This window comes from Cervus canadensis, chromosome 2, assembly GCF_019320065.1.
Source record: "Cervus canadensis isolate Bull #8, Minnesota chromosome 2, ASM1932006v1, whole genome shotgun sequence".
Taxonomy (NCBI): domain Eukaryota; kingdom Metazoa; phylum Chordata; class Mammalia; order Artiodactyla; family Cervidae; genus Cervus; species Cervus canadensis.
This window is the reverse complement of record NC_057387.1, coordinates 54516771-54588859: the sequence shown is the minus strand read 5'-3', so window position 1 is coordinate 54588859 and position 72089 is coordinate 54516771. Positions and strand designations below refer to the sequence as shown.

The 72089-nt window shown below is 35.5% G+C and overlaps 1 protein-coding gene across 1 annotated transcript; it reads right to left on the bottom strand.

The window, feature by feature from the left end:
* Positions 1 to 15751: 15751 nt before the first annotated feature.
* On the bottom strand, positions 15752 to 52506 carry ODF2L (outer dense fiber of sperm tails 2 like). Its single transcript, XM_043460776.1, is given in 18 exon segments — positions 15752 to 16713; positions 18929 to 19054; positions 21374 to 21536; positions 21620 to 21705; positions 22992 to 23150; positions 25336 to 25440; positions 26720 to 26830; positions 33276 to 33411; positions 34177 to 34286; positions 36691 to 36876; positions 40165 to 40281; positions 40825 to 40896; positions 41023 to 41082; positions 42485 to 42539; positions 42541 to 42608; positions 43498 to 43630; positions 45511 to 45679; positions 52307 to 52506. Coding segments are annotated over 17 exon segments (1929 nt in total). The 5' UTR covers positions 45624 to 45679; positions 52307 to 52506; the 3' UTR covers positions 15752 to 16584.
* Between the last annotated feature and the right edge of the window lie 19583 nt (positions 52507 to 72089).

Below are 72089 nucleotides of genomic sequence, written 5' to 3'. Positions count from 1 at the left end.
GGGAACCCCAACCAATGGTGATTTAAACAAGGATGGGCTTCCTTCATGTCACATCACAAGAAGTCCCAGAGCAGGCAGTCCACAGCTAGTACAGTGGCCCAGGATGCCTTTAAGGACCCAGTCTCCTGGTTTTCAGTTCTGTCGCCCTTAGTGATGACAGTAGCATTTCCAGAGCCCTTTGTCAGAAAGAAACCATGTGGCACCAACAGCCTTCCCTTTACTTCTCAGTGGCCAGAATCCCATCATGCAGCTTCTAGCTGAAAGGCAGGCTGGGTAATTGAGTTTTTAGATATTCCCACCTTTATGGTGGATGAAGGCAAGATAAAACAAGGAAGACTGTGTTTACGGAGCCCACAAGTTTCTGGCATGTTTCTCAAGTTCATATTTTGAACACTGCATTTTCTTTAGATCATGAAGCAGTAAATTATTGAAGCTACATTATGACAAAAGTAGCACAGGGTCTTACAAGGAACAGGTCCTCATTAACTATTTTTTGAATGATTATGTTATATAAACATTATACAAGCTTGTCCTGAAATGACTTTGTGTTCTATTTACATTCACTGGGAAAAATAGATTTTCCATTACTAAGAAGTGAAAAAAGCACAATAATTCTATGTAGTTTATTTTTCTCTTAATTTCAGACTTATTTCAGGCTTTGGTCTGTGCATGAAATGCTAAGCCCAGCTACATGTCAGCTCTGGGCTTCCCCTGCAGCCCCCTGGGCCTCCAGATCTTTCCTGCTACCCTACAGCCCTGTCCTCACACGGAAGTCCCTTTTCTATAATCACTCTTTTGTGTTCAGAATCTTCTTTCTTAAATAATACAAAAATAAAAGTGATGGGACAAGATGACAATATATATTCCCTTTAGAAAAAAAAAAAATGTTAGAAGAAACTAACTTTGTAAAGAGACAACCTGAAAAACAAACTGCATTCTGAAAATACCATGAAATGCCAACATAGCATTTTTGTACTTCAAAAAAATATCTTCTACTGTCATGCCAAAATTGACTTTAAAATTGAGGCTGTTAAAAATACACACTTAATTTAGTAGCTTTTAATTCACAGAGCTTTTTCATGGGTGGGGTTGCAAAGTGGTGAGTTGAATCTTGCCACAGAGGAATATACTGCCTGTGTACAAGTCAGGCTTTTGACTAAGAATAGACTGTGGGCTGCAGGATAATTAAAAAGTGCTTGGCATAATTGAAGTTCTGGTGAGGAAATGATTAAAGTCATGGCCTTGCCTCTTGGGTGTATACAAACTACTTTAAAACTTGGATACTGGAATGTATGGCCTTAAAAGGACTGCATTAAGTGGAAAACATATAAAAGGCCACTGCTAAATCATACTTTCATTTTTAAAATAGAACTTAAGTTACTACAATTTTACAGTGATTTTATGTGGATAGTAATAGCAAGTAAAATTTTCTATACATATTAGAAATAGAGAAAAATATCTTTTTTTAAAAGAGTAGCTTATGCTCTTACTCAGAAGAGACAAAGGAAAATAAATTGCAGAAAAATGTTTACTTAGCCACTTCAGCATTAACAAACATGTTAAATATTATTCAGTAATCTCTAGCTTTGTGGGTTACTAAAATTTTTAAATATTGAAAATTAATTCTTGCTATTTGTAAAAGAACCAGATTCTGTTTCTTTGTTAGACTAAACTACTTGAGAACTAGGCTATCTTTTGAACTTTTGAACCAGATTCTGTTTCTTTGTTAGACTAAACTACTTGAGAACTAGGCTATCTTTTGATCTTTTGAACTACTAGGCTATCTTTTGAAGGTTAAATGGCATGATTAGGCAACTATTATCAGTGGCTACTTTGGGGAGTGGAATTTGGGATGAGAATCAGCTGAAGTAATACTTCTCACATCATATTCTTCAGTACCCTCTATTTTTAAATAAATATTTGTTATATTCATAATTATTAATGATAAAATTAAGTTAAAAAATGTGTGAGATCAACAATCATTGAAGAAACTGAAAAAGAATTACCCTGACTGAAACTTGAAAAGTAGCCTCATATAGGATAAGAACAAGTTTCAAAAGAGTAAGGCCCCAATGTAGATATAGAATTAATGTCTTAAAAACAAACAAAAACTGAAATGATTCCATGTTATTCTGAATTAGTTTTTTTTTTAAATCTATCTTAAAAATAAAGAAGCCTCAAATTCCTTACTAAATGTCAGTTTACTTGTTAACAAAAGGAAAGAGCATTTTCCTCATCTATTTCATAGCAATTTTGAAGTCTGTTTAACATGGTTTTATTGCCAGCTTCAGGGTTTCCAGGCTAGGTGTGGATTCCTATGAAATCAGTTAAAGATAAAAATATAAATGCAAATGATTATTTTATAACATTAATTTTTAGTTTTAAAGTAAAACTATATTGCTCCATGAAAAACCAGTAAATGATGGAATTTACAACCCCAGACTAAATTATCAAAGACTGAGAAAAGGAGAGGATGGAAAAAGTAGCAAATTCCTTGTTTCCATGAAAAGTCACTGAAACAAAATAAAACCAATGAAATAGGCACAATTTGATTCCTATGAAGGAAAAAGGATAACATCAAATAATAACAACATTAAATTATGTAGAAAAAGTATTTCATATAGAAGGAAAAATGGACAGCAACACATATGGAGTGGGAGACTTTAATATACATCAGAATTACTCCATGACAGATAAAACAGACAAAATAAGGAAGATTTGGAAAAATGAATACTAAAGTAAAAAAATGATAATAAATTCTCAATATCAGAAATTACAAAGACCATATTTTACTATATATAAAAATTAAAGCAAGAAAATCTTTTAATAACACATATATGAAATAAGAAAAATACAAACTAAAAAATGCAAACCAGGCACACACATACCTACCCAGGTCTCACTCACTATTACAGGAAAAAGAGGGTTTTTTTTAAATAAAAATAAGTTACTGTGGTGGGTTAAAATAGACATTGTTGTTTAGTTGCTAAATTGTATCTGATCCTTTTGTGACCCCATGGACTGTAGCCCACCAGGCTTCTCTGTCCATGGGACTACCGAGGCAAGAATACTGGAGTGGGTTGCATTTACATATATATACATGTATTTATACATAAAATCTGTAAGAATATACTAAAAAACCCAAAACCTTATTTGTCACTTTTTGAGGCTACTAGGCACTCACTCTGGAGAAGGCAATGGCACCCCACTCCAGTACTCTTGCCTGGAAAATCCCATGGACAGAGGAACCTGGTAGACTGCAGTCCATGGGGTCGTGAAGAGTCGGACACGACTGAGTGTCTTCACTTTGACTTTTCACTTTCATGCACTGGAGAAGGAAATGTCAACCCACTCCACTGTTCTTGCCTGGAGAATCCCAGGGACGGGGAAGCCTGGTGGGCTGCCGTCTATGGGGTCGCACAGAGTCGGACACAACTAAAGCGACTTGGCAGCAGCAACAGCAGAAGGCACTCACTCATTACTCTAAAAATTAAATCAAGCATTTCAGCTTTCCTTCAGGATAATTAAACAGTTGAGGAAGTAAAGTTTTTTTAGTAGAAAATGAATAATGAATAGATGCAGAAGGATAATAGAATTTGAAGATCACCATATTAAAATTTCTTAATAAAATAACAGACTTGGCAATGATCATCAATGGCTGCTTAAAAGCATTTGGTAAAAGGTTGATGTAATTCTTTTTTAGTGAATGAATTAGTCTGACATCATCTGAATCCACTGGTCCATTTTAATGTTAATAATAGTAGGACACCCAGACATTGCATTGCTCCTAATGTCATGCAGTTGAAAGCATACAGATTCTCTCTCTCTCTTTAGTCGCAAAGTTGTGTCTGACTCTTGCGACCCCGTATTTTTGCCAAAAAGATTTAAAACTGAATGCAATCAAGATTTTGGACCTAATTACTGGTTTACGGGAAAGACAGGAGATGAAGAAACATATTAAATAATGTCATGAGAATATAATCAGCCAAGTACAGACTGTAAGAAATTCTCTAGGGTAAATGATCCATGTATTCCATAAATAAATATAAATGTTCCATAAATAAATGAAAAATTAAGGAACGGAAACTGTTAAAGACTCAGGAGACATGTCCACCAAATGCAATGTATGGATTTTGTTTGGATCCTGCTATAAATAAATCATTTATAAAAAGACATTTTAAAGCACAAGTGATACTTAACTAAAGTACAGTGTTAATACTAATACTGCTAGTTATAATCTTTTGCTGCCTATTTATAAAAGGCCAGAGTATCCATTGGAAAACAGAATTAATTAGTAATATAACTGAAAACAAGATAAAAATGATAGTATTCATATAGATTATTAGTCAGTAGTTAGAAGCTAACAATTCTGATTCTACACAAAAACTCCAAAATACTTAGAAATAATTTTACAAAGAAATATGTGAAAGCAGTCTGAAGAAAACAAAACTTATACTGACAGATACAAATACTTAAATTAATTGGGAACTAGAGTTAAGAATGAGAGTTGGACCATAAAGAGAACTGAGCACTAAAGAATTGATGCTTTTGAACTGTGGTGTTGGAGAAGACTCTTGAGAGTCCCTTGGACTGCAAGGAGATCAAATCAGTCAATCCTAAAGGAAATCAGTCCTGAATATTCATTGGAAGGACTGATGCTAAAGCTGGAGCTCCAATACTTTGGCCACCTGATGCAAAGAACTGACTCATTGGAAAAGACCCTGATGCTAGGAAAGACTGAAGGCAGGAGGAGAAAGGGATGACAGAAGATGAGATGGTTGGATGGCATCACTGAGTCAATGGACATGAGTTTGATCAAGCTTTAGGAGTTGGTGACGGACAGGGGAGCCTGGCATGCTGCAGTTCATGGGGTCACAAAAAGTTGGACACGGCTGAGAGATTGAACTGAACTGAGAGTTAAGAAACTCTATTTTATACTGTCTCCCATTGCCTTAGTAATAAACATTAAATACACTCCATTATACAATACACCTCACTCTTTACTCTTATCAATCCAATAACCTATAATAGGTAACTTTATTTCTTTTCTTTTAGTAAAAATGTCTCCCTTTACTTGGAAATACAAAATCATTAACCGGTATATGGTTACAGAATTGCCTTCTTATTGGCAGTTGAACAGAGGATCATAACTGGATCCTTTTGCCTTTAACGTTTTGTTAATTTACTTCTGAATCATTTAGGATTAGAAAGTTACTCAGTTCAGTTCAGTTACTCAGTTGTGTCTGACTTGGCAACCTCATAAAGCTTTATCATGGTGGCACAGCCTTTACCATTTCCTATAGTAAATGCAGTCCTTCTTGGCTGCTGCTCACTAACACACACACAGTAGCCCATCATTTATAACACTCCCACCATCAGTACCAACCTGATGACTATAAATTAGCTTAGATAATCTTATTTTCCCAGCCATTCCAGTTACTCCCAACTGAGTATTATAGTAATTACACTATCTAATTATAATCTACTTCTTGCAGGAATTAATGCCATAATCATAGGCTACTGCTTTCTTTACATATTTATCATCCCATAAAAGGATATCACATTGAATCAATTAAACTATAATGTGTAAATACATTCTAATAGTCTTCCACATCACCAGCTATCACAGTAAACTCTTGATTTATTATTGGATTAATTATTTATAAATTAAATAAAACATTTGTGAACTAGATAAAAGCTTACATTTTTAATAAAGCAAGAGGTTTTCTGAGAACTGTATAAAGAATCTGTGTTTATCATCTGTAAAATACTAAAAAAGTTATCCATAGATTTAGAATTTTTAAAGTTAATAAAATTATAAATAAGTATAAACTCACAAAGAGGTCACAAAGAGTCGGAGCAACAAACTGAGCAACTAACACACACACACAAATGTTGACATTATTAGAAAGCAACTTAAAAGTAACTATGGTTAGTGTGTTAAAGGAACAAATGAAAATCGTAGACAGTATGTATAAACAAATGGGAAATTTCAGCAGAAAAATAGAAACTAAAAAAGTTAAATAGATATGTTGTAAATAAAAAGCATGAACATTGGGGTGCACGTGTCTCTCTCAGATCTGGTTTCCTCGGTGTGTATGCCCAGAAGTGGGATTGCTGGGTCATATGGCAGTTCTATTTCCAGTTTTTTAAGGAATCTCCACACTGTTCTCCATAGCGGCTGTACTAGTTTGCATTCCCACCATCAGTATAAGAGGGTTCCCTTTTCTCCACACCCTCTCCAGCATTTATTGCTTGTAGACTTTTGGATAGCAGCCATCCTGACCGTTGTGAGATGGTACCTCATTGTGGTTTTGATTTATATTTCTCTGATAATGGGTGATGTTGAGCATCTTTTCATGTGTTTGTTAGCCATCTGTATGTCTTCTTTAGAGCAATGTCTGTTTAGTTCTTTGGCCCATTTTTTGATTGGGTCATTTAATTTTCTGGAATTGACCTGCAGGAGTTGCTTGTATATTTTTGAGATTAATCCTTTGCCTGTTTCTTCATTTGCTATTATTTTCTCCCATTCTGAGGGCTGTCTTTTCACCTTGCTTATAGTTTCCTTTGTTGTGCAAATATTGCAGCACTGTTTATAATCGCCAGGACATGGAAGCAACCTAGATGCCCATCAGCAGATGAATGGATAAGGAAGCTGTGGTACATATACACCATGGAATATTACTCAGCCATTAAAAAGAATTCATTTGAATCAGTTCTAATGAGATGGATGAAACTGGAGCCCATTATACAGAGTGAAGTAAGCCAGAAAGATAAACACCAATACAGTATACTAATGCATATATATGGAATTTAGAAAGATGGTAACGATAACCCCATATGCAAAACAGAAAAAGAGACACAGATGTATAGAACAGACTTTTAGACTCTGTGGGAGATGGTGAGGGTGGGATGTTTTGAGAGAACATCATTGAAACATGTATATTATCAAGGGTTAAACAGTCACGAGCCCAGGTTGGATGCATGAGACAAGTGCTCAGGGCTGGTGCACTGGGAAGACCCAGAGGGATGGGGAGGAGAGGGAACACATGTAAATCTATGGCTGATTCATGTCAATCTATGGCAAAAACCACTACAATATTGTAAAGTAATTAGCCTCCAACTAATAAAAATAAATGGGAAAAAAAAAGCATGATATCAGAGATAAAGAACTTCTTCAAAAGGTTTATTAACAGACTAGACCTAACCAAGGAAAACAATCAGTGAACTGAAAGGTAGATCAACAGAAATTATCCAGACTGAAACAAAAAAAAAGGGAAAGAGATACAACAAAGAGAGAGGGAAAGAGAGAGAGAAAGAAAGAAAAGGGGAAAGAAAGGGAGAGAAAGAGAGGACAGAGCATCCAAGAGCTGTGTGACAATATCCAAAGTCTAACACATAAGAAATTAAGAGTCCTAGAATGAGGAGAAAGAACAAAGCAGGAGAAACATTTGAAAATGCAATGGCTAAAACTAATGAAAGACAAAACTCTCCAAGATCTAAGATGCTCAGAGAACTCTAAGGATAAGAAAAATAAAATAAAAAGGAAAAACCTAGACACATCATAGTTAAACTATAGAAAATCAAAGACAAAATGTTGAAAGTAGTAGGGTGGGGGAAGAAAACAAGGAAAGAATCAAAACAGAGATAAAGATAGGGTTGATAATGTACTTCTTGTCAGAAGTTATGGAAGTCAGAAGATAATGAATTTTGTTAGAGAAATGAACTTTTTAAACTTTTGTTTAAAAGTCAATCTAAAATTCTATGGAAAGTGAAAATATCTTTCAAAATGAAGACTAGTTTTTTCCAGAAAAAGATAAAAGTGGGAGAATTTATTTCCAACAGACTTCCACTGCAAAACACATTAAAGGGTTTTGCAGACATAAGCAGTATGATAGTAACTGGAAAAAAAAATGGATCAAAAAGAAGCAAATGATGCCATAAATGCTAAGAATGAGGGTAAACATAAAACACAATTTTTCTTATTTTTAATCACTGTGAAAGATAACTGTCAAAGAAAATATAGTAACAATATATTGTGAGGTTTAGAGCAAATACAGGAGTAAAATGTGATAATAATAGCAACACAGATGGGAGAGAGCCAATGAAATTATACAGTGTTAAAGTTCTTACATTATATGTGAAGTGTTGTGTTATTACATGAAGGTAGACTGTGAGGACTTAAAGATGTATGTCTTAAACATGCTAAAAATAAAAAGAAAAATATAATTAATAACCCAATAGTAGAGATACAATGAAATAATGATATTTAATTAATCCAAATGAGGGAAAAGGAAACTAAAATAACAAATGGTACAATTAGAAAACAATTTGCCAGATGGTAGATTTAAATTCAACCATATTATTAATTATAGTAAATGAAAATTATCTAAACACCTCAATTAAAAGCAGAGATTGTCAGATTTCTGTTTGTAAGGAAATTTCTTTAAACATAAAAGCACAGATGGCCTAAAATAAAAGTGTTAAAAGTAAATATAGCATTCAATCACAAATTAAAAGAAAACTGCAGTGGCTCTATTAATATGAAACAAGGTAGACTTTAGAATAAGAAATATTATCCGAGAGAGATTCTATAGTACTAAGGGTCAATTCACCAAGACATAACAGTCCTAACTGTATATACACTTAACAATAGAGCTCCAAAATGTATAAAGCAAAAAGTGATAAAACTAAAAGGAAAAATAGGCAAATTCCAAATTATAGGTGGGAATTTTAATACAACTCTTTCAATAATTGGAACAAGTTGACAAAAAACAGTAAGAATATAAGAAGACCTGAAAAATGCTATCAACTAAGTTGACCTAAAACAAATCTAAATGAACATCAAAAGACTGAAACTGTTCATGGTATATTATTTCATCATAAAAGAATTTAACTGGAAACCAGTTACAGAAAGATATCTGAAACACTTCCATGTGTTAGGAAATTAGAAAATAACCAAATGCCTAAAAACTAGAACTATATTCACAAGTCATCCATGGATTAAATATTAAGTCAAAATAGAAATCTATACTCATTTTAAACTGGATGATAATGAAGATAAAATATACCAAACCTTGTTGGATACATATAACGAGTGCTTAGAGGGAAATTTCATATACAAAGCATGTATAAAGCAGATTCCCAATGTAGGTGGGTTTTATTCAATCCACTGAGGGCTGGAATAGAAGAAAGGTGGAGGAAGGGAGGATTCACTGGCTCTTTGCCTGACTACAATGCGTGGGGACATCAATATTCTTCGCCCTCAGCACTCCTGGATTTCAGGCCTTTATGCTCAAGACTATAAACTATACATTGGCTCTCAGGCTTTTGAGGAATGCCACCAGCATTCCCAGGACTCCAAGTTACAGACATCAGATCATGGAACATCTCAGACTCCATAATCGCATGAACCAATGCCATATATATTGTTTCTCTGGAGAATCCTAACACAATATTCAAATTAAAAACTCTGATTAAGAGGGATAAACTTCCAGTTACACAATAAATGAGTCACAGGGATGAAATATACAACATGGGGAATATAGTTAATAATATGGTAATAATTCTGTATGCTGACAGATGGTAACTGGACTTATTCTGATAATCATGTATAGAAATAGCTAACACTATGTTGTATGCTTGGAACTGATACAATAGTATAGGTCAATTACACTCCAATTAAAAAAAAATTTGTTACTTAGGCAGTTTCAAAATAAGTGGGGAAGGGGGAAGGCCTTGAAATATGACTGAACCCCTCACAATCACAAATATTATTGATATTTATTTTAAAACATTTATTAATTCACATCTTAATAAACTTCATGAAGAATTCAAAAACCAAAAATCCTGATCAGCAGTCATAATTTTAAAAAGTGTTAGGCAAAAACAATTCACAAAGTAGAAAATGTTTTATATAACTATCTTCAATGAAAATTCATATCTGGAATTCATTTCACACTATCTACACCTGACTTTTAACTACATAAGAAAATTTTAACACAAATGGATAGTAAAATAAACAGACATGGGAGAATAAACACCAGCTTCAGGTATTACTAAACTGCTAACAACTAAATATTAATGAGAAATAAAAAATACAGCACTTCTAAAATTAGGAACAAATACTAATATTTACAGTTTCAGAACTCTATAATTTTCAAAGCATGTTCACATTCCTACTTGACAGATATAACAAAACTGAGAGATGACCAAATTCATACTCATCTGAATGCTGAATGACAGAACCATTTTCACTAGATACCAGGCAATGACTAAGCAATGGAATGGCATTTAACAGTAGCTCTGCCAGCACTTAACTATACCTCTTGACAAATGGCTAAATTGCAAATTATTGTAGCAAATGGCATGAACAATTCTGTGTTTCAAGAATCTTGAAATTTTTCATGGCATTTGATACAAAAATTCATATATAGGCATTTATCTTAAAGTAATAACTTGATGCAGACAACAAATTGTACATAATGATATTCACTGCAGAAAACAGAAACAACATAACTATACAATAATGGAGCAATAAATAATATATTATGATATATCCAGAGATAGGGGAACAGTAAGCTATTGGTAGTGCATGATCATTCTCATTTTACCCAACCTAGTCAATACTAAGATTATGTCTTTTAAATTATTGTAGGGGAAAAAAAGATTTTCATTTATATTTCTTTACTAATAATATCTATGAACGTCCTATGAACATGTTTATTGGTCATTAGTGAATCTTCTGAGTTGTTTGTTTTTTTTTCCTGTGGCTATTTTATCTGACAGGCATTTATATTTTATTAATTTGTAATAGCTCTTTAAATGTTGGGCAGATAAAAGAAAGTATAAAAGTCTTCTAGTCTATTTTACCCTCAAGTGTTATGCTTAGAGTTTTAGCATGAATCAGCTCATTAGAAGTTATTTCTTGAAATGCTTCAACTTCTGATAGTGTTCAAGTTCATGGATACTATTGATAAGGCTAAAAAATTTTTTTTTTTCAAATACGTTCACAATAGTAAAAACAAAGTTAAACTTCTAGAAATGAAAATTTATGAAATTTTAAGGTAATTAAGTGTTTTATCTGTAGAGATGAAAACAAACCTTTTAAAAATAAGAATAGTTTTAGGCAATATTACAGTCAGGTGAGAGTCAAGAGGTTTTATTATTATTCAAGAAATTTAATTATTAAAATGAAATCATCATTTTTTTAAGGACCATGTCTTACTGCCCTGGCTTTAGATGCCCTCTCTAGTTAATTCTTTTTTTTTTGAGTTTGTTTTTTTGAATGATAGGGAAAGATATCTGTTTTACAAAAAGGCTGCAAAAAATAAACTTCAAGCTTGCCAAATAAAATGTTTCTAGTCAGTAATGTATGACAGTTAATTACAGGTTTAATTTTTTTTGTTTTGGCCATAAACAACTGTCAATTTTAACTTCCTCTAATAGCAAACTAGATACAGAGGATTCCTAACAGTTGTTCTTACCTCCCACTCCAAACTAAACCTATATAAGAAGAAAAGAAGCAAGATACTAAAGTTATTTTTAAAAATAAGACTAAACTTTGTGATTTTAAAGAAATCTTAAATTTTAAGGAAAATGTTATTTATTTTTAAATATTTGTGCAAGCGTGTGCATGTGTGTGTGTTATCTGAAAGTACTGCAACTGGTTATAATGTTAAATACATCAAAACCACTAAGGTACACTTGGGATTTAACCAACTTCCCAGTTCAGTAGCATCAAAAGAAAAGACAATGTATGGGATTTTTATTAATTCTTAGACAAGAAAAAAAAGAAATTCCTATTAAACTATCTGAAGCAAACAGCCATAAGTAGAACCCATTCTATTTTCCTGACTTCCACTACCTGCTCCCTCCCATTTTCCACTGCGGCCTCTGGGACATATGCGTATCAGATTATAAACAAGGTCTCTACATCCTAAGTCTCTTCTGTCTCTACCTCTGCCTAAAAGATAACTTGACCCCTCACCCAGGAAACTGTTTCCCTGGCAGCTCTCAGAAGTCAAAGATACTCATTCTCCCAGACTCCATACAACTGCCCTTTAGTAGCCAAATCCTGTCCCTACTTTGAAGCTCAGAACTAGGAACAATATCACTACCCCATCATTTATCCATCCAACAAGTATGTACTTAGCGTCTGCCGTGTGCCAGGCACCTTGTTAGCTGTAGGCTATAGAACAGTAAATCCTCATGAAGGTTAAAATCTAGTAAGACAAATATGAAACATAATTATGCAAATCATTGTCAATTATGAAAGAAAAGAATAAGAAGGTATATGAGAGAATCCGTAGGATTTGGTCAGGCCAAGAGTGACAGAATTTAAGGATGAGAAGGAAAGAACTCAGTTTTCAAGGAAACTGTACAATTGGGCAAATGGGTGAGGGGAGTGGTCTGAGGGGTTGAGGAGAGGGGCAGGGTCTCAAAGGTCATGTTAAGGATTTTGGATTTTATTCTAAATGCAACCAGAAACTTGACTCCTTACCAGAGTCATGACTCATCTGCTCACATTTAACCGGGTTAGTTGCTTATCCTTCTGCTCTATTCCAAAGCTCTCTACATCCCAGATAGCTTCACATCCAAGACTTCTCAGCTCAGCACCCTGGACTCCAGTGACCCCCCAAGCTCCTCCTCAATCAGGCTTCTCTCCACTTTCTCCTTGTCCAAAATTAGTCCACCTCTGAAAATCAAATTCCAGGATTCAATGTCAGACCATGACCTCTTATCAAGTCTACTTTTCTTCCACTCTATACCTATCATGCCTGTCCTCTGTTTAAAGTTTTTAAAATCTGATTAGAAAAAAAAATTGAAATATAAGCTCATCAGAATAAGTGAAAAGTTATTACTATTTCCTCCAACCCTATCAAGGCATGTAGGTTTTTCTACACCTTCCTCCATGCTCATACCAACATATGTGAACTGTCTCTACATATGTGCATATAAATGCTTGTTTTGATTATGAAAAGTTAATCATATCCAATACAAAACTCCAAGAGTTATTTTACCCTAAAAATAAAAATCACCAACAAATCTCTGATACAGGCTGAATTCCTTCTTTAAAGTGCTGCATATTGTTCCTGGTAGAGACGCTGCCCGTGGTTCCCCTCCGAAGGGAACTTCACTCATTGTTTCTACAACAAACTTGCTGACCCCAGAAAATCTTGAAGCAGACTCTTCAGTGGAGTGATGTGCTTCCAATATTGGTAGCTGGGAAAGCACTGATGCTTGTGACTGGAAAAGTCTGGGAGCAGAATGGTTTCTCACAGCACCGCATTGCAGGGTAAGAGGTTTCAGGCCATGAGAATTGAAGCCATGGTGCCTTTCACCACTTAGCTTCCTACTGCCCCAAAAATATGCAAGGCAGGCTGCTGGCAAACACTGAGGGAACCACAACCATGAGTAGGCAAGGAAAATTAAAATTCACTCACAGCGCTCTGAAAGAAAGATGGCCAACAGAACAGAAACAGGAGATGCCTACTGAAGTAAGACCAATGGAAGAAACAAGAGAATTTTAATGAAAATAGAATGGAATTACAGTGCAAAATACAAAAAAAACTCCAACATTTTTAGGAACTAAAATTCAAGACTTCTTATTTAGAAATTCAGTATCCAACAAAAAAGAGAATGACTGCCCCTGAGAATCATATAAGCGGTTAGAAACATCAGATGGAAGAAATGCCTCACAAGAAGTCCTGTAACAGATAGCCTGAGGGAAAAGGCAAATGGTGTGGAGGTCAGATCCAGCAGACAAAATTAGGAAGAGGGGAGGAATATGTAGAGACATAATAATCACATAAATAATGGAAGGAAACATTTAGAACTTAAGAGTCATGAGACCCTGAATATCAAGGATAAACGGAAAATCCTGCCAGCCTATTAGTACTGTGGGAATAAGGGCTTTCTTTCCTCGTCTGGGATGATGGGAAGCTGGAAGCAGACACTACTTGGGGACTCCAGGGGACTGACTGTGAGCCTCCCTGACACTGAGTTTGGTTCACATGCCAGAAAAACCCAATGTCTGTGCTTAATGCTTCACATGGAAACGTTAAGCATGGAGATTGCTGAAGTTCTAGTTCTGGTAAATTTCCTTTGTTATTCTGTGTCATTACATCTAAGTACCAACCTTAGGGTCTTTTCCTTCCATAGTCTAGCCAAAATATGGTGGGGACCAACTTTTAAATACCATATACACAAATTTATTTGATAAAATTAAAAATGTCTAAAATTAGAGAAAATATTCATAGATGAAGTAATGCATGACTGTTACAAGAAACCATTACCTTTATTTATGAAATATACATGAAGATAGTATAGTCATAGCTGAGAGAAGAGATTCTGGATACCTGCTACTTACTAGCTGTGTGACCTTGAGTGAGTTACTTTTCTGTGTTTTGGTTTCCTGAAAAGTAAATGTAATTAATAGCACCTATCTCATTAGACAAAGGGTAAATGAATTAATACATATATCAGAGTCAGAACTTTGGCATAGACTCAGTTCAGTTCGGTTCAGTCACTCAGTCGTGTCCGACTCTTTGCGACCCCATGAATTGCAGCATGTCAGGCCTCCCTGTCCATCACCAACTCCTGGAGTCTACTCAAACCCATGTCCATCGAGTCGGTGATGCCATCCAACCATCTCATCCTCTGTCGTCCCCTTCTCCTCCTGCCCCCAATCCCTCCCAGCATCAGAGTCTTTTCCAATGAGTCAACTCTTTGCATGAGGTGGCCAAAGTACTGGAGTTTCAGCTTCAGCATCAGTCCTTCCAATGAACACCCACAGACTAGTGCTCAATAAATAATAGCAATGCTGCTGCTGGGCTAATGCTGCTGTCACTGCTTACAACAGGAAAAAAGTATTGTACAGAGATTTTGGAGTCAGAAGACTCGAGTTCAAATACTAACTTTAAAACTCAAAGAGTTTTATACCACAGCCACAGGAGTAATCCCTCTTATACTCTTCATATTTAAAACAGGAAAATGAATACCTCCTTCTTTTAACATCCATCTATCTACCTATCCACAAACATCAAGTGTCTATATACCAGGTCTTGTGCTGTGGCTGAAATAGAAACATCAATAAGATACAGTTCTGTTCTTAAAGAGTTCACAGTCTAGTGGCAAATATTCAAGAACCTTAGTTTTTTTTCTTGAGAGTATTTTTTTTTTCTTTCATGAGAATATTTCTTAAGGCTGCCTTTGCCTAAGGAGATGAAGAAAGAACGACAGGGTTCAAGCATGTAACACAAGTACTATGATCTAAAATTAAAAGGCAACACTAATATTGTTAGCAATCGTTAGGCAAAAATTGTGGCCAGTTTCTGAAATTACTGTATTTTTGAAAAATACCATGAAGCAATTGGGTCACTGGGAAGTATGCCCCTGTGGATGATAACGGCAGTCTTAGGAGTGAGGGGACCAGAGAAAAGCAGGCCCTCATTTCTGGTCAGAGAAGCAGATAAAACATCTTGGAGGGACTGAGTTCAGTTCATAGGATCGACTGTGTAGTACACAACTTGCTGCTTTGAATGATCTTTTGAGACCTGAGTATCCTTTGAATAAACAGCTCTCAAGTCATTCTCCGAGAGGAGTCACTATTACTTGATTCTTTGTCAATTATATCCGACCCCTTGTAGAGTATCCTGACTTGACACATAGGGTAGGAGATTACAGAGAACATGTTCTTGGTGTCTCTTCTACTCCATCCCAATAACAAAGATCTCACTCTAAAGCTTCCTGGTATTAAGAGTGTTTATTTTGATCATCCCATGTGAGTTGGCCATGGGAAGGGGTAGGAAAAATCAGTCCTCTTTAATCTCTCAGTGAACTCAGGGGTTTCAGAATGTCTACACTAATAATATCAATCACTAACATAAGATGAACAAAAAAAAGACTATAAATTCACAGGAGAGACTAAAGACCTATTCTTTATAAAGGAACAATGCATGCCAACGTCATGACAGTTTTCATCTGTCACTGTCAGTTGACATTTAATGAAGCCATGACTTAGAATTCTATATTTAAAACCTCACAGGAATTATAATGGCATTTTAGCATATATTTGAAACAATATTAAGTACACTGAGACATTTGGCAACTTTAGAAAGTATGCAAATATATTATTAAAAATAATATTCAAAGTATTTTATTTTATTATATTAATATATATACATATAGGACTATAATGTAAAACAATTACATACATTATTTAAAATCATGTATTTGGCTCATAATGGGGCAAAGTTTATTACAAATTCATTTGAATGGTGGCTAGAGCCACAAAGAATGATTCTAGCTTCTTTTCTGTGTATAAAATATTCTAAAAACCAAAATAAATTAAATAGATATTAATCCAGAGTTAAGTGAAAACTATCCAGCAAAAAAGGAATACTAACATGTATCTTGTTTTAAAATTTCAATTGGATAATAAATTATGTTTCAAAAATCTTTACATAAAAGCCTAATAGCACCACTCATAAAGTACAGCAATAGATAACATATTTAATTTTTACCTAATTACATTTTACTCATAGTAAAAATCTATTGTTTATAGAAAGTAAAGCCAAAAATTTATCCAAACATTGTTACATAAGAGGTTTTAAGAAACTGTAAATAATTCTTAATACTCTCATTTTGATTCTCTGACTTTTCAAGACTATGTTGTATTTCTTTCAAACATACTTCCTGATGTTGTGCTTTCTAAATAAAAAAAAAATAAAAATAGTTAATAATTACAATATCAAAGGACAGTCATAATATAAAAATTTATATACACAATAGTTGAATACATAGTTTTTAAGTTTTTAAAAGAAAAAATCTTAGAGCTCACTTTTCTTTAAAATCTAGACTATTAGAGCACATACATGGTTGATCTCTCTGTGATAGTTTGTTGTAATACACACTCACTTAGCCCCAAATTATACATATTTAATATGATTAACTTAAATAGATTTTACTTAAAACTGTCACAATTTCTATTACATTTAACATAGCATATTTTAATACTAGTTTTTGTCATTTTCTTTGCTTAAAAGGCTGACTACTTTTGCTATCTTAAAAACTGACAGAATTCTAGTTTTGATAATATGAACATTTTATTTTTAGAATCTTTTAAAAACAAAATGAACTCAATATCATATGTGGTCTTTGAGGCAAACATTTAAAATGTAATGTATTTTTAAAATATTCAGTTGTGTGTAAATTCCCAAATAGATCTGTTTACTGAACTATTTTACATAGACAGGCTACAAGAATCACCTAGCTTCCAACTAAAATGCAGGAACCATGAGAAGAAAAATCCTTTATATCCTTCCGACCAGGTGTTCAGTGACACCAAATACCTTCTGAAACGGAGCAGTGCCCCCAAGGAAAGTGTAGTGGGTGGTATAAAACAACTCGCTAGGCTGCAGTCTACAAAGGCAAAGAATGACTATAATGGATCTTTGAGAAACATTCATTTTACTCAACAACTCGGAGGAAAAAATATTAATACAAACACACATATTATAAGGTAGAATGCAAAATGTACATAGATTTTAGTATAATATATAAGTATATAACATATTCCGAAGACATTTCAGGCTTCTTGATCTAGAGTAGGCCACTGAGGGTCACCCTTGGGTCTGGGTATCCATCCCACCTGCTCTCTCCCTCTGAAGCACTGGGCAGAAAACCTGTAGGGGCCTGCTACTGTGGGGCGGGCACTATGGAAGACAGCAGCATACAATTAACTATGAGACAGCCTCTCAGGGTGCTTACAATTCAGATGGAGCTAAGGTATGTATACAAAACAAATACCTGAAACTGCCAACTGAACTGCTCTTGGGAAGGGACAGAAATAAACCCATTTTTCAGCAATGTCTAAATCCAGGGTCAGAATTCTAAATTTTTACTACTGTAAAAATCATCAAGCTTAACAAAACATCAGATCTTAAATTTACTTATTTTAGCAGCTTTAACCAAGTACTGGGAATATTATAACACACATACCTCATTTTAATATACTTATTTTTTAGAAGTTTCAATTACATGCAGAATATTGCACATTTTATAATATAACAGAAACTGTGACTAAAAAAAATTGTGAAATAAAGTGAAGGCCTGTGCTAAACTAAAAATGAGAAATGTTTTGTTCTGATTAAATTGCCATGACACTTTTGACGGTAATAAAATTAATAATGATGGCTAAAATATTTAACTTTTGAACCTTTCATGTTGTCAATGGTTTACATGTTTGGGAATGAAAAAAATAGTTATCATAGAGTCTGGCTCCTGGAAAAAATAAAAGTACTATTATTTCCTATGTCACTGTTAAGTAGTTAGTTTTCAACTAAGTCAATCACAACTTGTGCTAGCTTTCATAGTATATCACACCAACTATTTCATGAATAGTTAGGAGAAAACATTTTGAAGACTAACTAAACACAGCCAATTTGGTATTCTCATTTTATGACTGAGTAGACCCAAGCATCCACCTCACATGCAGATATAATTAAACATCTAAATCATCAACTTGTAACTTCCTAAAATATACTATTCATCATTTAATACTATCAAAATCTAATCATAGTGTTTATCTTAAAAATGAAAAATTCATAATAGAAAGAAAACAAGTAAATGATATCTGTAACTTTCATTAAGCATCTGTCATGTAAAAATAATACGCAGAGAAAGGGCCTGATGAGACTTTGGGGGAAATGTAATAGAAGCTACCAAGGATGCAGGATAATAATTCTTTGGCCAAATGCTGACATTTTTATTTTTATGATTTATATTATTTGTTATTTTTAGTACTATCAGTAAAGTAATAGCCTTGATTCCCTTCACTTTAACTGTTTAACTAAAACTCCATGGTAAGAATGTTAAATGCTAACTTATTTTTAATGAAAATACATTAAGCCATACTAATACTTACACTGTTCATTTTGCAAACAAGTTGATTTTGTTCTTCATTTTTCTTTCTAAGCTCATTTTCCAGATCTACTATTTTGACTTGTAAAGCCCTTTCTCTAGATGACATTTTCTCTATTTCTTCAGAAACCTATAATTTTAATTGAAAGAGTAAAAGAGCTAAATGTGCTTTAAGATATAATTTAAAGCCTTGACATAATTATACTGTATCCTCTTCTGTCCAAATAGATATTATTTGGATATTAGACAACTTAACTAGAAAGGGTTTAAAGGTGTTCTATCTTGAGAAACACATATAGCATAAGCATGCATTCTCCTGTTTGGTATGGAAGTATCTGAAAAAGTAGCCTCAAGCGGAAGAGGTGTATATATTACCACAGATGTGACGTAGGCAGGTTTTCCCCAATACTATATTTCCACAACCTGCTGAGATTAACTGCCATGTTTTTACAGTATTTATATTTATCATGGCATCCAAAGTGGTGGTGGGACATAGAAAGTTCACAATCAATGCTGATTACAGACTTGGATGGAGAGAATTGGGGGCAGGGTAGATGATATTCACACCACACACCACATACACACACACACACACACACACAAGATTGGTTTTTCATTCATTCACTTCCAAAATGGTCTGAATTTGAGTTTTCGTATTTCTCTGATGGTTTATTTCAGCAGAAAGTCTAGCTTAGCGATGTTATCCAAGGATTCAGATACATGGGAACCTATTTGCAGGAAAGGTGGGTTGGAACCACAAGAATGAAAGTGGAGGCAGAGACTAGTTCAGGAGCAAGGAGCTAGTAGGAAGGACTGTCCTCTAACCTAACTCCTACAGACTAAATTCTAAGTTATTATACAGTTATTTACAAAGATTTCTTGTGCACAAATTCCAAGGGTGATTGTGAGAGAAGAATTCTAACAGGATTTGAAGCTTTGGGAGAAAGAGCCCCCAGGACAAGTATCTGTGTCCTTTACAATGTCCTGCAGTGTGGACTGCAGTGACAGGGCAGTGATGGCACTCCTCATGTGGCAGGTGGAGACAGCTCCATATTTCACTGCAGCAGGAGAGAAAGGAGCGGGCAGACACATCTCCGAGGACTCTGAATACTTCCGAGAAGGAATCTGAGAGCACCCAGCATTTCCAAGGTTCATTTAGTCTGAACCCAGGCTCAAGTCACTTCTCCTCCCACAGGTTGGGACTGAGAAACCTGGATTACATTTCTATCATTGGCAGTACATTTTACTACTCAGCTTTCATTCAATGATATGTCTTTCAAAGTCAACTTAAAGAGCTTTCCCAGAAGTTAAAAAAAATAAAAATATGTCTATGTGACACTTAAGATTTCAAGGGTATCAGAAGTTCTCTCACTCTTGTGGAATTGCCTTTAACAGGCTTGCGAAAGACCACAAGTAGAAGAGTTCAGAGAGACATTTAAAGTCTGGTGTTGGACATGTTAAGTCTGAGTTGCTTAAAAATGTTAAGAGGAGATAAATAGCAGAGCATACGAATTTAGATGTCAAGAAAGAGAGAAGCCTGTGGCAGAGATATACTTCTGAGAGTCATCAGGGTATAGACAATCTCTTTCCAGTGTCATTCAATCCTATGAGGAAGCTCATCATCCCCATTTTATCAATTAAGAAACTAAAGTTTGGAAAGTAGCTTGCCCTGGGTTGGGATACAATGGGTCAGGGCCAGAATTCAAATCCACCTCTTGTGAATTCCAAAGCCCACCTCCTGTCTTTCAAGATTACATTTTCAAATCATTTGATAAATTTACCTCTTCTCTGAGATCTTCCTGAATCATTTCTCCTCATCTCCAGATTGAACTAACCCACCTGGAAGTGTCCCTTGTGTCTTCCCTACACTGTACTTCCCTACTTGCTGGGTGATACTGTCTGTTCACATGTTGTTTCCCTACTGAACTGTGAGTGTCCTGAGAGCTGAGGCCAGTTCTTACTCATCTTTGCATCAGAAGCACTAACAGAATGCTTCTCAACAGACAGTGAGATATTTATTAAATGCTAATCACACGGATTTAACTGGAAATTAATTCTTGTCCATATTTATTTTTACAACATTTGCCAAAGGGGAGTTAAGCTTTATAGCTCACTGAATCTCAATCAAAACCAAAAGGTTCAGTAACTTGCATATCTGCTCTGGTTTCATTAAAAAAAAGAAGATGGGCGATTCCTATAAAGTGTTTTCCATTCCTGCCCTTTACCCTGCCACATCACCATTTATTTAGTGAAGAACTCTGGACCAGTAATGTATCTCTTTAGCTCCAAAAGGGAAAAGTAGATAAAAAACAAAAATGTAATTGCTCCCTTCACCCTGTCATCAGGATAAAAACAATAACTAGGTTTGGCAAGATGAGATATCGTCTGTTTAAAAAGATGACTCTTTGGTAATCTAATTAAAACGTTTCTAAATAAAGGCCATCTGTACCTTTTGTCTTCCTTCTTCTAAAGCAGCTTCCAGCTGTCTGGCCAGTGCTGTATATTCTGCAGATTTCTCTTTAAACTTAAGATTGCTGTGCTTAAGACATTCTTCTTGGTTTGCCAGCTTCTTTTCAAGCTCTTTATTTTCCGCATCCATCTGTTCTAATTTTCTTTTTACAGAAGACATATATTTTTAAATTAGAGCGTGTAGAAAAAAAATGTAATACCAACTTTAAATCAATTTAATACTTACTGTTTAAGGTTTTCACACTTTAACTGAATAAGATAATTTTCTTCTTCCAGGGAAAGCTTTGTCAGAAGATTATGATTTTCATCAACCTAAAAGAGAAAAAAGTTTTCTTGGTCATTTTCTTTATAAGTGACTTCCAGAGAAATCTACATAGTTTATTGCTAGAACAATTACAAAAGAGAAAATGGTATAAATATTATTACCCCTACAGAGAGAGACACCAAGAAATATTACATTGTTAAGAAACAAATTCTTAAATTCCTGGATTTTTTAAAAAAACTATTGCTGCCTCATGGAAAATTATCTACTAAAATTTTTACTAAAAGATGGCAATTCAAACATTCTGAGTAATGTTTTATTGAAAAATAACATGTATTTTGTTAGGTAAATGTGAAGATTTTAAACAGTAACCTCCTATTGTTGGATACTTAGGATTATTCTTACACAGTTTTCTGATTCACCTACAGGCAGTGATTAATAATTGAATATCTGTCAAGTTGTAACTACTGAATAAAAACCATATTTATGAGAAGCAAAACAAAACAGATAAGCAAATCAACCAAATATACACTTGCCTACACCAAAACAGAATATTCTTCCCACTGCTTTAAAAGCTACATTTAAATAATGCAGTTTTGAAAAAAAATTTTTTTCTCATATTTCAGTTAGTGTGATTTGACATTTTCCTAGAAAAATCTCTTCTCAGGAGATAAACTCAGCAAAGTTTTGTTTGGGTTCTTTTAAAGAGATGATTTTCAATATTAAATCCAGATTAATTTGGAAGATAGGGAATTCTTCCTAAAATTATTTTGCAAATAAAAAGATGTGCCACCACCTTAGGACATGCTTCTTTGAAAAAAAAGATTAAAAAATATTTATTAAGTGTTTACTATGTGTTAGGCATTTAGTTAAGAGATGGCTATATGGAACCCATTGATCTCTCTCTTCTGATGCAGTGAAAAAGTATATGTTTAAAAAAATAATTGAGAATAATCCAAATAAATTTGTGCATAATTCTAACAGAAATAAATTCTAATTTTTATAAGGTAAATTACAATAATTTATCTTATCCTGACATCAAAAATATACATGTAAGCATAGCTTTGCTCCTTCTCTCATGCTATTACTGTCCTCAAATGTTTAAATATAGATTTGTATGAATAAACTAAATTAGCAATTTAACTACCATTTCTCATGATAAAATACTAACAAGAATAGCTTACAAAATAATCACAGTATTCACAAGAAACTGACACTTTATCAGCTTACTTAGATAAGAGTAAAATAATCAACCCCTGACAGGAGTGCCCTCAACTGGCGAAATTATTCCAAAGCATTTAACACGTCTAACGAAAATCAAAATGATGGCTGACACCTGGCCCTGAAGCTCCCTAACGGTGTGCGCCTGGTCTGCACACCTCCCCTTGTGGTGCTGCAGGCTCTCCTGACACTCCTGAAGCCTCTGTTCCACCGCTGTCAAGGAATCGCGGACTCGTTCTAACTCCTTCAGATGAGACTCCATCTGGCCTCTCATCTGAGTTGTAGCATTAGGGAAATAAGTGCAAGATCACACATTCAGCATTCATGTTTTTACTATCTTAAATACTAGATATGCCTGTAATATAATAAATACTTTAGATATAAGAGTTTATAAAAAGAGATTTAACCAAATAAATAAGAATAAACTTCAAGTTCGATTGTGCTAAATAAGAATGAAAAGTGAAACTTTCTCAGTCATATCTGACTTTTTATGACCCCATGGACTGCCACCAGGCTCCTCTGTCCATGGAATTCTCCAGGCACATTCTGCCGATTCCTTCCCCAGGGGATCTTCCCGACCCAAGGATCAAACCTGGACCTCCTGCATGACAGGTTAATTCTTTACCATCTGAGCCACCAGGGAAGTCCACCCATTAAATAAGAACATAAGAATATAGAACACAAAAGTATGTTGGACTTTAATTAGTGTACAAAAAGTTTGTTGAGTAAATGAATATGGTGATATTAGCTTGCAGGGCGAATGTTTAAATTACTTAGGAAAGTAAACTTTTGACTGCATCCTGTCATTTATATGCAAGCACAGACATTACTAAGAAAGCTGGTACAGCAGTCTTCTGCTGTCCAGCCATCAGTCCGAAGTAACTTTAGACTTTTTTCCAAAATCTGATCTAGTAACGCAGATATTTTGAATAGAGCAGCCTTGCTGCACTCAGCGGAGTCGGAATTAGTGAAGTTTGCTGTATGTAAATTCAAAATACCTAATATCTGTAGTATTCAGGAAACTATAATTTGATCATTAATGTTACTATGTTACTAAGAACAAATCTAATTGTACCTATATTATCTCTGGGCTGCTACAATTCCTCGAGGCGGCACTTTTGTAGAGATGTGACAAGAAGCAACCATAAAAATTGCTTGAACTGATAATTAAGAGAAAATAACAAGACATAGGGCACCAAGAATGTTCATAGGGAAGAAAAACAAAAGCTAGACTTTTCCCCAAGACAGGGAATACCAAGAGCTACTATGCAACATCAGGCCTTCTGGATCACAAATGATAAAATTCGAAAAATGCCTGCCTCTGGGTCCCCAAACATCTAAGAGCCCATGAGAAAGACAAAGAGACTTAAAACAGTGGACAAGAAAAAGGAAGCATTTCACTTAAAAAAAAGACAGCTTATCTGGTTTAATACCAGTAAGAAAACACTGTGACCTCACAGTATCTGAAAACCCTGCACAGGCCCCAGCCTCTTCAGCCTTTTGAACAGGTTTTCTAAAATAGACTTTTATTTATAGTGTTGCCTATAAAAGAGGAGGCATTTGCATTGGTATGTCTCATGAGAAAAAGTAATCAAGAGGTATGAAATGATTTCTTCTCTGGTCTGCTAAAAATAGGTGAAAAGTAGTAAGTTGCACATCTGATGGCCTACCTTTCTCTCTTTTAACCAGCAGAATGCCTGCTCTGACTGACTGCTTCTTCACACTGGTGTCTTACTCAGACTTCTCAATTCCAAGATGTGGGGGCAACCCAGAGACAGTCACCTTAGTACACTCAGTTGAACTAACCAGTAACATCCCATGACCTCCCCAGCCGCGAGTCAGGGGTGTCAGCGTCCTACAAGTTTCACTGCTTCCTTACCAAAAGCAATGTGAGAAGACCCAAAAAGGATGCGGTTTCATTTAAAAACTTAAAAATAGTCACAAAAACATCATAACTTGCCAACACTGACCTTCCCCTCATTCTTTCGCAATAGGGTGAAAAAAAAAGGAAATGATTCTGGGTTCTTTTTTTTTTTTTAATGTTACTTTTCTTCCAAAAAAGCATTTAGAAGAGAATATTTACTTTGTTTTTTTACACAAAAGATTTAGTATCAGAATAAAAAAGGTGAGATTAAAAATGAAAGTCAACTTTGCATGAAGCTCAATGATAACCACTTTTGATGCTCCTTTAGTCTCCTCTTGTATCAGAAAAATTAAACATTTATGTTATTTTTTAAATATTTAGGAAAAATTTTAAAAATATATTATCACATTTCAGGTGAAGAAATATTACTTCCTTAGACAACAAATTGCCACAGAAATCGAAAACAGATAATTCCTAAGTCTAAACTAAAGAAAATTAAAGAATTTATATAAAATTTATATAAAATAATTCATATAAAATTCATACAGTACAAAACATAAATAAAACATTTTATTATTTAAAATGTCAAGCTAACCTTTTTTAATTTTTTATTTTTGTTTTTTGTTATTAGGCTATTTTCTTGAAGCAAATTTTTGCATCTGCTTTTTACTATTTCAGCTGCTTCTTGCACCTTTTGTATCTGAAAATAAAAAATATTATTACAGTAATATGCATTATTTTCTTATTAGAACCATTATATGAAATAAAAAGCTAAAAATATGAATTTAAATTTTTAAATTTCAATTTTAAACCCATTATCATTATCCTATTAGTACCGTCAGTATGTTTATCTAATGTTATTCCTTCTTTAAATACACGAATCACTCAGTGCTCTACTCTAATCCACAGTCCTTTTGTGATTTACCTGTCTTTTCCCATAATATTTCTAGAATCTTCACCTGAGCTCTGAATATTAGAGAGAAACCTTCATTAGCAGGTCAATGTCACTTTAAAGAATTGGTCTCTGGTCCAAACTAGCTCCCAAAGCAACTACTTCACTCTACAAATCAAAATATGTTTAAAAAAAAAAAAAAAACCTAAGCACTTTATGCAAGACCCAGAGCCAAGAATATACTCATCCACAGTATTCTTGATGGAGGGTTGAATCAGAACCACCAGCTGGAAGACCCAGATGATATTTCCAGTGAGGCATCACACAGTCCATCACAGCCTCCACTCTTACCTCCAGCAGGGATAACTGGAATATTCTAACTAAATTTTAGTCTCAATTCCAGTTTCCCATCTAAACCATGGGAATGGAGTCCTTCCTACTTACCTACATTATTTCCCTCCTTCAGCTTTAACCTTTAGTCCATTATCCTTCAATTCAAACACTCTCTTTCAAGGAAATAAAATCTTTATTGACCAATTTGTTACCCATCATTCAAGGACCTGCATATGTCCTATCTTTCAAATGAATTTTTTCTTAAATACTGTATTTCTAAATCATAAGCTTTTCTATAAATTACCAATTAACATATGCTCTATTCAATACATATGTTCTTTTCCAGGTCTTTCATGAGAATAAATCTAAATTATATTTTATTAAGATGCAAAGAGGAAATATTGCGCTTTAATGACCCTTGAATGGAGTCATTACTCTAAATCAATACCATTAAAAATACAAGATGACAAATATAACTAAAATTAACTAACAAGATTACTATAAGTTCCATTACACCTATGCAATTAATTTTATATCACTTTTAGGAATATCCAGTATAAACACAGCACATTTGAATTAGGACTAAGAAGAATCATTTTATGAATTTGGGACCTTAAGAAATATTTTGAGATAAATCATATTTTAACACAATAACTCCATCTTTCCTCAGTTCTGCTTTTTTAAACCATAAACAAATACAATGTTTAAATTATCTACCAAATTTAACAAACATTAAAATAAATGCAATGGTCACCTGAGTTTTATAAACTTCAATAAGGGTTTTCTGTTGTTTTTCTACTTCTTGCAATTCTAAGAGTTCATTTTCAACAGAGGCAATCTCATCCTTCAAAGCAGCAAGTGTACTCTATTAAGGAATATATAAATAGATTTTATAAATCATTAGAATTCATTTGTACTTCAATACATTAAAAATTAACTCATTTATCAACAAAGCTAATAAAATTAGCTTATTTCTGACTGCATATGATTACCATTAAAATTAAGAATTTCAAAAAGTAATTTATTAAAAACATATTTTTAAACTTTAAAAATTTATTGACCTAAAAGACTTGAACAATAGAAAGACCACATTCCTGGAAGGGGAGACTCAATACTATTGACATATCAGTTTTTTACAAATCAATACAACTTTACTATAATTACAACCAAAACAGTTGAGGGGAAGAGGAATATGAGAAAATTAACTTAAAATTCATATGGAAAAATAGAAGAGACTAATAACAATTTTAAAGGATACTAAGTAGAGAATCTCAGTACTTATTAGATATTAAAATGTATGCTGTTGTTCAGTCGCCAAGTCGTGTCTGACTCTGCGACCCCTCTCTATATAATACAGAAGTCTATGGAATAGAAAAAAAATATATTAAGATTATATTTAGTATATGACAAAGATTGAATTTTTAAATAAACAGGGAAAATATGGATCACTATAATGGTAATAAGACAATCATTCATTAGGAAAAAACAGGTTAACAATATACCTTCAGCAAACATGATTTTTACATTGGTCAATTATATATTTATTTTAATGTGTTAAATATTAAAAAAAAATTAAGCTTACACTTTTTTTCACAGAAGATTCAGGTAAAATTTAATTTTAGAATAGTAAAAACCTAACTAAGCATAAAATTAAAAAGGATATCAAGAACTCTAAGAGTCTGAAATTTTTACCCTCCAAGACTACCAGTTAGCCTAGCATAGTCATGGTTACTAGCAGAAGACAGAAGACTCCTGGGTGAGTCTTATATCAGTGTTTGTGTTAGTTTCCTAAGCCTCACTTCCTCCAAAGCAATACCAAGAGGGCCGATGACACCTGTATACACAGTGAGACGTATAGAGAAGCAACTCCAAATTTAGGGAACCCAAATCTCTTATAACAGGCAGTAAGCATACCTTTTGGTAGAAGGAAACACTACTATCTCCCAAGGATATTCACTATACAAACATCCTTGAAAAGATAAGTCTGTTTCTCGATCATAGTCAGTACACTGCTCCCAAGATACACAGAAATGTGAGAGACTAACAAAGGAAGCCATAAAGGAAAAAAAAAATATATATATATATATATACACACACACACACATTATACACACACACGCACATACACATATACATACATAGGTTCATATGTATCGCCAAAATTTCAGAGCCCTCAAAGTACTAAACAGGCTAACAAAATGTGCAACAAAGTGAAGGATTATGACAAATGATTAATACCCTTAATATAGAGAGAGCCCTTATATAATAATTTTGAAAAAAAAAAAAAAAAGACACGTAAAGGATAATTAGTAGGTAATTCCAAAAGGCAGAAATGGAAATGATGAAAAATACATGAAAAAATATGCTTACCAGTTATTACAAAATGCCCTAAGCACTGGTTATAGTCTTTCAGTAGTGAACATAAAGAGCAAAAACCCCTTCCATCATAAGCTTAATGTACCCCATGTATAGACAGACAAAAACAAGGAGTATATAGACAAAGAAAACAAGAACAAGATGTAAGATATATCATACAGGATAGCAAGATAGTAAGGACAAGTTGAGAATGGGCCACCAGGAAGGCCTCCTGAAAAAGACTCTGGAGTAAACACCAAAAGGATGTGTTGCTTTGAGGAAAGAGGCCATAGTGGGAGAAAACCTGGTCAGTTAGAGGAAAACAGAAAGAAGGCCAATGTAGCAGAAAGCAAGAAAAAGGGAAGTGTGGAAGAAGATAAGGTCAGAGAGGTAATGTCAGAGGTCAGATAGTATAATGCCTTGTAGAGGTTTACTCCATTAACCAAGAGCAGTGGCATGGTCTGAAGACGACTTACATTTTTATAGGAACTACTCTACTACTACACTGAATGCTGACTACAGGGGCAACGGCAGAAGCAGAGAAGACATAGGAAGTCACTATAATGAGAGATGACAGTGGGCTGAACCAGGACAATGACAGTGAAGCTGGTGAGAAGTGGTTAAATTCTGGATGTATTTGAAGTAGATCTGCTGACAAACTGGATTGTCGGTATGAGAGAAAGGAGTCAAGTAATAGAAAGGATGACTGCTATTAACTGAGGCAAGGGAAACTTTGTAGGATGAACCATACTGAAGAATATAGGAGCTCTATTTTGGACATGATAACTTTGAGACATCTATGAAATATCCAAGAGATTTCAAGTAAGCAGTAGAACACATAATATGTCTGGAATTCAGGGCCAAGGTCTAGGCTAGAGATATAGATTTGAGAGCCGTCAGGATATAGATGGTATCTAAATCCCCAAAACTAGGTAAGATCACTTATCAAATTTGGAGAGATATGTTTTAAAATTGTCAAATGTTGCCAAAAGTATAAGGACCCATTTATGATGAGTGATTTGGAAATATATAACACTAACATTAAGAATGGGTCTTTCTTTTGACCATATAATTCTACTTCCAGAAATTTATCCTAAAATATATATATATATAATATATGCAAAAAGACTAAAACCATCCATATTTTTATTTATAATAGAAAAAAATCTGAAAGTAATACAAAATCCCAATTATATATATGCTAAAATAGTAACTTAATTTCTTTCATTTGTGAGATCATAGGTGATTTTTAGATTTATCCTCTTGTGCTTTTCTGTTTTTCAAACTTTCTATAATGAACAAATAGAACTTTGTAACCCTCCAAATAATTTTTGTTGTTTTTAATAGAGGAGGTCACTGGGCCTTGGAAACAGTATCAGCTAGTATCATCTTCATTTGAAACTAAAATCAAAAATTATTCCGAAATAAGAGAAAGTAACAAAATACAACATCTAGACAATTTTACATTGTATATAACATATGTTTTTCCTTGAACAAAATTCAGAGAATGTGTTAAAAATACATATTTTTGAATTATTAATATAATATGATAACATATAAACTTTAACTCAATGATTTTTATATGTAATTAAAAACCAGACTTATAATTAATGAAATATCCTAATTCCCTCTCTGAAGGATATCAAGGAAATTAAGAAAATATAAACATAATCAATAAAGCTGCTTCCTCTTCTACAACAAAACATGTAAAGAATTCATTCAAAAGAATAATATACTTAGGAATAAATTTACCAAAAGAAACAAAAGTCCTGTGTACAGAAAACTATAAAACACTGATGAAAGAAATCAAAGATGATACAAATAGATGGAGAAATATATATACCATGTTCTTGGATTGGAGAGTCAATATAGTGAACATGAGTACACTACCCAAAGCAATCTGTAGATTCAATTCAATCCCTATCAAACTACCAACAGTAATTTTCACAGAACTAGAACAAATAATTTCACAATTTCTATGGAAACACAAAAGACCCTGAATAGCCAAAGCAATCTTGAGAAAGAAGAATGATATTGGAGGAGTCAACCTTCCTGACTTCAGACTATACTACAAAGCTACAGACATCAAGACAGTATAGTTCTGGCACAAAGACAGAAATATAGATCAATGGAACAAAATAGAAAGTCCAGAGATAAATGCATGAATGTATAGATACCTTATCATTGACAAAAGAGGCAAAAATGTACAATGGAGAAAAGATAGTCTCTTTAACAAGTGGTGCTGGGAAAACTGGTCAACTACCTGCAAAAGAATGAGACTAGAACACTTTTTAACACTGTACACAAAAATAAACTCAAAACAGGTTAAAAACCTAAATGTAAGACCAGAGACTATAAAACTCTTAGAGGAAAACATAGACACAACACTCTCTGACATAAATCTCAGCAAAAACCACTATAACCCACCTCCCAGAGTAATGGAAATAAAAACAAAGGAACTATAGGCAAGGTGAAAAGACAGCCCTCAGAATGGGAGTAATAATAGCAAACAAAACAACTGACAAAGAATTAATCTCCAAAATATATAAGCAATTCATACAGCTCAATACCAGAAAAATGAACAACCCAATCAAAAAATGGGCAAAAAAACCTAAACAGACATTTCTCTAAAGAAGACATACAGATGACTAATAAACATCAAGAAAAGATGCTCAACTTCACTCATTATTAGAGAAATGCAAATTAAAACCACAATGAGGTATCATCTCATGCAGATCAGAATGGAATCATCAAAAAGTCCACAAACAATAAATGCTGGAAAGGGTGTAGAGAAAAGGGAACCCTCTTTCACTGTTGGTGAGAATGTATACTAGTACAGCCACTATGGAGCACAGTGTGGAGATTCCTTTAAAAATTGCGAACAGAACTGCCCTACAACCCAGCAATTCCACTGCTGGGCATATACCCAGAGGAAACAAGAACTAAAAGAGACACATTTCAGTACCCCAGTGTTCACTGCAGCACTGTTTACAATAGTTAGGACATGGAAGCAACCTAGACATCCACTGGTAGATAAATGGGTAAGAAAGTTGTGGTACATATACACAATGGAATATTACTCAGCTACAAAAAGGAATGTATTTGAGTCAGTTCTAATGATGAACCTGGATGAACAAGAGCCTATTATAAAGAGTGAAGCAAGTCAGAAAGGAAAGAAATTATACTAACATAATGTATACTGACACATGTATATGGAATTTAGAAAGATGGTACCAATGATCCTACCTGAATGGCAGCAGAGAAGTCACAGATGTCAAGAACAGACTTTTGGACTCAGTGGGAGATGGCAAGGGTGGATGATTTGCGAGAATACCATTGAAACATGCATGTACATTACCATATGTAAAACAGATGACCAGTGCAAGTTCAAGGCATGAAGCAGGGCACCCAAAGCTGGTGTTCTGGGACAACCCAGAGGGATGGGGTGGGAAGAGAGGTGGGAGGGGGATTCTAGATAGGGGGTCACGTGTATACCTGTGGCTAATTCATGTTGATGTGTGGCAAAATCCATTACAATACTGTAAAGTAATTATCTTCCAATCAAAATAAATTAATAGGAAAAAAAAGAATTTGTTCAATAAATATTGAACGAGAACTAACTATATGTCAGACCTCCCCTAGGCATCCTCTACATAAAAGATGGAAGTTTGTGAGGAAAGATTTATCCTAATTGAGGAGACTTTGGGAGGAAGGAGCATTTAAACTCAACTTTAAAGAAAAGGTAGGATTTATATACTCAAGAAAAAAAATTCCAAACTGTAACAATAGTAAAACTATAGGGATAGAAGAAAACATGAACAAACTGCAGGAAATAAGCAGTATTCATATTTGGCTAGAGCTCGGGATCTCTAGAAGGCTCCATTATCGAGTCTCCCTTGTAACTAGAGGGAGCCATATATTAATACCTAAATAAGGCGCTTGCCTGGAAAATCCCATGGGAGAAGCCTGGGAGGCTACAGCCCATAGGGTCACAAAGAGTCGGACACAACTGAGTGACCATACTTAAGGAGAAGAATCAGGTGGTATGGAACTTTTAGGAAGTCTCCATAAAGAGGAGGAAATGGGGGGAAAGGGAGAGATAATCTTTTGTTTCCCTCCATCCTGTTGTTTGAATCTTGGATATATAATGGATGGAGCCCCATCACCCATTTGAATGGCAGGGTAGAGAGCTAAAAAGTAGCTCAGTTCTCTGATGCCACTCTGGTTTTGAACTGCCAAATCTCGCCTTTTTTCCTGTAAACAGATTTTTTTTTGTCTTCTATTTACTGTCCTCCAAAAACAGTATTAAGGAACTGAAAATGATGTCATCCTCTTTAATCAGGTCTCATCAGGTTACATATATCTATGAGTGGGAACTCAAATATCCCTTTTCTCAAGAAGTATAAAAGCTTCTATATCTTTTCTTTGGTACATAAAACTCAATTGTCCCTCAGATTTGATTAAGTTGGAAAATTCTTTCTGGTTATGAAGCAGCCAAAAAATATACTTTCTGGTTTCAAATGGACCAAGCCTGAGGCCATATCCTATCATAACCATGACACCTAGAAATAATCTTATGCATTAAAGTTAATGTAATTTTGGAGATTCACCTAAACTGCTAAAATTGGAGAATAAATAAATTCTCTTAGGTTGAGACAAAGAGAGTTATTCAGCTTCATAAATCTTATTCAGTACAACTAAAAACGATTTTTACATGTATCTGTGTACACAACTGTAAACATTTAAATATATAAGTATTGTCCATATATAAGTATATAAAGATACAAAGATATAGTTTTAGAATTACTTATTATAATGATATTCCAAAACTCTGAGAAACATAAAAGATAAATGATACAACAGCATACTTCTAAACATGTTACTTCAAGCTACTTCTACAAAGGACTAAGTTGTCATTATACAACATGATATACATACACACAAACACATAATACCTTTAATTTTGTATTCTCAAGATTCAGAGTTTCATTTTCATATTCAATTGAGTGAAGTTTTCTAAGAATTTCTTCACATGAAATTTTTCCATGCTCTTCCATTTTCTTCAGATCTTCCAAAAGATTAATGATTTGCCTTTATAAAAGCCATAGAAATTTTAATTCAAACAATATATATCTTAAGTGTGCTTCTGAAGTTATTCTTTGTACAGTTTCAAAAGTTAATCACACTCAGAACAAAGGAATTAGGAAACCATAATCTATAAGGTTACTTCTACCTGAATAACTGATTAGAAATAATTATCCATGGATGACACTAATGAAAGAGTACACAATATTCTCTTCACTAGTCAGTAAAACATCTAAACTATGATCCACAGGCAGGCCTGTCTTTCTGTCATTCATACATGCATATACACATACACACAATTTTGGGAAAGAGATAAATAAAAGGATCAAGTAAGATATTAAGTAATCTTTAGAAGCAAATAATATATACTACTTTTCAGTTAAAAAGTTGAAGAAAATATACAGAAAGTGAAACATTCAAAAGCAAATGTATAGTTCTTTATTGTTAACTTATTAATAACAAATAACAAAATATAAAACATACATATTTTTACTCAGATTTTCTTTGTTATGCATTTAAGACACTTTAAGGATCAATAATTTGTGAATAAAATGAATCTTAATGGGTAATAATTTTTAACTGCATTTTTAAAGTAGAGTAAGAAAAGTTTATAAATTATAAATAGCAAACACAGCAAATCAGACAATAGCTTTACATATGTAATTCATAGGAACCATATATAAACTACTCAAAGAGGAAAGAACTGAAAACATTTTTTTTTTTTTTTAAACATTTCTTATAAAACAGTAAAAGGACTCTCTTTTTTCTTACTTTTTCATTGTTTCAATCTGAACTTCCAACTCGGTTTTCTCTATTACAATTTTCTCATAATGACTTTTCCAGGCATTGGAAGCTGAAACTGTTTCAGACAACTTGGCTTCCTAAAAAATACATAAAGTACTCATCTTGTAATTTAATAACACTAGTTTTGTTCTAAAAACAAACACATTATTAACAAGGAAACCCTCGCCCTATAAGTTATGGAACTTTTGTTACAGAAAATTTCAGTGTACAGATATGAACACAGGAAAACATTAAAGTAAAATTTAATAATGACTTTATAATACTATTAGTTTATATGCATATAATAACAGTTCCAACTTAACATTTTAAGGATGTTAGTGGAGCTATTTTCAAAAAATATTTCATAATTACTGAAAATAACTCCCTTTATATTTATTGAACTCTTGTCTTTCTCTGACTTATTTCACTTAGCATAATACCCTTCAAGTCCATCCATGTTGTTGCAAATGGCAAAAGTTCATTTTTTATAGCTGAGTAATATTCCTTTGTGTGTATACACTACATCTTCTCTATCCAGTCATCTGTTAATGGATACTTAGGTTGCTTTCATATCTTGGTTATCATAAATAATGTTGCTATGAACTTTAGGCTACATATCTTTTTTAATTAGCTTTTTGGGCTTTTTTGGATAAATACACAGGAATGAAATTGCTGGGTCATATGATAGTTGTATGCCAAGCTATTCTGTATAGATCACCCTACTGACTCTCAACAAATAACTGTCAAATGAATCTACTCTTTACAAATACACCTAAAGAGCTGTAGCCATTGTGCCCCCTCTCTAAAGAAAAACAAATTCACTAGAATGACAACGGTGCCCATAATTACTAACAAGAAGACTTAGAAGTAGCGATATGAGCAGTTTACATTTATTGGGTGCTTCCTTCTTTCCTATCACTGAACAAGTGTTTATTCAACATCTACTGTGTGAGAGACAATTTTTTTTTACATTTTTACAGTAATATTTTTAATGTATTTAAAAAAGACTAGTATTCTGTTTTTATATTACATGTAAATGAATATTAATATGCATTATGAAGGATATGTTGGGCAATTATATTAGAATATAAATTAAGATATTTAGAAATTTTGCCTATAAAATAAGGCTAAGAAAAAAATTTAAGACATTGATGTGATTAACTGTTGTGGGGCTATTTCAAAAGGAGTAGTCAAGGAAGGCCCCTGTGAAGAGATGTCAAGTAAAACGATACCAGAATGATTTTTAAAAGAATCAGCTATTACAGAACCTGAGAAGAATATTACAGCCAGCAACAGCATAGAACAGTGAAACAAACACACTACCCGCATTAGAGGAATAGAAAGGAGCTTAACGTGGCAAAAACGCAGTCTGACAGACACTGCATCTGACATATATTTTCTCATTTATTCCTATATGAGACAGGCAGTATTATCATCCCCTATTTTATAGATAAAGAACCTAAAGCTTAGAGAGGTTAAGTACCTTACCCAAAGTCACCAGGCTAACAAGGGGCAAAGTCTTCCTATACTATGATCTGGGGCATGAGTGACATGGTGCTAGTTAAAAGAAAATCCCAAGAATGTTAATGACTCCATTAGTTTTTAACACACAGGAATATTTTCAGGCATTCAACTAGGCCTTCAGCCTTACAGATCTTGCACTTAGTCCTCAAGTCTTTTTTCTAATTAAATTCTTCTGAATGTAGGTTAAATATTAAGAGTTTTTTAATGTTCATAGTTGAGCTTATAAAATATTAGGTTGTTTTGTTTATATAAGCTTTTATGCAAGTCTGTTTTCATTTCATTCATATCTAAGTTCTTAAGAGGTGGGATACCAATGGTACTTAAAAAGAGTAAATATTTTATTACTTGGTAATTGAATAAACACAATTCATCAAAAACAAAGCACTAAGTCAATTTTCAACTGTGTTAATAAACCCAAAGATAACTTTCACATGGTGGGTTTACATCAGCACGTGTATTTAAATGCATTATGGAGTTTAAGTGAAGTGAATTATTGAATAAAGTCATATGGTCTAATAATACAAATCAGCATTTCCCAAACTGGTACTCCTCAGAATCAGTTCTAAGAGTTACTTTGTGAATAGAAGAATTCACGCAGCTAACTAAGTGGTGGAAAACTCTGAATTCAATACCCTCCTTGATGTTGAAGGCCTTCTCAGAGCCTTTGTTAATGTACTTTAATTTAAAGTTAATATGCAATGTAAATTTCCAAGGGTGAGTATGTATGAAGTGGTACAACCCTTAGTTAATCACAGATGCTTTGGGACTTACGTATCCTTTAAATAAAGTCCCAAGGAAATGCTGATGTAATTCAACAGGCAAATTTGTCACTTTATGTAATCTTTCAAAATAAAGACTAAAGCAAAATTAGTATGAGTAAAGTTTTTCCAACAAGATAATTATACTAAGCATTACGAAGTTAAGTACATAAACTAAGTACATAAAACAATTCTTTAAGGAAGAATGTATATAACTCACCTGCTCTCTAATTTGGGAAGTAAGGTTTTCCATGTCTCCAGTAAAATGTTCAATCCTTTGTTTGTAAATTTTGGATGCCTTTTTCAGAGCAATAGTTTTTTGCCTACTTGATTCTTTCATTGCTACAGCCTCATACTTACTCTTTTTCAACTGCAAATTCCATTCTGATATTTGGGTTTCTAAGCTCTAAAAAATATCAGCAGTAGTTAAGTTATTTTAGAATGCCAATGTTGACATAAACATTGTTAAAATATGTAAGTAATCGTCCACATAGAATTTATCAAAAGGACTAAAAAGTTTAGTAAAAAGCAAAACAGTGAAGAAAGGTGATTTCACCAATGTTTATTTGTAACCAGTTATACAGTGCAAATTTAAAATGTATAAACCTATATAAAACTAATACTACTCTTACTAAAGATGCTAATACTGGTGATTATGGCAGAAACACTAATTCCCTTAAAACCTTTTTGATTAACTAGAATTTTTTTTTTTAAGTTTCACATCTAGAAATTATATATAGCACTTACTAGTTACTGCAAATCAAAAAAAAAAAAAAATGTAATTAAGCCAGAGACAATTCAAACAGTAGATACATAAAGCTCAAAGGAATCAATAGCTCCCCAAATATATTAGGACTCCAGTTCAAATTATAAATGCTTAAAGGCTATATAATCAAAATCTATAGATCATGAAGAGTATAAATGAGATAAACAAAAACTTATTTGCTATATTTTAATTTACTAGAATTAAGGAGGAAGTCTTGACATTTGAAAGAGTTACATCAAGACAATAAAAGTGCTACTTTGCCCAGTAAGTAGTAAGCTATTTGTTGAAGCTATTATTCTAAGACCACACAGGGTTTGAGAAATGACTACCAGATCAGCAAGAGTCATTAAGGGTAAAAAGATGTTTGGTTATCTTTTTACCCAAAGGTAAGGCATGTTTTTATTCACTGAGTCTGATAATGTTAATTGACATAACTTTCCTTACATATCTCTTGGGGATATAACTTAACACAGAATATTAGGTTGGTTTAATGATGAATATGATTTAGTGTGATAACTCATGTTTTCATTTCAAATTATCTTAAAACTTTGTATTTTAAAGCATCTGAGTACTAACTAAGACCTTAAAGACTTAAGGTTTTAACATTTCTATGTTTCTTAAAAGTTGTGTTTCTGAAAAGAATGCAAAATTATTAAAGAATTTAACTTTTAGTCTTTCATTTCCTGGACAATCATTTCAATAAAAAAAATCAAAGAAGTTACAGTAAAAGATGGAGCTTTTCTACCTTATGATCAACAAAAAACTACACTTAACTTTCAGTAAAACTGAGTTTAAAAGATACATCTTAAACAGGATCTAAAGACTTGATCTCTTTGAAAAGTAACTTCACAAACTAAGAGAAGAAGCAAAACATTCTTAAAGTGTTTTTAAAAATCTCTATAAACTAAAAAACTCCATTTTAATAAGTAGCTGGGGAAAACAAATCGCAATATAATTAAGTCGGCTGAGAGAAAGGAAGAACCCTCCCCAACCCAAGAAAAACAGCTGTACTTTCTCTAAGAAACCACAGGGTGTCATCATCACATCATGAATGACAGGCACACTTAACACAGGGTGAAATAGATTTTTTTTGAACATGGATCCACAAGACTTTCTACTAGATTATCAAATCCCATGCTCAACCACTATTAGGAAGTATGCTGAAACTATCAAATTATTTTTATAGTTTCAAAATAATCCCTTCACCGTCATTTGCCAAATGAACGGATATATATTTTAAACCAACTATTTGCCTTTTCCTCTTCCCAAAGAATTATACTTGCAGTATATTATAAAGATAATTATTCTGTCTCTTCTAAAATGTGAAAATCTTCTAACTCTAATTGACATATTTTAAAGATCTAGAAAGAAAAATGAGTTCAAAGTATCTTTAAGGTAGTTCTCAAAGAATTATAATATAACCAAAAAATTTAAAAGACCTAATATAATTGTTGAGTCATCAACAGTACTAAAAAAAATGAGATTTATGTTGGCAAACTGAGTTAGTTAGTTCACTGTGCACACATTTGTAAAAAAAAAAAAAAAAAAAAAACTTGTCAACCCTAAATAAATTCCAAAACTGTGTTAGAAGGAATGTAAAAAAAATCCATGAGCTAATTCAACTTCTAATTATTTCTAAATAATGGAATTTTATAAGAGACGGTCAACTCAAAGTATCAGACAGGTGAATGTGATGGCAAAATCTTAGGATTTTATAGCCTTATATTTGCTCTCCTAAATATCATGAATATAAAAAGGAACTGTCTAATTTAACTTAAAAAAATTTTTACTATTTCATTTTTAAACTGAAGAAAATATTTTCAAGAACTTCCTAACTGCTATTTAAAGACATAATTTAAAAAAAAAGAAAAGATAAATTGTAGTAGATAATCTGGGATGTTAAATTACATGTATTCTTTTATATTTACCATGACAGAGCAGTACATTTCAACTCTAGTTCATCTCCAGTGCCCTAAGACACAGATGCAAAGAACACAGGGAATCTCTGGGGGAAAGTGCTAAAAAGCACCTAAAGGCAGACAAAAGACAAAATTTATATCTCACATAAGTCTGCTTAATGTCTCTTTCATGGGCAAAAAACAACCCTCGATATGCAGTCGTGAAAAACATGTGCCTGGGCTACAGGCATCTGCCATGATTCAGGAAGATAAAAGCAAACAGAAATCCCGCACAGAAGTCCTCACACTCAGTGGGGTTTGTCTTTGTACACTTCTCTTTCAAAAGTGGCAGCACTGCTTCTTTTCCTTTGGCAAAAATGACAGTAGATCCAGTTAGCTTGTGTCATATCAAAGCAACCTAGAACTCTCACCTCAAAGAGTGACTGTGAGGCTTCCACAAGAATATTTAAACTATGCAGTTTAAACCAGAGAATTCCTCTTAATTACCCTGCTAAAAAAGCTGTATAACAGGTTACTTGATTATCTAAACACCAATGCTAGGTTACCTAATCTTAATGTTATTATCATTAGTAACAAAAACAATATAATAAACATTATTGTCTCATTAAATAAGTGCAAGAGTATTTAAGTACATTATAGGCACATAAAAGGGGATGACCGTATGCCAAATATTAATAACTTCAGTATTTTAAAGTTATTTTAATTTTCTCTTATATTTAATAGCTTTTCCAAATAAATATAATTTAACTAATAATAGGAGAGATTTTTTTAAGTAATTCAATCTTTACAAATCCTTCCTAGATCGGTACTAAACAGAGACGGCATTTTCACATTAGGATCTGCAGCCAAATCTTTAGAAAGACCAGAAATGTTAAGATTTACCTCAAATATGGATTTCCCATGGCAACACTTAAATTCTTTCAAATCCACTAAATTCCAGAATTAAGACTATATTGTCATTCATTACTTTTAGCACTTAAAACTATAAAAATGGATGAGTATTTATAACCTTTATGTGTTCTTTTAATTTATCATTCTCTGCTTCCTTTTTATGAATTTGGGACTGCAGTCGTTCATGTACTACTTTCACTGATTGTGAAAAACGGCTTGCTTTCAAAGCATTTGCCTATAAGAGAAAACAAAACAAAAATGTGTTATTTAATGTATTTCTCTACAATATTAAACTTCACAGTACTTGGATATGATCTAAAAATTTGCTAAAGAGCAAAGTACAACACTCCCATTACGAATGGATTTTATATAAAATCAAGGGGATGTTTCCTACTCCCCTTTATAATTTAATAACTCCTAATTATCTCTTGTTACAAGTTCCTATCTACCCTCCTAAGTAAAATCATGGATATGTCTAAAATGATCCTACAAACACAGAAATACCTTAATTTATACTAAAACTGAAATATATATTTATACATAGGTCCCTGACTTATGCCAAGTACCCTGAATGAAGCATCATAAAAATCTAAAAAGAAAAAACAACTTTAAAAAATTAAGATGCTATATTTGATACATAAAACTGGGGAAAAAGTCCAAATAACCTAAAAATCTTTGTGTCTATTTATGAGGATAAATAGGAGGCCAGCATGGAAAGAAGAGAAAGAAGGAGTCAATATTAAGAAAATATGATGAATTAAGCTCAAAATTTGCTTACCTTTTCATTCTGAAACAAAGAAGAAAGTTCTTGGATATAGGTCTCCTTTTCAAGTACTTTGTTCTTAAGATTCTTCAATAAATATAATGTAAAAGTTAGAATATCACAACTTGGGTAATGTTGGCTAATTTTATAAAACTGACCAGCATATAAACAAAAAAATTCAAAAAACTAGACTCCCAAGTATAAAAGACTTACAATGTTTTCACTTTCATTATCAGTTAGTTTCTCTAACAAGTTGGATAAACTTTCCCCTCTCTGTGGAAAAAAGAAGTTATTAATCAGTGTTCACAAGCTATATTTCTCTACACAACAGCAGACAGTGGATTAAGCATCACTTAAGAAACTAATGTGGTGCAGCATATAGTGGTGACCATAGCTGCCTTTCAAAGAAATTAATATGGACAACTACTATGCATAGTTCAGCTTTTTTAAGTTAAAAACCAGAAAGATTTTTGCTTAAGTGTTTCAAATCAATTTTTGTCCACAATTTATAAAATTAGTTTCTAAATAATGCCTCATAAAGTACAAGCCAATGACATAAAAATCATAAGAACCTTGTATATAAAGGAGGCCCACAATGCTGTTTGTAAACAGGTAAAAATTATAAGCAATCTAAAGTCTAGCAAAAAGAAATATTTCAAAGAATTACAGCAAATCAATAAAAGAATTCCATGTAGATATTTTAAATGAGAATGCAGAAAATGTTTATTCACTTTGAGGGTCACACATACCATATGATTCTATTTGTATAAAATATCAGGGCTTCCCTGATAGCTCAGGTGGTAAAGAATCCGCCTGCAATGTAGAAGACCCTGGTTTGATTCCTGGGTCAGGAAGATCCACTGGCGAAGGGATAAGCTACCCACTCCAGTATTCTTCGGCTTCCCTTGTGGCTCAGCTGGTAAAGAATCTGCCTGCAATGTGGGAACCCTGGGTTTGATCCCTGGGTTGGGAAGACCCCTGGAGAAGGGAAAAGCTACCCACTCCAGTAGCTTTCCACTCTGGCCTGGAGAACTTCATGGACTGTATAGTCCATGGGGTTGCAAAGAATGGGACACAACTGAGCTGCTTTCACTCACTTGATAAAAAATATGTGAAATTAGCAAATCCATAGATACAGAAAAAGCAGATAATGGATAAAGGAAGGGTAGATGGGGATGAGAAGCAAAATTCTAAAGGGCTAAGGGTTTCTATTTGTAGTTATGAAAATGCTCCAAGGCTGATGGTGATGACTACACAATTCTGTGAATATACCAAAAATCACTGAATTGCACGCTTTGAATCAGTGAACTGTATGGTATGTGAATTAGATCTCAATAAAACCATTAAGAAAGGAATATATGAATGCATAAATAAAATGAATACAAGAGCTTAAATTCCAAGAGTTTTTTATAGTAATCAACTGAAATCAAGTAAAACAAATAATGAAAGTTCTTGAGATTGAAAAGAAAAATGTATTTGCTATAAAATATGCTGCTTTCATGTAAAACTACTCATGAAACACTGAAAGTGGGGGTTAATGATTGCCATTTCAAACAAAAATGCAAGAATCATTTCCATTTCAAATATACCAATATTTTAATTTCTACAGTTCAAGAACCAATATACCCTTCAAGTGAGAAATATCACTATTGAAGTAGTGCTTAGTATTTCTTACTTGTTGGTATTCTGTCTTTCTAAGAAGATGTTCTAAAGTTTGTTTTACACATTTAAGTGTCTAATTCTATTGTTAATATTTCCATCTGTTTAGAAATCTTCAAATTGGATGCAGAAAAGTTAGCCTGACAAAATATAAGAGCCACAAACACATTTTAAGACATTGCATTAAGACACTCTAAAATGCAATGCTACTATTGGCAAAGAATACTTTTTCCCAGAAAAAACAATCATTCTTCTGCACTTGGTGTTATTGTCTAGTCACTAAGTCACATCCAATTCTGTGTGACCCCATGGAGCTCATGACTGGAGCCCGCCAGGCTCCTTTGTCCATGGGATCTCCCAGGCAAGAATACTGGAGTGGGTGGCCATTTCCTACTCCAGGGGATCTTCCTGACCCAGGGATCGAACACAGGTCTCCTGTATTGGCAGGTGGGTTCTTTACCACTGAGCCTCCAGGGAGGCCCCCTTTTGCACATAGTAGTAGTAAAATCTGCCAAGTTTATAGCAGTGAATAGTATTTGTTACGTGGTACACTAAAGTAAAATGAAATCAAAATAAGGGCTTAAACCCTAAAATATTTCAGGAATTTATTATAATAAAACTAATATTATACAATCTATTTTTTTGCCCTTAACTCAAACTTTAGTACACTGTAATTTTAGAATAGAGGTTTTTATTCCACATAGTACTATAGAAAATTGATTTCATCTCTCAGAATATTTTAAATTCACTCTTGAGAGAAGTTGGCTCTAGTTCAACTCCAGGTAAGTCAAGCACTGAGGTACACAGTTTCTAGCTCGGCCTCTCATCAAGTGCATTCCTGAGATTATCTTTGACGAAAAGAATTGCAATTAATGACATAGGAAAAAAGAACACTGATAAACTTGCATTTTTTATATCAAATACCAGTGTGTGAGCATAATTACTATAAGATATGAGACCTCAGTTAATGCATTCTGAGTGTTATCCTAGCTCCTCATTTTATTGGATGTTCACTAGTCAAATACTCACATTTTCAAAACTAATCTCTTCAATGGTGTCCTTAAATAATGGCAGAAGTAATTCTGCAGAACAAGTTGCTAACTCGGCTTCCTTAAATAATGCTTCCAATTCGGTCTTCTCATTTTGGATGTCCTGCTTTAGGCTAGTTAGATATGCACAAAGAAAATTTAAGTTAAAACTGTTACATAAATTTGTTATACTTTTTGTGCAAACTAAGCATAGCTTGATTAAGTATTACAGTTCCATATACTGCTCTGCAAAATTTAACACTGAACTGTCACTGACAATGTATGAATTTTCCTATACTTCCATATTTTTCCTACACATAACTATAAATGGTAAGACAGTTTCTAAAATGTTAAGATGTATAAAATATGAAGACTACCAACAGCAATGTATCACTGTGCTATTTGATAATTATTCAACATCTCTTCTTCAGTTTGTAAAATGATTTATGTGAATGTGTGTCTTTTTTTCTTCCCTTCCTTCTCCCTAGTCCAAAAACAAAAGATCTGACTTTCTAGCCCTTATTTCCAATCCCTTATTGAAATCTATGGTTCTTCACAAAAAAATTCCTCCAGAAGAATGTGTAAGCTAAACTCACTTGTCACACAAAAAACTAAACTGCTCCAGACACCTAAAAATTCTTCACATTTGGTTTTATAAAAATTATCATTTAAAATGAAACTGGTAATATTTGCTTTCTTGGTTATGTTTTATCTACACTACTGTGTATCACTATAAGATGCATTTCTTGGGGGGAACAAGAAGTTCATACTTTTACGTCCCGAAATAGGGATGCTTCTTACTAATCTTTGTCAGTCTGGAAGCCGTCTTGAGCTGTATCTCTTGTACATGTCCAAAACTTATAGAATGAGCATCAGATAGTATGAAGACTATCCCAGAGATGGCATATAGCACTTTTTTAATCTCTAGCAAAGACGGGTCACACAGAGGGCTTGAAGGAGTTGTTGAAGTAAGAATGTTTAGCAACATTCTAGAAGCAAGTTCCAAGGTAGGCTTGCTGTATACTGTAAGTAAGAGCCCATCACCAATAATTTTCATTTCAGATATAGATGTGCTTAAGAAATACCATTTCACTAATACTCCTAATAGCAGAGAGAACTCTGAGTTAAAAAGTGACTCAAAGAAGTTGGATTTTGAGTATAAAGAAGCTTTGAGAAAACCTTCACTAATTTATTTTATTTAATCTTTATATGAGCAGAGTCATTTGGACAAAAATTATGTATAAGTTTGAAGGGGCTTTTACAGTATTTATAAATAAAATTCCAAGCATTCCAAGAAAGCACTGTGTCTTTCTTTAATTGACACCACTTTTCTTCTATGGAACATAATATAACGGCTCAACAACAATGAAAGGCATCTTAGAGGCTATGTCTCTAAGAAATACATTTTTGTCTTAAGCACCACTGGCTTAAAATGATGGGCCTAAGGAATGCTGGCTACAAAAGACAATTATCATTATTAGAAACCACGTACAGAAAGTCAAAAATAATTATATATGACCAAACATTATTTTCATTTATAACTAGAAGCTGCACTATACCATCCATAGCAACAACCACGGTATTTTAAGATTGTCACTTTGGGGAGCAATGAGTCATACAAAAAACAAGTGCATCCCCATATCAAAGAAGCAAAGTATGACAGGTATCTGTTACATAGCAATATACCAAATGACAGTGAATTAGTACTCATGAACTATATTTCCACTATTACATGGTATTTATATTTCCATTTACCTTAGGTAAAAAGGTATACACTTTATAAATTTTTATAGGTAATGTTTTCAATTTTAATTGCTGTCATTAAAATTTCAAAATAGCCATATTCTGCTACATAAGTACTTTGTAATCAAATTAAATAAATATCAATTACTAGACTGTTAGATGATATCCTTGAAAGAATGCTATATTTGATTCAAATAGTTTACAATATGGACAAAATATGAAACCTTGAAATCAAGAAAATTAAGTTATCCCCTGCTATTGTTGAGAATACCAGCTGAGATGACTTTCACTGGCATCCTGTGGTAAATGTTCTTTTTCTGATCTACTTTCAAAATGGGAAAAGAGTTCTTCTGAATGACTTCCATCACTTGCAGTCTCCTCCATAAATTAAATGGATTTATAGGTGGCTTCCACAGCAAGTTCTCCACATAAGCTGAAACCTAGGAAATATTTTCATTACTAAACATTTCAGTAGATTATTTTTTTCTGTTATCACCATATAAGATAAAAATCCTAAAGAGGCATAAAAGAAAAATATTTCACAGACAAAACTCAAATTGTAGCTGCTACTCGTTGTGATACTAATTTAAAATAGTATCAAAATTGCATAGCACAATCATTCAACAATTGTCAACTGCCAGCTTCCAAAAAGTCACTATTTTCTACATACTCACAAGAATGTAGAAATTACTATTAGTCTATTTCTTAAAGTATTAAAATATCTTGATCCAAACAGACTAGAAAATGGACATAAAAGTCATAGAATAACTATCAATTTCAGTTTCATTAGATCTAGTTAACAAGAAATGAATGTTATTCATGCCTATAACAGTAAAAATTTAAGATACTTTTGAAAGTATTTGGCAACAGTAGCTGCAAAGATAAAGGCTTTTTTAAAAGTAGACTTTTCAACATTAAATTCACTTATTTCTACAAATAAATCCTATTCTTTAAAAAAAGTTCAATCTAGGATATTCTTTGGTGACGCTGAATGGACAGATGATATTGCATCTAAGTCTTAATAAATAATCTAATTGTTTTCTCTCAAATTTGGAGATGTCATTTTAAAATGTGAATTTTAAATTTACGACATTTATGAATTTCTTCAAAGCTATTCCATTTTAAGTAATGAATTAGTGCTTTGGCAATCATTAAGACTGTATTTTCACAATTCTAATATAAGGAAATGTGTCTCCCTGATTCTGTTTATACAAAATCAAACATCATACTTAAGGTCTTCTGCATTGTTACAGAGATACTTTAGCTCCTTATAATTTATTTTTAATTTTCTGTATCATAAAATACATATGTTCAAGAATTTTCAAATCTTTAGATAGATGTGAAATTAAAGGTTGAAAAGTATTCACAATATTTAATTAGCAATTCAGAAATCATTTAAAATGTCTATAAAAAATGTATCTCTTTTTTGTCTGAAGATTCTCTACATCAGAGAGATATTTAGGATATAGGCCAATGAAAGCATGCTCATATTTTTTAAACACTAGCAACTCATGTCAAAATGGAAATGCAGAATAAGATACATATAGTCTAAGATGATCTATGTGACTGCTACAAATATGCAACATCTATTATTAGGGCATAACAATATTTTGAGCTACTGGTAGTCCAGAAAAAATTTTAAAATATTAATATACAGGCATTCCCTGGTGGCTCAGATGGTCAAGAGTCGGCCCACATGTGGAAAACCAGAGTTGGATCCCTGGGTTGGAAAGATCCCCTGAAGAAGAAAATGGCAATTCACTCCAGTATTCTTGCCTGGAGAATCCCACGGACGGAGGAGCCTTGTGGGCTCTAAGACATGACTTAGAGACTTCACTTTCACTTTCTTTCATGAATATACAAAATCAAATGAAAAACCAAAGCTAAAGATGAAAACGAATATGCTTGGATAAGTCACTGCAATCAAGGAAATTATCATCTACTCACTTGTTCAGTTTTGGTACTTATCTTTTGCCCATTAACTTGTTTAAATATCTGTCTCTCTGTACAACGAAATCTCAAGAAAAATTTCTTCTTTACTAGAATCCTCAGCACCTATAAGCCTTGTAAAAGCTAAGCAATAACTGAAGGAGAGGGCTCAAGGCTTGGCGTAATTTACAAATATGATGAATCAAGACTGATGCTTTTTATAACTATTCACCCCTTGATTCATCTTTTAGGGGATCACTAAAAGAACAATAGCCCATATATTTAAAACAAAAGTTTACAAATCAGTGTAAGAGGATAAGGATCCTCAATGTATTGAAAACATTTTATGAGGTTAAGACTCAGTTTGAGAATTCCTTGTGTCCAGTGGCTGATTCCACACTTTCAATGCAGGGGGCTTGGCTTCAATCTCTGGTCAGGGAACCAGATCCCAAATGCCTCAATTACAGATCCCGCATGCAGCGACGAAAACCCTACATGTAGCAACTAAGACCCAATGCATGCAAATAAATAAAGAAAAAGAAATATTTTTTAAAAAAGATTCAGCTTGGTATTAGTACTTTAATAAGTTCTTGCTTGGCTTTGTGGGAAATGAATGTAGGATTATTCACTTATAATATATAGGAATACAGGAAGTTCTCAAAATTATTGTTGAGAGGTTCCAAGGTACTCCACTATTTTTGTGTTGTGATGATACTATAAGCAGAAACATATGTATGCTAAAAAATGTAATAATTTTCTTTAACATAAAAAGTCTTGCCTTTATAAAAAAAAAAAAAAGCTATCATCTTGGTGCACCAAATGTATTCTTGCATGGAAAAAAAGCAGATATTTCACAAGGAAATGTCATCAATTGTGTAGAATAAACTGCCAATTTACAAATGTATTAAACTTTTGTCCAATTTGCTCATGGTGAAACAAAGACACATATTCTGGCACACACACTTTTAATGATCAAATCCCTAAAGAACAGCAATTTTAAAATATTTTTAACGTTTAAAGAATTAAATTTCCTATATAGAAATGACTTTCAGTCTTCTACCCAAAAGGCATATATTTAAAGCCTTTTCCAGGAGTAGTCATGGGTTTCTGGCAACCCAGCTACATTCACCAAACAATGTTCCATTTTGACCAACAACAAGCATTTGAAAGATGGCTGTTCAGGGACCATGATGCTGCCATGATCACAGAAAGGAAAGATCCCAGTCCATGACCTTCCATAGCACCTACATTGTTCTATACAAACTAATCAGCTTCAAATATGCATTCAAAACTAATCTCTCTGAAGAAAAAAGCATATGAATCTTGCATATTTCATTTTGTTTTGCCAAATACTACCCCTTGGAAAACTAGTTCCCATTAGCGTCAAACAAAAGCATGCAGCTTATATTGAAAAATTCACTATGAAATATTCAGCAAAGAACAGCAACTAGATACAGAAATGCTACTCATTTCCCTCACTAAACACTAGTCAAAAGTTTACTAGAAGTAATTGTATAGCTTTTTGGACTCCATAGCAAAAAAAAAAAGGTATTTGGAATTAGGCAGAGTAAAAATAGCCAGAGATGGAAAACATATCTTATGAGTGAAAGCTATCAAAATTGCAAAAAAGCATTTTTTTTGATATAGAGATTAACTTTGAAAATTAGATAATGCTTCTGTCCAATGAATAAAGAAATTTAAAAATAAAAGGGTTGCAGATTGTATAATATCGAGAAAAAAGTTGACAGGAAGAGTGTCTGATTTGTAAATAAAGGATACATACATATTTTCAAGGCACAAGTCCTCCCTCCTTCTCAAAATATTCCTCTGACTGATTCAGTCCACTAAGAATCCTAAACATCTAATAATATTTTCAGAATTACACAGTTTAGAATTTAATTGCTTTATAAATGGTAATATTTTTAAATGGCTACTAAATCTGTGAGGGCAATATACTCGTCACCCTTTACCCTCAAAAATTACATAATACTGTGAGAGGCATAGGTTAGGTTCCAACATATAAGTGAGGGTGACCAAATAATTTATTATTCAACCTGAAACAGTTAAGAGATCAAGCAAGCCTCATAGAGAACCCAATTACCCAGAAGACTGGACCAAAGTCTTCAGAGTACCATTTCACCCTAAATAGTCAGTATCCTTTTATCAGATAAAAATAAAACATTTTCTTTCCCTTCAACACATGAACAGCATGAGGACATGCTGCCATTTATCAACAGAGCATTAACTTACCTTATAACATCACCTCACAAAAACCCTACATAGTTTCTATTAACATCCCAAAGCTACACATGAAGAAACCAAGTTTTAGAAAGGTTAAATAGCTTGCTCAAGTTTATAAGTAAGGAAGTGGTAGAACTCAGTATTGAATCAAAAGCCAGCAGTTACTAAAACATAAGAATTTACAGAGCTGAAAGTAACATACAAACTTCTCTTTTATAAGTGTTTTAATAATACTCTTATAAATTCAGTTTAGATTTTAAAAATGAAAACTGTTCTGTACAAGGAAATAAAGGATGAGTAAGACTGAGCTCCTTGAAGGCACAGACAAGTCTAACTTGAGAGAAGACTCTGAGCGTGCTAAGTCACTTCAGCTGTATCCAACTCTTGGCAAACCTATGGACTGCAGCCTGCCAGGTTCCTCTGTCCATGGGATTCTCCAGGCAAGAATACTGGAGTCGGTTGCCAGGCTCTTCTCCAGGGGATCCTCCTGGCCCAGGGCTCGAACCCATGTGTCATGTCTCCTGCATTGACAGTCAGGTTCTTTACCACTAGCATCACCTAGGAAGTCCCAGAAAAGACAGAGAGCAGACAACTAAAATCCAGTGTGCTGAAGGTTATAAGGGACTCAATGGGTACTCTGAAAGCAACGAGCAGGATCCTGGGAGACTTCCCAGAGGTGAATCCGCAGTGGAGTCCAGCAGAACACATCTGAGGTTGGCAAAAGGGAAAAGAAAAAGGCATTCCAGATAGAGAGTCAAGTACCAGTAAGAACAAGGAATCATGGCAGAACATGATTTGAAGGGGCACTTGGCAAAAGATGAGACTGACTGGACACATGAAAGCAGTAATCCTATGCCAAGTTCAAGAGCTTGAGTTTTTTCCCAAAAGGTTAAGACAGACCATTAAATAATTTTAAGCAGGAGAATGCCAGATTAGAAGTGCATCTTTTAAAGATAAATCCAGTCGTGTTTTGGAAAATAGACTAGGCATATGGAAGAGAGTAGAAATAGGTCCCAAGACAGATGAAATTTCAACGTTTTACAACAAAAATTTTTTTAAAAATCAAAAGTTGCTCCTGCTGGTGATTAAAACAAACAAACAAAACACCACGGAAAACAATGAAGGAATTAGACTACAGGAAAAGCAAGAGAACAGTGTGGAAATGATCAAATGTAACCCCTTATTTACTCATGACCATCTGAATGGATGCTCAACATTTAAGTTGCAGAAAATGACTGCTTATCCCGTTAAATACAAAAATTAACTTAGACCAGTTTGAAGAAAATCTTTTAAAAGTGTGTATTAGGACTTCCCTGGCTGTCCAGTGATTTAGACTTCACCTTCCAATGCAGGAAGTATGGGTTCAATTCCTGGTCAGGGAGCTAACATCCCACATGTCTCATGGCCAAAAAAATCAAAACATAAAACAAAAGCTACACTGTAACAAGTTCAATAAAACTTCAAAACTGTCCACATCAAAAAAAAACTTTCAAAAATAAACGTATTATTTTTTCATTCTCAGAGTTATCTGTAACAGAATCAACTCAACTTCAAAATAATTCTTTCAAAAATCATTCTTGCAGAATTATTAAAAATCATCTTCAATGTAGTAAAAAACTGACTGAGTTCTACTAAGCCAGGGCCCAGGGGAACCATCATTGACTTCCAACAGAACTGTGCCCAAGGGAATCGATGTTATGTTAACCTCATTGCTATACCCAGCTTCTAGGGTCTCAATCATTTGCACAAACTAAGCAGTGATTAGCAGCGGTATAAACAAAGCCATTTTCTCATACCTTTGGGAGTTTCAGATGCAAAACTACCTTACTAATACACATCAATTTTGAAATAAGAAGAAAGAGAGAAGCAAGAAAATGGATACCTGGCTGTTAAGGATCATAACAAACATGACCGTGACAATTTTATTGTAAGCAGGAGGGTATTAAACTCATTTTAAAAGTAGACAGGCTTTCTGCAGTCTATTCTTTAAACCATAACTAACCAAGTGGTACTTAAAACTACTCCAAGAACCTCATTCACTGAACCATCAAGGAAGCCCTCATTCATTCAAAAACACCTGAAACCTAACTGTGTGTGAAGTGTTAGGAAAAATGTCTTTGCCATACTTGCTCCCCAACACCAGCCAAGTCTGGCTATGGTTTTCTCACTAAACAAGCACCACTTACCGACCACCTACTCAAAACCTGACACTGGTTAACTTAAATCTCTTATTACAACCACTCGAAAGTGGCTTACCCCCCTCATTTTACGAATAAGGCAATTGAAACCAGGAAAGTCAGTGACTTGTCCAAACCATACACTTTAAAGAATAGAGACTGGAAATCTAGGACACTGAAAAAGGAATTATTTCCTGAGGCCTGAAGTATTCTTTACTAAAGGAGCCCCGGAGCCTACTAGAGCCTGGCATATTATATAGTGGGCACTTCAAAATCAGCCGAATATGTGAAGGGGCAGTATTTCCTAAAGAAGGGCTGCCGTTACCAGGGCCGTCTGGATCACGTCTCCGTCCTGGACAAGCCCACTTCGCTAAGATCTGCCAGGCTGTTCCAGGGACCACACCCTTCCTCGCTGCCTTTCCCAAGCCCAGGCTGCGAGTGGGAGGTGTAGGCAGAAAGGGGCTGAGGTTAGTTTTGGGTGGACGCGAGGGCCTTTCACTTCCGTAACTCGCCACGGCCACGGCCCCAACCCGGGACCCTTAAAGCCACCCGCGGTAACCGACCCTCCGCCGCGCAAGCCCACGATTTCCCCTCCAAAAGCAGGCCGTCGCTTCCACCACTGCGTCATCACGCCGCCGTGACGTCAGGCCGCCACTGGGTCCGCAGGGGCCCCGAAGGCTGACGTTGGGTGAACGTTGGTGCAAACCCTGGCGAGCATACCTGTGCTCTCCAGCCCTGGGTGGGCCAGCAGGGAGCAGGATGCGGGGGGCAGTGCAGTGGATGAAAGCTAGGAAGGCAGGCAAGGACGCGACTCCAGACGCAGGCGAATTCGAGTTGGTAACCAGCAAGCAGCTTCTCTGGCAACGGCCGCCCCGCCCCTTCGCTCGGGTCCGCAGCGGCGCAGCCAATCCGCCGAGTTCAGGAAAGCGAGCGCCGGCGTCGGCTGCTGCTGTCAGGAGTGAGGGGGCGGGGCACGAGGGAGGCGTCCTGTCTCTGAATTGCTTCTCCCGGTAAATTCCCCCACCCCCAACCTTTTGTTTTAAGAGAAGGGTAGCACTCGTGTATAGTTACCGAAAGTCTTAACTGTTGAGTTCACCCAGAAAGGGAAATAAGGCCGATGCATTCCAAATCTTCTGACAGTAGGCCTGAATCATCAAAAGTGCCCTCCTTTTGTTTTTTAAAGGGGGAAATTTGAAAAAAAAAAAAAAGGCAATCGCGACTTGAAGAAAGTTCACTGTAAATGTAAACAGCTAAAAGCCATTTATCCGAGGTAATTCTCTGGGCCTCTTTTGTCCTGTTAAGTGAGAGATCCGGACGGTTACCTCCTAGCCGTCTCTCGGGTCTCAGATTATTTGTATCGGTGCTACAGCCTGCTGATACGTTTATAAATTGAACAAGGCAAAATTCTACTTGGAAAAGTTAAAAAACAAAAAAGTTAAACAGCGCTTCAACCTAACGTTAAAAATCGTGGGCATCACATTAGGTTCACAAATAAACTTATCAACTGAGTAGTTTAACCGTGGCATACCACTTATTGGTTTCACTAAAGAACAATTTCCGTTGATGATTCCAACAATGCTTCCCCCATCCCGACCCCCAACCCCAGCACAAGTTCACAATACATTAACTTCCATATATGCTAATGTTAAAAAGCAGTAGGAACTGCACTTGTAAGTACGTAATTGATGGATCATGACCTTTGGCAAGTCAACTTCTCTGAGCTAGTCTTCTCACCTGAAAAAAAGAAGACAAATAAAATTGAGGCAACCGTGCCTGCTCAGTCCCTCAGTCATGGCCAACTCCTTTCCACCCAATGGACTGTAGCCTGCCAGGCTCCTCTATCCATGGGATTGTCCAGACAAGAATACTGGAGTGGGTTGTCATGCCCTCCTCTAGGGGATTTTCCCCACCCAGCGATTGAACCCCCTCTCTTATGTCTCCTGCATTGGCAGGCAGGTTCTTTACCACTAGCACTACCTGGGAAGCGCTTTCTGCACCACAAGCTTTTGTTTCAGACTGTACAGCTAGGTTAAAATCCCAGCATTAGAATCCGTATTCATCATTCTATGTACCCCCTTGGTGAACCTTACCTGAGCTGGGATGAGAACAGATTGGCTTTCTCTAGCAGCTGTGGATACATTCTAGTTGCAGCATGGCTTATAGGCTGTATCATGATTCGTATCAGTCCTGTCCGACTCTTGGCAACACCACATGGACTGTCTTCTCTGTCCATGGGATTTTTCAGGCAAGAATACTGGAGTGGATTGCCATTTCCTACTCCAAGGGATCTTCCCGACCCAGGTATTGAACCTGAGTCTCCTATGTCTCCTGCATTAGCAAGCAGATTCTTTACCACTGAGTCACTGGGAAGCCCTCTCCTGGGAAGCCCAAGAAGCATAATTCTTGGGGCGTTTCTAGCGCTAAACTAGGATTCTAACTAACTTTGCTAACTTGTCATAGAAAAATAACTGTACACAGAGGTTAGGCTTTTGTTAAGAAAAATACTTATTTAAATTGTATTGGTATTATAAGTTGTTGTTTTGTTGTTTACCACCTGTATAAACATTCAAGAGGAAACATTCACAAAAATCTCAAAATGATTACATAAGATTCTTATATTGACCTATTTAACTGAATTGTCCAGGTAAAGTAAATATGGAATCCCTCATTATCTGACTCTAGTCTGTTCCTGAAATCTGGTTGGATAGTGAAATTTTGGATAGAAATATCTTTTATTCCATTTTTACATAATGGGAAAACTTTCCAGTCCATCAAAAACCCCACTTTCCCCAAATATCATTAAATACTTGACCACCTGTGAAACAATCTGCCAAGGATTTCTGCATAATTTAAAGCAAAGGCCAGTATACTTTTTCTGTAAAGGGTCACACAGTAAATATTTTCAATTTTGTGGGTTATACAGCCTTTGTCGTACTTAACTCTGTCACTGTTGCAGAAAAGATGCCATAGAAGATATATAAGCACTTGTCAGTGCTGCAATAAAATTTTATTTACAAAAATAAGTACCAGAATAGATTTGGCCTATGGGACGTAGTATGCAAACCTCTGATATAAAGCATTTTAAAACATCAAATGCCTAATAAACATTAAACTCATTAGTGGGACATTTGTGTGTAGGATCCAACAATATGGAGTTGGATAAAAATTATGTGTTTGTTTTTTCCCCCTCAGCAGTGCTGGATAAAATTTATGTTTGTTTTTTTTTTTCCCCTCATGGCACCAAATGTACACTATAATGTAAAATAGCAAACAATGAAATAATAGGTTAAAGATATTTAATGAATAGAAATACTGAGCAAAATAAAAAAGCAATTTAAAAAATAGTTTGGTGGTACAATAAACTGTTTCCAAAGATGGCCTCCCAACAATTCTCAGGCCTGTACACACGTCACAAATGGAGTCTATTTTCCCTCCTCTTGAATTTGAACAATACAGTGTAGTGAAAGAGTGATCCTAGACTGGTTCCAGACCTAGGCCTTGGGAGACCTAGAAGGTTCTGCTTTCCTCTCTTGGAAACCATATAAGAAATCAAATTACCCTGCTGAGGAAGGAGACTTAGCCATATCCTAGCTGTTTGAGCCTCTCACCTGAGGTGCTAGACCTGTGGGCCAGTTGACTTTCAAGTCACAGCCTTGTTCCCAGGTGAATACAGCTAAATGAGTGACCCTAGCCAATACAACATCATGATCCAAAGGGATGCAAATTGAAACTACTTTCATTTTGAGGGAATAAGCAAATATATCCCAGACCACTTGGACCCCAGAAATTTCAGTGAGGTATCAGAACTCTGAATTGTCACAGAGTTTAAACCACCCTCCCCATCACCCCCAAATCATATGTGTTCTTTCCAATTTGTTTTAGTTTTCTTTTGTTGTTTTATCAAACTTAGTGGTTTGAAACAACACTGTTTTATTTGTTCTGAACTTCAGGCAGGGTTCAGCTGGGTGTTTTTTTTTTTTTTTTTTTTTTTTTGGTCCATGTGGCAATACCTGGGGTCTCTCACCAAGTTGCAACCAGATTGTAGCTGAAGTTGAACTATCCATGATGACTTTACGTATCTAGTGACTTGGTGGGTTCACTTGAGAGGCTAAGACCTCTTCCCCCTCCATCTATGTGGCTCTCTGTGTGATACCTGAGTTTTCCTCATGGCAACTGTATCCCAAGAGTAAGTGTTCCAAGCAACAAAGGCAGAAACTGCAGATCTATGGCCACATAAGTTACACAGAATCTCTTCCGCTGCATTTTGTTATCTAAAATATATCAGAGAGTCAGGCCAAATGTGAGGGATTCCACCTCTGAATGAGATAGTGTCAAGGTCCATAGCATCTATGGGAGACAATTTACTACACAAGGCATCTATGGTATGTGCTATTTCCTGATCATCGGGTCTTGTCAGCACATTATCGTAAATAGAGTAGACAAAAGTGATGTCCCATAAGGTGATAAAATCATCATGGTTCCTGCACACTAAATTATGAGAAGGAGTGAAAGAATTATTAAAGCTTTACATAAATAAATTCTCCTTCATTCTCTCACTTCCAAATGAAACTGAATAGTTTCAGTTGTTCCATGCATATTAGGAAGAGTAAAAGACATTTGTTAGAGTGATATCTGCATATTAGGTGCTAAGAATTGCATCTAATTCCTAGGAATCGCTAGGAATCAACATTTTAGACAACCCATTCATCTTCTACACAGGCCAAATGGCAAATTAAATGGGAGTGTGGTGAGAATCACCACCCTGCATTTTTTGAGTCTTTGCTTTTGGCACTAATCACTAGAATTTCCCCAGGAATATGGTATTGCTTTTGGTTTACTCCTTTTGTAGAAAAGGCAGTTCCAAAGCTTCCAACTGGGCTTCCTATTTTAATAGCCATGAGTTAAGAAGCCAATGATAAGATATTGTAAATCTCCGTTAAGGTGATGAAGTTTAGGTCTCTCTTCATCATATCTATCAATTTTTCATTATCATGTAGATTGTCCATCCATTTCGCTGTAGGGACACCATGATCAATTATCCACAGCTAAAGATGCCTCTCAGTGAAATGACTATAATTACTGCTCTGGCCCTCCTGCCTATCACCATAACCACAACTACCTCATCTCTGATGGTTAAGTGTGGTCATTTGATCTCTGCCATTTTTGGATTCTACTATGTGTATTAGGGAATTGGGGACCCCATTAAATGGCATTATCTCCTAATTTCATCCCTGGGCTTAGAGGATAGCAGCTACAGTGCTGTGAAAGGATTCTGGTGCTCCTCCCCACTATTTTCTCCATGCATTAGTGAAGAGAAGGTCTTTTGGGCCTTTTCAGGACATATTTGGAGATGGATGACTGGGTCACACATGATAAACCTGTTCCAACTATCCTATCTCCTTAAATCATTTAAATCAATCCTCTAAAACATCTTGAGAGAGTTCTAGCATTTCAACTATATTTAAGTGCAGGCCACCACTGAGTCCAGGCTTCAACCAAAAGACAAAGAAAATCTTTAGAATCACCCCAGATGCTCATGAAAAATCTATGGTCTCTGGTAAAGTATAGTCATTAAACATTTTTGTCTCATCAAAAATTGTATTCTTTCATGCCTGTTCTAACACCATTGGAATTCATTATCATATTCAATAGGTTTCTGCCAGCACAAATAAGCAAATTCTTGCTATGTTTTGTGTGAAAGCCTTTTCCTAGGCCAGACTTTTTACTTATACCCTAGAATATACTGAGAGCCAACTCTGTAGATCTATACTAGTGGTTCTTGACATTTTTTTTTCTTTTTTTGGAGTCAAAACTGGAGCTGTGGGAGAGTACTACCAGCACCTGGTGAGTAGAAGCCAGGGATGCTGCTAAACATCCTTAAATGAACAGGACAGCCCTCACATCAAAAAAAAAAAAAAAAAAAAAAATTATTTTTCAGGCTAAATGTCTGTAGTGATGACATTAAGAAACCTTGGTTCAATATGGAGAATACAGAGGTCACTAGTCACCTATAGCTATTGAACATTTAAAATGTGACTATTTCAAATTGAGATATGCTTTAAGTGCAAAATACACACTGATTTTACATATTAAGTTGGCTTAAAACTCAACATTCAGAAAACTAAGATCATGGCATCCAGTCCCATCATTTCATGGCAAATAGATGGGGAACAATGGAAGCAGTGACAGACTTTATTTTGGGGGGCTCCAAAATCACTGCAGATGGTGACTGCAGCCATGAAATGAAAGACGCTTCATTTCAAGCAATGAAAGATGCTTGCTCCCTGGAAGAAAAGCTATGACCAACCTAAACAGCATATTAAAAAGCAGAGACATTACTTTGTGAACAAAGGTCCAACTAGTCAAAGCTAGTTTTTCCAGTAGTCATGTATGGATGTGAGAGTTGGACTATAACGAAAGCTGAGCACTGAAAAATTGAGGCTTTTAAACTGTGGTGTTGGAGAAGATTCTTGAGAGTCCCTTGCTTGCAAGGAGATCAAACCAGTTAATCCTAAAGGAAACCAGTTCTGAATATTCATTGGAAGGACTGATGCTGAAGCTGTAACTCCAATACTTTGGCCACCTGATGTGAAGAACTGACTCATTGGAAAAGACCCTGATGCCAGGAAAGATTGAAGGCGGGAGGAAAAGGGGACGACAGAGGATGAGATGGTTGAATGGCATCACCGACTCAATGGACTTGAGTTTGAGCAAGCTCCAGGAGTTGGTGATGTACAGGGAAGCCTGGCGTGCTGCAGTCCATGGGGTCACAAAGAGTCAGACACGACTGAGTGACTGAAATGGACTGAATAATACATTAATAAGTTTATATTGAATACATGTTTAAATGATAGTATTTTGAATACATGGAATTAAATAAGATATATCATTATACTTTAACTATTTTTACTATTTTTAATGTGGCTACTAGAAAATTTTAAAATGTGTATATGGCTCACATATTTCTACTCGGTGGTACTGGTTTAGAAGGATAAAGAAGTGATAACACTGAGTTATAAGAAGGTAAATTCCTCAGCCGATGTTATTTCAGAATTTTCTAAAAAGACAGGACCAGCCTCATAAGACAGGGAAGGAGGAGTTTTTCAGAAAGCCCAAAGCTCTGTAAGGTCTGTGTATCAAGATGACAGAATTATCTAAGTCTATCCAAACAGCTTCACTACAGTTCTCAAGATCCAGCTCCTTCTCAATCATTGCCTTAATTTTTCACCTTGTCAGTTTGTTTGTTCAACTTTCTTTGTAACTCAGCTCTTCACAGTGTTAATATTTGATTTAGATATGTATGCTGGCTCAGCAGTAAAGAATCTGCCTGCAATGCAACAGACCACCTGCAATGCAGGAGATGTGAGTTTGATCCCTGGGTCAGGAGGTTCCCCTTAAGAAGGAAATGCAACCCACTCCAGTATTCTTGTCTGGGAAATCCCATGGACAGAGGAGTCTGGTGGGCTACAGTCCTTGGGGTCACAAGAGTTGGACATGACTTAGTGACTAAACCAACACCACCATGTCATCCCAGCAACCCACAGTGATGTTTTTAGGCAATCACAGAAGCCTTCCTGACCGCTGTGCTGTGCTTAGTCACTCAGTTGTGTTCAAGTCTTTGGGTCACTGTGGACTGTAGCCCTCCAGGCTCCTCTGTCCACGGGATTCTCCAGGCAGAATACTGGAGTAGGTTGCCATGCCCTCCTCCAGGGGATCTTCCCAACCCAGGGATCCAATCCAGCTCTTGAGCTTATTGCATTTTTCTTTAAGCCCCTTAATACAGTGATAAAGATCAAACCCACCACATAATGTTTGTATTCTTCATTTCTGCCATTCTCATCAAAGGCTTGCCTTTAATAACTACTTATTTCCTGATCACTACAGGTCATTTTTAAACTGAGTTAAAATGTACATTCAATAAAGTGCACAAAACAGATATTAAATGTTCAGAACATGAGTTTTGATGATCAGATACACTGATAAAGCCACTACCTAAAACAAAGATTTAGAAACTTACATCAACCTAGAAAGTTTATTTGTATTCCTTTCCAGTTCATCAGCCAAAACTACCTTCACTCCTTCTCACCACCTATGTGCACACCGAGATAACCATTTTCTAATTCCTGTCACTAGAGGTTAATTTTGCCTATCCTTGGTCTTTATATAAATGCAATCATACATTATATATTATTTTGTGTCTGGCTTCTTTCATTCAATATATATGTTTTTTAGATTCATTCATGTTCTTGCATATTTTAATACTTTGTTCCCTTTTATTCCTGAGTAGTATTCAGTTATATGAATTTATCACAATTTATCAATTCTCCTCTTGATAGCTATCTAGGTAGTTTGCAGTTTGGGATTATTATAAATAAGGCTGCTACAAACAGTCTTGTAAAAGGCATTTTATGAACATGTTTTCATTTATTTACCTTGAAGTGGAATTGCTGGGTCATGGGATATACATATCTTTAATTTTATAACAAAATGCTATTTTCATCTTCAAAATGATTGTACCAGCAATGTGTTAGAGTTCCAATTGCTTCACATTTTTGCCAATATTTTTTATAGTCACCCTTTTTTAAGCTATTTTAATGGATATGAAGTGGCATCTCATTGTGATTTTATTTTACATTTACCAGATAATTAACAATGTTATTGAGCATTGTTTTAATAGTTACGGGCCATATGTATATCTTTATGAAGTGTAATTCAAGTTTTTTGCCCACCTTTATTGGGTTAATCTTTTTATTACGGATTTGTAGGAGTCTTTTATATTTGTGCTTTTATCAAATACAATATGAATATTTCCTCTCAGTCTGTATTTCAGTTCAGTTCAGTTCAGTTGCTCAGTTATGTCTGACTCTTTGCGACCCCATGGACTGCAGCTGATTCCATTCCTTGTGGGAGCCCTCTTCCTACTTTACAGATAGATCCTGTCCTCCCAGGAGAGAGAAAGGAAACAAGCTCTCTCATGTGTCTTTTAATGAGGGCACTAATTCTATAATATGGGGTCCATGCTTATGACCTAATTATATCCCAAAGGCTTCATCTCCATATACCATCACATTCTTAAATATGAATTTGGGGAGAACACAAATATATAGTCTGTAACATTGGGCAACATGCTACCTGTTGTTGAAAGGAAGTCCTTACCAGAAAACATTCGGAAATGCAGCAACCCCAGTTTGGGACTAACTTGTTCAAGCTGGTTTTAGAAAAGGCAGAGGAATCAGAGATCAATTTGCCAACATCCGCTGGATCATCGAGTTGGAGTATAAAGAAAGCTGAGTGCAGAAGAATTGATGCTTTTGAACTGTGGTGTTGGAGAAGATGCTTGAGAGTCCTTTGGACTGCAAGGCGGTCCAAGCAGTCCATCCTAAAGGAGATCAGTCCTGAGTGTTCATTGGAAAGACTGATGTTGAAGCTGAAACTCCAATACTTAGGCCACCTGATGTGAAGAGCTGTCTCATTTGAACAGACCCTGATGCTGGGAAAGATTGAGGGCAGGAAGAGAAGGGGACGACAGAGGATGAGATGGTTGGATGGCATCACCGACTCGATGGACATGAGTTTGGGTAAACTCTGGGAGTTGGTGATGGACAGGGAGGCCTGGCATGCTGTGGCCCATGGGGTCACAAAGAGTCAGACATGACTGAGCTTCTGAACTCAACTGAACTGAAACCACTGGAGATCAGGCTGGGAATAAGCATGAGATAAGGTTGAAATGCATTGTTACAGTAACATAGTGATTAGCAGCAAGGGCTTTGAAAACATTCCATCTGCATTCATGTTTTCTAGTTGTAAGTCTTGAGCAAGTTACTTTATTTGTAGAACACATAGCCCTGACCTTAATAAATCCTGATTTCCCATAAGTAGGCAGTATTAATAAACAATGATAGTTTTAAGGTTCAAAGCACATGATATAAAATTAGAATGATTAGCTCTCTCTTTTTTTAAAGACTTAATTTTCTTAGAACACTTTTGGGTTCACAGTTAAAATTAAGAGGAAGGAATAGAGATATACTATATGTTTTTCTGCCCCACACATGCATAGGCTTCTCTATCAGCAACACATCTCACCAAGTGGAACATTTGTGATGACTGATGAACCTCAACTGACACATCATGATCACCCAGAGTCCATAGCTTAAATTAGGTTTCACTCTTGGTGGTGTGCATTCTATGGGTTTGGACAAATATATGACATGTACTCACCTTTATAGTAAGATACAGAATGTTTTCACTGCCCTAAAAATCCCCTGTGCTCTGCCTATTCATCTTCCCCCCCCCCCCCGCCCCGCCCAAAACACTTAACAACCACTGATCTTTTCACTGTTCCCACATTTTGGACTTTTTAATATATTTGGAATCATACAGTATATGGCCTTTTCAGATTGGTTTCTTTCACTTGGTAATATGCATTTAAGTTTCCTCTGTGTTTTTTTCATGGTTTGATAGCTCATTTCTTTTTAGTGTTGAATAATATCCCATTGTCTGGATATACCATAGATTATTTATGCATTCACTTACTGAAGAACATCTCAGTTCCTTCCAAATTTTGGCAGTTAGGAATAAAGCTACTCTAAACATCCATGTGCAGGTTTTTATGTGGACACACATTTTGAAATCCTTTGGGTAAATACTAAGGAATGAGACTGCTGGATCTGATTATCAGTTTTCACCCAGATACTGTCCGCAGAAGTTGACGTCTTCAGACATGAACTTTCTTAATGAACAGAAGCAATTTCAATCTAATGGTATAAAGATGCTGTGTGGTAACAGAGAGTACAGACGTTATTTTATTATTCTACCATTTCAAAATCTATCTACTAATATAATTAGAAATTAGGAGAGTTAGTTAACTATCTCAAGAACACTCAAAAAATAATGGACCCCCAGGTGTCAAATATGAAGAAAAATATTCATAAGAAGATAGAATGTGGTCTTTGGAGGCAGAAGATTAGTAACTCAGGGATACAAATATGAAATTGGCATAGTTACTATATTATGGTTAGTATATGCTTTAAGAATAACTTAAAAAAGCTAAATGATTAACTTTGTTGTTTTTGATTTAATTATTTTTTTTTGGCTTGTCTGCTATGGATGGGCATTTTTAAAACAGATCTTTTCCCTGCAAGCTTAGTGAAATCAACATGATCCTTTTGTACCGAAAAGAAAATCACTTGGACAAATTTTTTTCAAGGAAATGAAAATGATATTAATTTGTTCATCAGAATATCATACATTTGCTTATTAAACCACTTACTGTACACGTTTTCAAACATTGACTTGCACTTTTTAGAAATGCCTTGGAAAAAGGAGCATCAGACACCACTTTTGACCTACGGTGTTGGAGAGTCCCTTGGACTGTAAGGAGATCAAACCCGTCAATCCTAAAGTAAATCAACCCTGAATATACATTGGAAGGATTGATACTGAAGCAGAAGCTCCAATACTTTGGTCACCTGATTTGAAGAGCTGACTCATTGGAAAAGACCCTGATGCTGGGAAAGATTGAAGGCAGGGAATAACAGGGGACAAGATGGTTGGATGATGTCACCAACTCAATGGACATGAGTTTGAGCAAACTCTGGGAGATGGTGAAGGACAGGGTAGCCTGGCGTGCTGCAGACCATGGGGTCTTAAAGAGTCAAACACGACTGAGTGACTGAACATCAACATTGCTATTTTCTGGAGAACATTTATCAGTTGCAAGATTTTTGGTGGGAAGTAACTGGATACCTAACTAATGATGGCTTGAAGAATCAGTGCTTACTCTACACAGTAAGAAGCTTGGAGTTTGGCACTCCCTGGTCGGCTCAGTTGTCACCTGTGTCATCAGCAACCTAGGCTCTTTCTACCTTTCACCTCTGCTGCACTTCACTTTTTGGCTGCCCTCTTCACCTAATGACCACAGAGACTTTCCCAGCCTCTGTCCCTTACAGGAAAGAAGGGTAGGCTTTTTGTAGACATTTCTCTTCTTTTTCAGGCAGGAAAATCTTTTCTGTGAATGATCCCAACACCACCACTTCCTTCTCCTTCCTCTCTCTCCTGCTAGGAGACTACTCCTTAGATTATTGGCTGGGATCAGGTTACACAGTGCCCCAGTATGAGGGAGTCTTGGGAAAAGAAGCCTCAGATATTTCTGACTTCTATTCTGCCAGCAAGAAAGAGAAGGAGGCTGACTATTGGATAGGCAACTAATAGTGTCCAAGCAATTGCCACACACCAGAGGAAGGCCATAATTAATATTTTAAAATTTACTAAACTCTTACTCTGACCTAGACACAGTTTTAATCATTACATGTACAATTTGAATTTTACAGATGTTGAAACTGAGGCATGGAGATGGTTAATAGCTTACCGAAGGAAATGCAACCCACTCCAGTAACCTTGCCTAGAGAATAGCATGGGCAGAGGAGCCTGGCGGACTACAATCCATGGGGTCACAAAAAATCAGACACAACCAAGCGACTAACACACAAGGCCATTCAGCCAGTAGAAAGCAAAGCTGAGGTTTCAATTCAGGAAGCCTAACTTCAAAGCCCAATCACTTAACCATGTAACCACTGCTTCTACATAATTAATACAGTACAGGATTAAAGATGAATGCCAATAGAAATTTACAATTGAAAACAGAAGTGGTAGAAAATTTCAACATATCCTTAGAGTCTGGGATTTTAATATTTTGGCTTGATCCACTGCTTAATAAGCAATCTACAGTGTGTGACTCATTGCTGTAGTTGATATTATGATAACTCATCCTCAAGGAGATAAAACATGTATGTGATATAATGACATTTAAGATAAATTATGACACTGGAAAAATTCTTTATTCTTTGTTAAGAAGATAAAGTGCTTCCTGAAAAGTTTCTTTTAAAACATTTGTCAGGTTTTCATAACCATTGTTTTAAAAATGCTCTTAATATTTTTATAATATGAGAATTTGATCTTAGCTAAAAATGTATCATTCATTGCACATTTTCTCCTTAAAATTATTGTGCTTTAATAACCAATTATGGGATCATATTAAAGAACTGATTGATTTTTTCCTTTTTCCTAGTTATATGACTCTGAAGAATCCCTACTCAAAAGACCCCCATTACTTTCTAATAGAAAAATATTAAAACGGCTACGTAATAAAAGAGACATACTAACAATTCTTTTTAAAAAATTACTCCCTAGCATTTTAGGAGAACAGAAAAAAGGAGAGAAGAAAGTTGCCATAATTGAGACAAAAGAAAAAAAAAAGAATTGATAGGTAATAAGGAATAAAGGGTGCTTCCCTGGTGGGTTAGACACTAAAGAATCTGCCCACAATGCAGGAGACCCAGGTTCGATCCGTGGGTTGGGAAGATCTCCTGGAGAAGGAAATGGCAATCCACTCCAGTATTCTTGCCTGGAAAATTCCAAGGACAGAGGGGCCTGGTGGGCTATAGTCCCTGGGGTTGCAAAGAGTCAGACATGACTGAGCAACTAACACTTCACTTCAAGGAATAAAGAAAGGAGATCTCAGTTTAAGCAGGGCCTTCACTGGAATTTTCAAGCAAGCCGCAGCCCAAACTCTTGAAATAATTACAATGGGAAGTTATTCAAGAAAACTTGGCTCAAGGTAGGTTGCTAGGAATGGTGGGATGGGGGATGAACTCTGAAACCTTATCTATGCCTGGCTAGTTAAAGAGAAAAGAGCAACTTTAGGAAATAGAAATGACATGTCACAGGAGAAGTAATGGTAAAAGAATAAATGCTTTGACTTTGAATTTAGAGAAGATGGAGAGATGATTTGGAGTAGCTTTTGAAACCATCCAGAAAGACGAGTGGCTGAACCAGAATGGTGTTTAAAAGCTCTCATTGGCCTGAATCCCTCATGGGGAGAAGACTAGGTATGTCTGTGGTTGAAGGGAAGCCCTTCTAATCCTCCACCGTGCCTCGTCTCTAAATGGTGGATTCAGAGGAGCAGGGCGTTGGCTCTGTATGAGGCCATGCAGGGATTTTTGTTGTAGCTAATTGGTTGGTTTTCCTTTAGAAAGTAAGGAAAAGAGAGAAAGGACAAGAGATGAAGATCCCTCAAAATAGAAAGAAGCTGAGGCAACTTGGGCACCAGGCTGCTCCACAGTTGTAGAAAATTATTTTTTAAATGCTGATGCCTTCCTTCAGTGATGTAAAAACTTTATTTTTTTTTTCTGTGACATAAATACCTCCTTGGCTTCCCCTACAAACTCTTCAATAAAACTTAAATTGCTCACAAACACAGTATGTACATAGTTCTTTGGAAACTCAAGAATACTACATTTGAACAATGTGAAGAACAGAAGCAACGTGTGTGGATCTAGGAAAAAGGAGTTTCAAGATCAAGTGTCCAAGCAGTTGCAGAAGTCCTAGTCTTCCACAAGCCATGGAACTGACAGAGATAAAAGCAAGTTATGTGTAGGTCTCTTAAGAGCAAGAGAATTCCAGCTGACAATAAATGATAATTACACTGATAATAATAACTGTACCTACCATTTATAGCACACTTCTGGATAAGGCATAAAGAATCACAGCCTTATGTTACAAACATGGAGTATATTTTTATGTCATTTAAATACAGGTAACTATAGATCTCAGGTTATTTTCATGGCATTGTTTCCCAGTTAATCTCTTCTGTTGTCAGTCAGTATCATGATAGGTACTTTTGGGCAAAGAAGTATTCCTTGATTCCTCTCTTGATAAGCATACCAACTGAAAGGCTTTTATTTCATCTTCATAGCAAAAATATTTAACTGAGAGGGGAAAGGCTAAAAGAAGACAGTCAAAACTGTTGTCTGAGCTCTGTCCTTTTCAACTGCATTCAGCAGTAACTCCTTTGCTGGCCCCTGCTACACCTTTGCCTTCTCACAAAAAGTCTAATGGTCAGATCATGTCACTCCTCCACATTCACCATTTCCTATTTCATAGGTAAACTCTAGTCTTTCCCACAAGCTCTGGCTGAATGAAAACAAATAGGTTGCCAGGTATTTCTCCAGCAAAAATGGGTTGATTTGGGATTGACAGAGAACTGAAATTTGGGATCGGTAATGATGGTGAATAACGTGCAAGTCCCCCACAGTTGGGTAAGGAGAGACTTTGAAGACAAGAAAAGGAATTTGGGAGAGCTAGAGTAAACCTAGAATCCTTGGCTTTTCGTTGGCTGAGTCCTTGGCAGGAAAAGAACAGTCTTCTTTTTCCTGCTGGGCTCAGCTGTTGTCTCAGGAGGTTAGAGCCACCCCCCCCCACCGAACCCCAACCATTTCTGGCCTCCCAACTTTATTTAATTGAGCTTTCTATTTATTAAATTTTACAGCTGCAAGCTTTATGTGATCTATGTTCTAAACACAGTTCCCTCCAGTTCATAGCGTCTCCCACTGCTCTCTTCAGCGTGCATTTCACTCCAAGCACTCCCCCGCTTCAGGGTCTTCCCTCTTGCCCTTCTATCAGCCTGCGCTACTTTTCTCTCATGTGGTCAAATGGTTCCTTGCCCCAATCCTGACAGTCTTACCTGTGAGGCCTTGCCCAACCACATGATACAAAATAGCACGCCTCTCTCATTGGCCTCCTCCCCATTACCCGATTTCTTACTCTTCATATCACTTTCACTAGATATCCCATCATATGTGTTTCCTTAGTCTCTCTCTCTCTCCCCTACTTGGTCCATTTCATTTTGCATCCAACATTTGGAAGAGTGTCTGACATCTAGTAGAAAGACGGTTTCAAATTTCCAAAAGATTTACTGAGGTACATTTGATACAATTTTATTTTTGAGTGAGTAAATGAATGAATGGATAAGCAAGTGAAAAAAGAAAAAATTAAGGAAGCAGTTCCTTGTTTAAATAAGGTATATCCTTAGAAATTACTTGCTTGAGGCTACATGCAGAGATCAATAAAACAATCTTATCATGGCTCACATAATGATTAAAAAGAAAACAGATTGAATTTGAGGCAAGAGCTTTAATAATAGATGATTGTGGCTTTTGAAAATCTAAAACCTGAAAGATTAAAGCTTAGGCAGGCAGTCCAAGGTGCTTTAAGGAGGAGGTGAACATTCTCACTCATGCTTTCCATAAGCCTTGTACCACAATGTATCCTACCCAAGAACTGGCCTTTCCTTAGGTCTGGAACTAATGATCACACAGTACAATGTCTTACAGAAATGCTTTTCTTAGACTCTGCCTTAATGATTATAATTGTAACATCTTGCCTGGGAACCTGTTTCTCAAGACTTGTATCCCTGATGACACAGCAACAGTATTATCTTGCCCAGAGACTTTGCCTGGAACCCACTCTCCCTGGTTAATCTTGTGCCAGTTATCTCAGGATGATGCCTTGGGAAAAGGTCTGGTGGAACTCTTACAACCTTGAGGTATTCTTTTTATCTATTCTCAGCAGCTAGTTGGAAAGTATACAAGGTCCTACTTAAACTAGTGAGGTGGCTACTCTCCTGCCCCCTTCTGATGTCTGTGTCAGAAGCTTTTTCTGTCACTTTCACTTTAAATAAAATCTACCCAAAGCTCTGCGTGACTGAGACTGTCTTTGGTCCCAGAGTTAAATCTTCTCCCTTAGAGACCACGAATCTGGTGACACTGTTCACTGCTCACCGCATAAGCTATCATCTTGGGGGCTTTCCCAGGATCTTCAAGACAAGGTAAGAATACTCAGAGCTGAGGCTCTTTTGCTCTTTTACTGTAAAGTCTCTACTAACTCAGAAGCATAAGGACCAAACTTCTTTTGCTGGTCAGCCTTTTCTGGTCTCTCTGACCATTTCACAACTGCTTGGGGAATTAAAGCTACTAACCTAGTGTGCCAGATTGTAGACTTTCAGGAGATTAGCAATCCATGCTGTTATTGTGTTTTGCTAGCCAAACCCTCATTCCAAGTTTTACAGGACACTGCAGGCAGGAACACATTAGGGAGCTCTAGCTCCAGGGACATCTCTCAGACTGGAAATCATCATCCTGACCCCAGAGACCCAGGGGCAAGTTCTTATCATGGCTATGCCTCCAGACTATATGGATGGAGGCATTACTGGTAAGCATGAGATTCCTGAGGACACAGTTCGGGGAACCTCAGATTTGGGCAGATTGGAAATTCAGCGGGCTTCTTCCCTTGTAGTGCTAGCTCTTAGAGGACCAGAGAAAGCCCTCCAGTGGCTCTTGTCTCAATTCCTTAGATATTCTTTTTGTACAACCTGCAGGACAGGAATAGAAATATTGACCTTGACACACCATGAACATGAAAGATTATTTTTTTTCCCTCTCAGGCCAGCTCTCCATCACTTCCTTTGTTATCACATAAACTGGTGTGATGACACTCAGGAGGGACATCTTGGGTTTTTGTTCATCCCTTTATGACTTACCACTTCTACTGCAGTCAGGAATATGCTCGGGAATGTGCACAGGCATACAGAAGAAGGATGTTTCCCCCTAGCAGTCTTAGCTTGGGAGACATTCTGGAAGGTTATTCTGCTCCACCCCAGGAGGCACCAGAGAAAAAGGGGAAATCAAGTCAAAGTTTTAATAGTGGGGAACTGGGCATCAATCTGGGATGCCATCAGGTCTACCCCTGGTGTACCTCCACCGGTAGGACACCTGTGTCGGTAAGAGACGGGTTAACTCTGGCCAGGGAAGGAAGCTTAGGTGGAATACCTGTCTCTGCCCCCATCTGGAGTGGGGAGGGACGCCTCCAGTAGAAAAAAGCCACAGCACTTGGTACCGCTTTTTTCTCTCTTACAGATGGGAGCTAGCAGTTCCAGAACCACCCCTTTGAATTGTGTATTGAAAGACTAGCATATGTTTGATCCCCAGAGCCTAGAAAGGCCAGTATATATAGGCTCTCTTTGCTTTAAGAGAGGACCTCACCTTCCCAGAGAGACAATGCCTGCTGGGTCAACACCTTATCAGTCAGTCCACCCCTGTCATCAGAGCCAATTTGGACACACTCTGGTTTAACTTTTAGCTATGAAACTATAACTACAAAAAGGAGAGATGACATTTCTGACACTAAACTTTAGACTCTGGAGAAAACTGGTTAAAATGAAATCTTTTTGAAATTGCAAAATTGTTTCTTTTTGCATGTGCAATTAGGAAAAAGCTGACTTGTTTTTTGTTTTTGTTTTTTTTTTTTCATTTATTTTTATTAGTTGGAGGCTAATTACTTTACAATATTGTAGTGGTTTTTGCTATGCATTGACATGAAACAGCCATGGATTTACATGTGTTCCCCATCCTGAACCCCCCTCCCTCCTCCCTCCCCATCCCATCCCTCTGGGTCTTCCCAGTGCACCAGCCCTGAGCACTTGTCTCATGCGTCCAACCTGGGCTCGTGATCTGTTTCACACTTGATAATATACATGCTTTGATGCTATTCTCTCAGATCATCCCACCCTCGCCTTCTCCCATAGAGTTCAAAAGTCTGTTCTATACATCTGCATCTCTTTTTCTGTCTTGCATATAGGGTTATTGTTACCATCTTTCTAAATTCCATATATATGCATTATTATACTGTGTTGGTCTTTATCTTTCTGGCTTACTTCACTCTGTATAATGGGCTCCAGTTTTATCCATCTTATTAGAACTGATTCAAATGTATTCTTTTTAATGACTGAGTAATATTCCATTGTGTATATGTACCATAGCTTTCTTATCCATTCGTCTGCTGATGGGCATCTAGATGACTTTTAAATTTAGTGATTTATACCTGTTGGTAAAGTTATAACTTTTTTCTCTCTGCCTCATCTCTCCAGAAATCAGAGCCTTATCAGATATAAACCTCAAAATATACTGGGGAGCTCTAAAAGAAAAATCCACCCAACTGATGTCAGGCCTATGGCATCTATTATGTTTCACTGAATACTAAAGTTCTAGTATTGTTAATTAAGGTCTGTATATACTAAGATTCACTTCTGAGACAGTTCCTTGTGGTTATGTTATATTGGTAAGAGGTTTAATTAAGTTATTTAAAAAGGCACTCTGAGTTTTTTTATAAAGCTTATCTCAGTAACCAGTCTTTGAATAAAGATCAGATGCTCCAGGATCTACCACCAGGAGATTAACAATACGCCAGAGTCATTTAACAAACTAAGTCAGATGACCTGGAGATGTCACTGGGCTATACCTAATGGAAGTTCTTGACTTAAGTTCTTACTTATGATTTTACTATTACTACTAACTATATTGTTTTCTATATTGCTTGTTGCAAAAGTGTTGCTCCTTACATTATCAAGTGTGTGACTGAGCCACTGATATAATGATGGTGTACAGTTACATTTGAAATTCATAATTATAATGGTGTGACTCTGTATATGAGAAGAAGCAACAAAAGGGAATATTTTCCTGGACCAACAAACTAGTGAGACAAGTGTGGTCCAGAGACTTTTGCTACTCACAGGGCCTGGTCAAGTAACAGCACATTGAGTGACCTATCAGTGAAATCTTCAACAGAACTGGGAATGAGCCTTCCCAGTACTGTGGGACAAGATGGTCTTGAAATCCCCTCCGAACCATGGGCAAACTCATGGCCATAAAGGGGCCCTGTGACTGGAAATTGGCACTTGCCATCTGCCTCTACAAAGATTAAATCATGGAAACTACAGCTGCTGACCTTCAACATCCCCTGAATAGAATTTAGGGTGAAAATCAGAAATTAGACACTCACTCTGTGCTCTGAAGAAAATGGACAAAACAGACCTTCAGATAGTTAGATATTTTCAGGTAAATATTTCTTGAGCCCCAATTCTTGCATCTTCTCATACCTAGAAAAACACTGAAATTGTTAATGGTGACAACTACTTTGGCTTATATGTTAATACAACAATAAGAGGCTAAAGCCTACTTGGACAAAACTTAGACAACTGGTTACCTGGCTATAAGTTTCCCTAAAACAGCTGTCTACACTGGGGCTCAGACTCATTCTTCTAAAAAGAAATGGTAAGGCTTATTTTGTTTGTTAAGATTCAGGTTGTCACTCTTCCAACTACTTCTAACTGGGTTTGTTATACCTACATTCAAAATGTGTATGAACACGCCAAATGGCTCCATTCTTATAAACAGGGCAGCCCAAGTGTTGACTCTATCTAGAACAGGATCCAAGTTACTACCAATGTGACCTGATTCTTACTCTTGCTTGGACTGCTAACTACAATAATTCTTTTACTGATTATTGGGCTCTGCCTTTTTAGTCTACTTGTCTAGTTTGTTCTTTCTAAAGGGTACAATGGCTTCCCAGACAAAGTAAAGGTGATGAAGAAATTCTGGTCACACTTCAAAATGGACTCCCCTGATGTTCTACTCTCATCACAGATACAATTTTGATTTACAAGCTCTCCTTGGTGGAAAACTATCTCGACTGTAATAATCGTAATCATCTTAGTCTTGCAGTTTGCTCCTTATATCTGGAACTGTATAATGAATTTTGTATCTAAGCGGCTTGAGGTATTTAAGTTACAAATGGTTTTTCAAGCTCCTAAGATTGCCACAGCCTCTTCCAA